Source organism: Sceloporus occidentalis, unplaced genomic scaffold (genome assembly GCF_023333645.1).
Source record: "Sceloporus occidentalis isolate IW3139 unplaced genomic scaffold, rSceOcc1.0.p SCAF_3, whole genome shotgun sequence".
Taxonomy (NCBI): domain Eukaryota; kingdom Metazoa; phylum Chordata; class Lepidosauria; order Squamata; family Phrynosomatidae; genus Sceloporus; species Sceloporus occidentalis.
Window position 1 is genome coordinate 185,449,262 of NW_028316983.1, and position 72,089 is coordinate 185,521,350.

Consider the following 72,089-nt stretch of genomic DNA (forward strand, 5'->3'; position numbering starts at 1 on the left):
ATTTATGTCCTGTGTGTAAACTGTAATGGGCACATCATTACCCAGTGACAAGTCCATTATAGTTTATGCACAGGACACAAATGGAAGAAGTGCTCAGGGGTGTGATAATCTTCCCCCATATCACGCTATTACCATGATTTAATCACATATTAATGATGCTTGCTTCCTGTGTGAAAAAGTCCTGAGTCTTAAGTAAAAGTGCTCTGGAAATCTTAATCTCTGGACTCCTTCAAGATCTGCTGACATGGGTGGTAGCGAGAAGGCAATGGTGGTTTCTTTGAGAACTGGAATCAAGGCATCCTCTCCTCCTCCCCCCATTTCCTCATAAGTGGGAAAAAGGTAACTATAGTGGCAGGAACTGTGATAGCACTTGAAAAAGCAATATGGATCAGATCTGGGGGCTCTGCTAACAATCATTTCACGGACCAACCCCTAGGTTTGCCATTACAAGTCATACATTGAACTTCAAAAGTCCTAAGGATAGCATCCAAACCAATGGATTCAGAGTACAAGAAAGACTAAAAATTAGTAAGAGCTCTTTTGACAGTGAAATGAACTACATAAGGTGATGAACTCTCCATTGTCTGTCAGGCATGATTTAGCTGTGGATTTCTGCACTGGCAGGTTGGACTACATGACCTTTGGTGATCATTTCCAAATCTACAGTTCTATATTTCCATGATTCTATAATCAGAAGTGTGGCTGTAATAACCTCAATACGTATGCAAATTAGTAGAGCATTGCAGTGCAATCCTACATATGACTGCCCAGAAGTATCTGTAATTCAATGGGACTAGGAAAATATGTACAGGACTGCAGCCTAACTATATTATAAATCCACAAGAACTCTAACAGAAGAAAGGTTAAACATGCAAAGAGAATTCTCCATTTCCCCTTGTCTATAGCCCAAAGTCGTGTGTATGTGTGTGTGTGATACAGCCAAGAAATGAGATTTAAAAACTGAATCAATGGTGAAGTTGTTGTGATAGTGTGTCTCATTTCCAGCCTATAGTGACCCTAAGCTGAACCTATCACAGGGTTTTCTTGGCAAGCTTTCCTCAGAGTTTGAGCAGGCCTCATCTTAAATAAGTTCTTTAAAGCAGGAAGAATTCCACCCACACTTGACACTTCCATTTATCCAAGACTCCTGGAAAGTTGGGAGGGGGACCTCAAAATATCTTTCCTTGTCTGTCTGGGGGCTTTATCATGTGAGTCTAGAAGAGCAGACTTTTAACAGGATAAAATTACGTTAGCCAGTAATTATCACACACAGTTGTGCCTGTCTGCTGCTGCCTTGAATTGCATTCATCACTATAATGCACCTTTTCATTGATGGGCAAAACCCATCAATAATCTCTCCATCTCACTCCTTTTCCATTACTGCTTCTGTGTGATAGATCCCTTCTGCTGTAGTTTTGTTTCTCAGGCAGTCATGTGGCATGAGTGGTTCTGCCCCTCTCCACTTCCCCCTTCCCAAAGTTGGCTGCTCCTGAAAGACAGCATTGGGCAATGCAGAAAACAGATCATGCAGCCATGGATTGCCAAAATGCTATCAGAGGGAAAGTGTGATAAGAAATTATGCCATACCAAGTATACTTCTCTTAAACCAGTGTGATTGTGGCAGGACAGCAGGCTGGTGAGATAAGGTCCTTAGAAATTCTGCAGCTTAATGATGTGGCATAGTTTGGAAAAAGATAGTATTGCAAGCTCTGGGATAAATATTCAAAGTGTCTTTTATTTATCTTTTTACAAGGCAGAACACATTAAAAGCTGCACACTAAAACAGGACAGAATGGCTCCTTTTCACATTATAGATCATGTATCTAGGGGAAAGAGCAAAAGACTGATTGATTTCTTCAAGGTAAATTCTGCCAGCCTGAGGAGCTATATTTTAATTATAACATGCAATATCACAGTTTGCATTCATTAACACAATAACCAATATGCTTAGGACAGTTTCACTTCCATGCTTTCTTGGGCTATTCACTCTGGAGGGACTTTGCTTTCATGCAGAACGGTGGCATCTAGCAGTTGCACTGGTCAGCCTGAAGAGAGTTAGTGGGCAGATGGTCCAGTCCTGAAGCAGAGAGTAATGTTGCATAATGGCCATCTGGCCCCTTCCTGTTCTTTTTATGAGGCTATGAAGTAAATTGCTCAAGAAACAGAGCTTGATGTCCCAAAACTGAAAGCTGCAGAGTCAACACTTCAGCTCTCAGAACAGAGCATACAAAGTCACAAATAATGGCACAGGGACATAGCACTCATGTTAAAGCAGTCACAAAACTTAGTGCCCAAAATGTTTGTTTGTTTGTCTGTTACTATCTGTATAAGAAAATGCCATATGGTCCTTTAGGTAGAGATACAATGAAAAGTTTTAGCTTAGTATTAAGCTTAGAAATACATATATTCCTTTCAGTGATGTGCCATTTAATAAGCACCAGTGAATTCATCCACTCATTCACCCAGGGGTTCTCCATGAGGTGCCTCCTGACAGACAATTTCCTTGACACCTGTTGAGTTCCATGTTCGAATCTAATTTGGGTGTTTGGCTATGAAAGCTGGACAATGAAGAAAAAATCTAATGAGAAGAACAGCTCATTTGAAATGTGGTTCTGGAGAAAGGTTCTGTGGAAATCATAGACCATCAAACATACAAATTAAAGAGTTTGAGAGCAAATCAAATCTGAAATCTCACTAGATGCCAAAATGGCTAAAACTGAGCCTGTCATACTTTAGACACAGGAGACAAGATGGCTAAGTGGAAAAGTCCTACATTCCTTCAGCATTGCTATAACTCAATGGCCAGAGGCACAATGATTATAACAGTGCTGAGTCTCTTGAGGGACCCTGGCAGATCTCCACACTGAAGTCATTATTTTGTATCTGGCTGTGGGAATGTAGCCAGACATTTCTCTGATACTGCCTGCTTGCTGTGAAACACAGAATGGTCATGTGGGGCAGTTTCATGGGCATCACAGTAAGGAGGGGGGACTTTGGGCTCTTCAAAGATATGAATATTTACTCCTGTGCAAACATCCATATCTGTAAGGGACAAGATAAGAGATCTTTTATATATTACTCATAGTGTAATATCTCAGAGGACATCAACAAAGCATCTCAGTGTGAAATGGCTACAGAAATTGACCTCACACTGAGAGACAAATGATAGTTGGAATCATCCTATCTTCAAGCTTTGGTTTATTTTGGTAATAGCACATAGAGAAGAATAATGTCTGGCTCAGTCTCTTGAGAATCTCTAGACACAAGATGGAAAAATAAATCACTTATACGTGCACCCAATACTTACATACATTAGTTTGTTAGAGATCTGTAACTAACTGATGCTCATATGTTTTTGAACTAGAATTTCTGTCATCTTAAACACATAAAAACATTAACATATATAGTTTGGTACTCTGGGGGGATGTTCCCACTAGGTGAAACCCCGCGTTCTGAATCGAATCCAAGGAGTGGCGTTCCTATTAGGATCCGATTTAAACCTAGAACGGTTCTAGAGCAACCCGCAATCGTCCCCACTACAAATCGAATTGTAGAGCGGAATAAAATTTTGAATCGAGTTTTCCTCATTTAACGCGTGTTAAAAAAACACTAGGGTCCGACCTACGTTTTTCCATTGATTCGATTTAGGAACCGGAGCATTTAAATAGGAACGACAGCCTTTGAAATCGCGTTAGATGAATGGGAGGAGCGGAGTGCGATGGGGCTGTCCTTGGGGGAGTTGCCCTTTCTGTCCCCATCCATCTGGCTGTCGCCATTTTTGCTTCTCTCACCCCTTTGTCCGCTGTGGTCTTTCAATAAGAGATAAGGATTATTTTTATTTTTTATTTTAATGGTTTACAGGCGCTTAATCTCTTCAGCGCTTTAAACACCTGAAGTCCCAGCTGCTCAAGGCTTCCCCCGGTGGATTGCAACCTCCCCTCTGTGTGGGGAGAGCCCATTTCTAACGGAGGAGAGGCAGGGAAGGGATGGCTCCTCGCGAGGAGACATCTGATCTCGCCCAGGCAGGGAAGAGCTCTAATCAATGGGGGGGGGGGGGATAGAGCCTTTCTCTCTCCCTTTCTCAAATGGAATCTGCCTTCTCCTCCAACCCTGGAAAGAGAATCTTTGGGAAGAGTGCTCCCTCCCTGCTTTTCCAGCAGCCTCCTTCATTGATCTCTGTGCTCTCTGAAGGGATTCTCCCATAGTTCCTCTGGAAAGAGCTTCGCTTTGCCAGAAGCCTCTCCCATTGATCTCTGTGCTCTCTGAAGGGATTCTCCCTGGCTGTCTTGGGAGACAGGATGCTGCCCTCCAAAACCTATCCCATAGTTCCTCTGGAAAGAGCTTCGCTTTGCCAGAAGCCTCTCCCATTGATCTCTGTGCTCTCTGAAGGGATTCTCCCTGGCTGTCAATGAAATGGAAACGATGCCAAAAGATAAATCGCTTCCAAATATTCTGGATTAACGTTACGTCATTCTGACGTACTATTGATTGACAGCTCCAAATAAGGTATGGAGGAGAAGAATCGATTTATTTAAACACCGAATTCATGCCAAGTAGGAACGCTTGCAGGTAAAAACTTCAATTTAAAAAACCAGATGGGAACGAAGAATAAAAGCGATTCGGAACGCGGGATAAGACCAGGGTTATTTTGAATCGGATCTATTAAAAACGTTGTATTTTAAATAGTTTCAAATCTTAAGTGAGAACACCCTCATGGTTAAATATATAGGCAACAGTGATACAATATACCAACAAAGAATTCAGGGACTTAAACACTGCCTGCTTTGAAGAGGCTATCTTCCATTCTTTGAAAGCAACATCATGAAACTCCTAGATTTACTGAAGAAAGTATTCTCTAAACACACACAAAAAGAGGTGGTAGAAATTGAGACACTAATGCAACTTTTGTGGTCAATTTCCATCCATTACCTCCTTATAAATTATCAACACCATCATCAAACCACCACCTTTTACCTTTTACCACTTGGCAGTCTAAGCAAGCTATCCCTTGAGAGATAATTCACCATGTCTTTCAAAACCTATTAATAAGCTTTCTACAATTGCTTTTGTCATCCATCTACTCAAAAAAAGCTGCTGAAGAGAACTGATATAAATATATAAACTGGAAATCCTAGATCATATCCAAGTATTATATAATGTGTGCACATGTGTGCACCTGCATGAAACAACCACAGGTGGCATTAAACAAAACATGACAAGAAATTCTACCAACATCCTAGCTGTGATTGAATGCCAGCAACACAGATGCAACATGCAATATGTGGGGAAAACCACCACTGATCTTTTCACCAGATTCATGAATCCTAAATCAGCAAACATCAGCCTTTCCAACATGACTATAATTCCATTAGAGAAATATCAAGATCCAACTGTGCCCGAGAATGAATAGATTACCAGGCTATACTCTTATAGTGCTGCTATTCCACTTTAACTGCTCTCGCTGCCTCCTGTTACATTCTGGGATTTGAAGTTTAGAGATGGGCATTTAGAATTCTCAGCCAGAGCTTTTAGTCCTCACTGAACTACAAACCTCAGAATGCAACAGGAGGCAGCCAGAGCAGTAAAAGTGGAATCTATAAAAGTGTAGTCAAGTAATGTGGTGAAAGCTTTCGTAGACTTAAATCTACTTCATCAGATGCATTTATTTCACTCCATTCACAAGACCCCTTTGCATATAACTGATATAATTATAGATTCTGAATTCTATAAATGCCACTAGATCCTATTTATCCCTTCCATTCCAATACATATAATTGGGGAAGCCAGAAGCCAAAACGTTTTATGCTTTTTGTAAACACCTGTTTTTAATCATTTGTATTGAATCAATTACATCAACTTCATTTTTATGGTATCCTTCTGGGAGTCAGATTCCACCTAAAAACAATACTGTCCTGTTGCCTCTTTCAACCAAATATATTGACATGCATCTAATATTCTTTAGATAAATCATGCATCTACAAATAGCACATCTTTTCAGATTACTCTTTCCAAATTAATCAGGGTTTTGCTAGCGAGAATAACAAAATGCTGCATCCATCGGTCTGAAAAATTTTTCCCCTGCAGAGAGTGACTCAGAGGTTCTGTTCTGGGCTCAAAAGCTTCACTAAGACAATCCTATACACACACTTGCATTATGTTAATAGGGAATAAACCCCATTATACTGTTAAATAGTCATGTACAGTATTGCCCTTTAGAGCCTAATTCAGGGTGGGAATCATACAAAGGACTAAGCCTTTATTTGTGGCCTCCACAGTCTCCCCAGAGAATATGAGCAAAAATAAATAAATAAAAAATCCCTGTTTTAAACAGATTTTCTTTTGCAGCTGTACCCTGGCACTGAATTTTGGCAGGAAAATTACAGCACTGGCAACAGTGCCCAGAAATGCTGTGCTGGGAATCAACTCCAAGATAGTCTCCTGTTTCCATTCACCATTTTCAGTCTTTCACCCACCATGTCCTCTGAAACCAAACCAAGCTCGCCTCCCCTCTGTTTTTATTCCATTTATCTGCCATTTAGGGCATCAGTTCAAGTAGAGTTGTTGTTATTGTGTGCCTGCAAGTCAAGTTGTTGTTGTTGTTGGTGGTGGTGGTGGTGGTGGTGGTGTTGTTTTAGACTTATGGTGACACTAAGGCAAATATATCTCAGGGATTTCTGAGGCTGAGAGTATGTGACTTGCCCAAGGTTACCCAGTAGGTTTCCATGGCTGACCTGGGAATCAAACCCTGATCTCCAGAGTTGTAGTCCGACACTATACCATGCTGGCTTTCCCAGCTAGAGTAGATCCACACAATCAATGGGAACATGAACTTGATTCAGTGGGCCACTTCTAGTTGGGATTAGCTGTTGGATTTAGGGCACTGTGCCTCAAATGTAATTATTCTGTAAAGACTTTTTAAAATGAATTTTTTCCTATCTCCACTGACAGCATAAGCCCCAAAAATGTAAGCTCTTTTATTAGAAAAAGGTATATGTAACTGCTTAACTCTCTCAAATAAAGATACTTAACTCTGACAAAATCAGAGGAATGCTGTTGCTTCCATTTTTGCAAACTTCTTAGAAATATCTGTTTACACATGAGGAACAGAAACATGGATTAGGCAGACCTTTACTGAAATCAAGCAGAGAAATGGAATGAACCTGATAGTGACTCTTTGCTCCACACAAATTGTCATGTGAATTAATCGGCATTAAGTGCATTCAAAAGGCTAATTCAGCACCCTAACTATAATTCCATGTTGCTAAATTGGCACATGTTGCAGGCCCCTTCCCCTTGAACTTAAAATGCAGCCCTGCACCAGGTCTCCTTGCAAATTTGTTTAACAACAGGAATGGAAAAACTGTGTAATTAAATTCAACTTATCTGCTTCAGAACATTTCCTGATTTATTAGTGCCACATTAACACTGGCTAAGAAAGATATGTTATGAGACTTGAGAGCTATTTAAAGCAAAAGAAGAATCCTTTTCGAGCATTTCACTAACAATGTGATAGATATATATACCATACTGCTGACTTCTTTTTAATCACCTGCCAGAATGCACTGGCACATTGAAGGATGATATTTCATAAAAGAAAGACTGTGATTTCAAAACTATTAGAAATCCCTCAAGCCCACAAATAATACAAGCAGAGGAGTGAAGAAAAATTTAAGCTCATAGAAGCAAAGCCCATCTTTACAATTCATTTAATCATGAAAATCTCTATCTTCATCTTCCTGTGTTTATTACACAATGCAACAGTGGTGTCACTAGGGAATGAAAGGAGTGTGGACTGCACCGGGTGATACCTCAGAAGAGGGCGACACCCCTCGTCCCCCCTCTGCAGGGTGAGAAGGAGCAAGTGCACCCTCCCAGCTTTGCCAAGGGAGTGGTTTCCTGTTCAAGAGGAAGCTGCCACCACAGCAAAGGAGAAGGCTGATTGTGTGCTCTCCATCCCCTACCGCTGACTCACTTGGGTTTGAAGCCACTACCACCTTCCAGCAGCCCACACACACAATGGGTGACACCAGGCCTTGGGATGCCACTGCAGTACAAACACAAATCTAGAAATGTTTTTTTTAAAAAAAAAGGTTTAGTCAAAATGAACTAAAGACCATGGCTTTTGAACATACCAGCTAACATATTCAAGTATTCATTACTCACCTGATTCCAGTCATACAAGAAGGCAAAGCAGGACTAAGCTGAGAGGTCTTGGTCTAGCCATTATGTCATTTCTACCACATGCGTGCATTTGGGCAAAAGTCTGAAAGGCAAAATCTGATCTGTATGGATAGGCATCTTGTGCAATTTAGAACCTGGTATCACAGAAAGCCATTGTGGTGTAGTGGTTTGAGCATTGAACAATGACTCTGGAGAACAGGGTTGAAATCTCTGCTTGGCCATGAAACCCACTGGGTGACCCTGGGCAAGTCACACCCTCTCAGCTTCAGAGGACAGCAATAGCAAACCCCCTCTGAAGAAATTTGCCAAGAAAACCCCATGACAGGTCACCTTAGGGTTGCCGTAAGTTGGAAATGACTTGAACATACACAGCAACAAATCCCACTGCACACAGGATTTGTACAGGAAGCACCCCATTTTAAAATAGTACATGAAAGAGACAAGCGAGAAGATGGTAGTAAATTATGGCCCCATTCCTCCTCATTCCCAATTGGAATTATACTGTATGAGTAATGAATGCCAAAGTAGGACTTGCTTAAAACATGACAATTCTCTACACCGAAATACACTTCCATGTAAGAAATGCCATGCAAAGCAAATTATCTTCTCCTGGCACATCCTTTGGGAAGCCACAGTCTTTTGCATGAGTGAAAACACATATGAAAATACAGTGACTTTCCATACATGATGTCTTTGGATACAGCTACACTGTAAAAATAATGCTGTTTGACACCACTTTAAGTGCTACAGATACAGCCTATGGAATCCTGGGATTCTGCTTTCTCTGGTAGAGAGTGCTGGTGCCTATAAATCCCAGGATTTGGTTGGATGGAGCCATGGCAGTTAAAGGGGTGTCAAACTGCATTGTTTCTACAGTAGATGTGCCCTGTGTTCTATAGCTTCTCAGGTAATGGTGCCCTACATTGCCTGTCACCACCTCAGCTTAAACATATGGAGTTCAGCTAAAACAATACATGAAGAGACTTTAGCTCTACAAAAAGAAGCTCCAATTTCTCTGATCATACATGATACCTGTCCTGGTATTATTACTTTCATTTTCACTTTATAAGAATGCAAATATTCTTTGTCTGTTCAATTTTTCTTAGAGGATTCTTAGCAACTTAAGTAGTGAAAAAGTGAATGCAGTGGACAAACACTCCATGTACTTTCGTGTTGCTGTTTAGGTTTACAGTTTTCATGCACTGCTGTCGCTATAAAAGGTTTCTTTAATGACTCCTGAAGGTTTGTTTCAGTCAGAGTTATGCATTTTGGGACAATGAACATGTTTAGCTTGGTTTGTTTCAATTAATTATGAAATACATTCAAACTAAGAAATTAGATCTATGTAATTTTCAGTCAAGAAAAACTGTCATCTTTAATAAGTACTGTCAAAAGCAACTGTGTAGGATAGTTGGAAGTAAGAGAGTTGGTTTTTTTAAAAAATGAGTAAGTTGCCATCCTGAATCATTAGTTTAGGGTGAGGAATTTTTAAACACTACAACAGTGATATGAGATGACATGACTCGCTTGGAAAAAAAATGATAATGCATGGTAAAATTGAAAACACAGAAAAAGACTGTATTAATTGACTCAATCAAGGAAGCCACAGACCTGAATTTGCAAGAAATGAACAGGACTTTTAATAACAGAGAAGTCTGGAGATCTCTGCCAAGTCAGTGTAATACAGTGGTCTAAGCTTTTGACTGTGGAGCTGTTCAGAGAGGCCAAAAGGCCTGTGACCCCCTCCACTCCCCACTGACTTCCATTGTCCTGTTTAGATGATGCAGGCCAATACCCCTGGGCTGGGATCAGGCAGACTGGACAACAATCCAGTTAACCCAGTCCAATCCCAGCTCAAAGGGGCCTTAACCTGGGTCAAACGCTGTACTGTTTGCTGCAGATTTTCCAGGAAACTCCATGGCAACATCTACCTTCTTTCACCATCGCCTCTACTGCAAAGACCACTGTTGCATCCTCAGATATAGAAAGGAGGCACCTAGCCATGTGACAAATGTCTTCTCAATAGAGGTGATAGCACAGGAAGGTAAGGGGTGCATGGCAGTAACGTGTCCATGACACAATGGCCGGTGGGCATTGAAATGCCCATTTGTCCCCACACCAGCTCAGGGATGTACCCAGGTTAGGATAGCATGGGCTTGACCAGTGCTATCCTGGCCAGTTTTCTCAGCCCCTAAAACTCTGGGAGACTAGGCTTCAAATTCCTGCGTGGCAACTCACCTTCTCTCACCCTCATAGGAAGGCAGTAACAAACCCAAACAAATAATGCCAAGAAAACACTATCATAGGTTTGCCTTAGAATTGCCATCAGTCAGAAATCACTTGAAGGTGCTCAACAAAGAAGGTCTCTCATTCATATAACAGCAGCGTGAAATTTCCCTTCTAATATACCTGCTTGAATCTGCTAATCCATGAATAGGTTCTATGAATTCCTATATGGGTAACTTTATAAACAAGTTGTTGAGTCCAACGATGTCTGTTAAAATACCAATTATACCTCCACATATTTATCACAATTCAAATTTATCCATGGTTGTTTGGCACAGAAAACAGCATTTTCTGCACAGAATAGTTCATTTCCGCTGCAGAAAATTATATAAGTGGAAATATATTCTGTGCAAAATTGGTACCTGGTTGTTTAGACCAAAAACCAACATTTTCTGCCCAGAAAACAGGAAATGTGGTTACCTGTGCAAAAATGTTTTTAATTGTCATATTTTATATTTTACTGTTGTTAACCGCCCGGATTGGTTTGCCAGAGGGCGTTATACAAATTATTATTATTATTATTATTATTATTATTATTATTATTATTATGTTTTCTGTACTAAATACAAAATATGAATTTTGTGCAGAATAAGTCCCAAACGGCAAACAGTTATTGGAAACTGTACAGCTTTCAGAAACTTTCTCACAGATGGAAGAAAATTGCTAAAATTACTTATTGCTGCCTTCAAGAAGAAAATTAGCAAAGAACTGCATCCCATTGCAGCAGTCTTGGGAAGACCTTTTAGAGAGGGACATGTGCTAAGTTCAGCAGCATGCAGGCTTGTGCCCAGTATGCTCTGAAATAAATGTTTGGCCTGTTTGCTCCCAAGTATCTTCTCTCCATTGCAAAATGGTTACCAGGTTCACATAGTGCATTTTCAAAACAAAACAAAACCCCACAACTTTATATGGCAATAGTCAGGTTTCCAGCAATTATGTGGATATATAGGGATAATCTGGTATCATTACAGGGAATGGCATGTGACTCCTTTATTGTACCAAATGCATGGGCTGTTATTAATATCTGTGCCCAATGGTAAGTACTGGTTTTGACCTTGTTGTTATGAGCCTTCAAGTTGTTTCCAATTATGGTGACCCTAAGGCAAACCTATAATTGGGTTTTCTTGGCAGGTTTCTTCAAAGGGAGGTTTGCCATTGCCATCCTCTAAGGCTGAGAGTGTGTGACTTGCCCAAGATCACCCAGTGGGTTTACATGACAGAACAGGGATTTTAACCTGGTCTCCAGAGTCATAGTCCAATGCTCTAACTGCTATACAACGCTGGCTCACAAAACTTTTGTAGGTTTCGATCTACAAAGCTCTAAATAGCCAAAAAGCAGACTGCCTGAAAGAAGACCTCTCTTCATATAATCCTGTCTGACAACAGACATCTTGTCATCTGTCTCTGGGAGTTACAAGGCTGCTATTACATCACCATGTCTGATATAGACTGGCCCAGTTCCCAAAGGGGTGTGTGGTAGGTTTGCACATTTCTCAATCAGACTGTTAATGCACATTAACATCAAGACAGAGGGCCAGGTGGCTATTCAGTGTTTTTGCCAGACATATTAACTCAAGTAGAAAAACGCAACCAGAACAGTCACCAACAACTGTTGGTATTTGTTTTTTTCAGGTTCAACTATAAACATACATCACTTGTAACTCCAACCATGGGGAACAGAAACAATCCAGAGAGGGAGGGAGATGATGGTGCTGAATAATGAATGTCTGCTTGGTTCACTCATGAAGGGTGTGTGTAAACATTGTTTTGTTTTATCTAGATGAAGTAAGCAAGACAAAGGAAATTATTGCATGAGAAATCTGTGCGGAGATAGACGTGGGTTGTAACCATTACTGACGGATCTTATTGCAGTGCCCCATGCCCAGGCTGTAGGCAGCCCATATCCAACCCAGGCTTCTCCAGCAGCTTTTCATGAATGGGATTTTCCCATTCTTGAAAAGCTGCCAGATAAATCCAGCTTGAATACGGGCTGCCTAGTGCCTGGGCATGGAGAGGTGCAATAAGATCCGTCAGTGATGGTTACAACCCACGTCTTTCTCAGCACAGATTTTGTGTGCAATAATCACCAAAGGTGTTTTTTTTAAAAAAAAATCTGAATATAAACTGTTGCAAAACAGTAAATTCTTAGAGAAGTATAGAAGGAAAATGTGCAGAATTTTACAACTAGTTTTTGTTTAAAGAGGATTTTCTGCAGTGGTGGTGGTGGTGGTGGTGGTACTTCTCCTGCTGTTATGGTTGCCACCTTCATCTTGATTTACATCCTACTGCTTTCCCCAAAACTGGAATTCAAGGCTGCTTACAAATTTTAGCAAAGACAGCACTGAATAAATGTACAAAAGATTACCATTCAAACCTAATTAAATTGTCAATAACATAAAAACAACTTAAAAACTAAACAGTTAAAAATAAAAAGAAGTAATTTAAAAGCAGTTCTTTACAAATGTCTTTATAAATACCTCGTTTTTGAAAATTGGTTGGAATTTAAAAAAAAAAAGTCTTTGCAACAGAAGGACAGTAAGGAACCTAGGAGCAGGAGCTGAGGAGCCCACCAAACATGCCTGTGAAAATGGTAGGACTGTAAAAATGGTGTCTCCTGAAGACCTGAGCCTGTGTAGGCTCATAGGGGAATATAGTACCAGTCACATAACTAGACCTAGATCCCGCTATGATCCTAAGCCAGGCTATTATAGAGGCTCTTCCCTCCATAACTGTCATCCTTTGGCCTGGGAGGGAGTGAATAGGCTGGCCCAGCTCCATCAGGGCTAGACTGGAGGCTCCTCCCTCCATAACTGTCATCCTTCAGCCTGGGAGGGAGTGAATAGACTGGCCCAACTCCACCAACGCTAGCCTGAGGATAGAAGCTCCCCTCTCCATAACTGTCATCCTTCGGCCTGGGAGGGAGTGAATAGGCTGGCCCAGCTCCACCAGGGCTAGCTTGAAGATGAAGAGCCCTCCCTCTAGTCCATCTGCCTTGGTCCAGGTATCAGAGAGAGAGAAGAACCGCTGGACTTCATCCCCTTCCCCACCACCATTCCCTTCTCCTTTTGTGTCACATCTTTTAGATTGTAAGCCTGAGGGCAGGGAACTGTCTTATTAAAAATAATAATTGTAAGCCACTCTGAAAGCCATTAGGGCTGAAGGGCAGGGTATAAATAACATTAATAATAATAATAATAATAATAATAATAATAATAATAATAAATATTACCAAACCATGACCCTGTAGGTTCTCTTCACCACTACAATTCTGGAGTTGAGTCACTGGAATTCCAGCAATGGCAAAATTTCATCACAGATCTATTCATAAGGGATGAGCTGAAGAAAAAAAAATCTTCCCAGGGTGGAGGAAGGTAAACATGTTGCTGTTCTACATGCTTCAAAAAATTGTCATCATAGGCCTTGTTATATTTTTGGTGAAGCCAATAGGGAAATGAAGGAAAGATTATACTGAGTATTCCAGAAGTTACTCCCTCCACACAAAGGAAGAGGGTTCATTAACTTCAGCAACACATCATTACTCTCATTTTGCAAATGGTCTGCCAATTTGCTTGTTCAAAGCCCTTTTGTTAATCTGAATGAAAAATACAGCATAAAAGCAAAAACCTTTGCTGCAACCAGAGAATAGCAATGAACTATGGATTGTGAAACAACAGTTCCACCACAGCTTTTAGACTGCAAGGAAAATTTGTACATTATTAGGCAAGTCTGCTTCAACCAACTGTCATTTCCAGTTAGAATATCGAGACAATACACACAGTTAAGCAATTTCCTTGAAAACTACAGGGTGAACAGTTTTAGGTTTAGTACAATAACATCCAAACCCCACAAAACTATGATACCTTTAATCAGCTAACTAAAATGCAAAAATACTTAATGCAAGTTTCAGAAGCTCCACTTGTTACCTCAGGCAAGCATGTTAAGAATCATATAGGAGGGAAAAAATTATAAAATGATGATGCTAGTCACAGGCTTGCATTTTCTCAAGGCATTGTTAGTGTTCTTTGTATGTATCTCTATGCAAGTAGGCCCCTTTTCCTTCTGGCCATGTGGCACTGGGAACATAACATTCCTAAGTCCAGGAGTTAAAATTTGGATTCCATTAGCAATAAAAAATGTTATCTCCTGGACTTTGGAATGCTTTGTTGATTTTAATAAAACTTGGCTTTTGTAAAACTAAAAAGTTTTCAGTTTAGTGTTTTATGTCATGGATAGGCATAAAATCCAACATGTAAAACAAGTTAGGTATAACTGATAATTTCATAGAAGAAATTCTTCTCAAATATAGTGAAAGGGCTACACTTTTAGTATATACTTTCTATGGTCCATTGCCATCTATCTATAAAAAGTTAATTAATGAGCTTTAATAAAATAATAGCTGCTTGGGAAAATGCTTGTTAATGGGTCATGTAATCCAGTTACATTCATAATAGGAGGTGTAATTAAATGTTTGAAGAGTCATTAGAGATGTTGCCTCTTACTGGTTCATCTGATTTACAGCAAAACACTAAAAAGGAGCATTTTGAGAAAGTTACTTTGTGCTTCATTTTAATGTGGTTTGAAACAAATAGCTACAAATTAAAGGAGATATGCTTTCCTCCCTGGGTGATCACAGCTTTCCGCCTGAATTGTATTGGTCCTGAAATGGGTCATTTGTTGTGTAATTTAAAGTCTTTCTGGGCAACATTTGTTCAGAAGAGGGGGTTCCTTTGCTTTCCTCTGAGGCTGAGAGAATGTGATTTGCCCAAGACCATCTAGTGGGTTTCCATGGCTGAGCAGGGAATCAAACCCTGATCTCTAGAGTTTCAGTCTAACACTCAAAACACTACGCCACCCTCGATCCAGCTAAAGATTTATCAAGCAGGCAGCCAAAACCAGAAACTTACACTAAAATCACACCCCTGATATTTGTTCGTCCAGCAAAGGTGGTGTGTGAACCAAAGATGTTTCATACATCTAGTTTGACAACTAGGGGTATCAAAGACATGAACATTTAGTTTCCATATCTGTGTCTCTGTATGTAGTACCCATCATTTCATATGCTGATCTCATAACAAAATAGTAACAGGAGCACTGAAAACCAATAATATTATCAGCAATGGTCAGTTGTAATGGGACCTCAAGATTTCAGTGGACAGGTAATCATCATTGTCCCAATTTGTTTGTCATCTACTTACTTGGTGGATAGTGTGCACTGATAACCTTTCACAGCCTAATAAATAACCCATTGTTACACGATAGATTGGTTAGTGTAAAAAATACTCCCTGAATCCAAAAGTTTGGAAACTATTAGCAAAGTTGGTGTGAATGATAATGATGAAAATTCATTCCATTTTAGAGATTTGTAAGATATTCTTTTTGGGAGCAGTATATTTCTGCCAGGCTACACCAAACTCACTCCAGCTCCAAATAAATTGTTGGATCCGTATCATTTTCTTCCACTCTGATTTATTACATTTTCCCATTTGTGACATCTACTGGTCAAAATATGCTACTACATTCTGAATTTTAAAAATCAGATTATAATTACATCAGTGCTACTCAAAGTGGTGGTCCCTGCCAGTCCCTGGTGGCGACTTTCCAGGAAAGAAGGAAAACAGTTGTCAATAGATACACATATGGTGCTGGTATCTGGCACATTAGGAAAATAATAATAATTACCATTCCTCATATCACGTAGCTTGAGAAGCACTGATGTAGATAATACAAGTCAGAATATATAGGTGAGACAGTTAATTTCATAATTCATTTTGGCAATGAATTGTTTGTATAAGAATAACATGACTTTACTCATGTATATTTTCCAAAATAGGTCAACATACATATACAGTCATCCCTCCATATTTGCGGCTTTGATATTTGCGGATTTGATTATTCACGGATTTCATTAATATGTTCTCTCTATGACTGTCTAGGTCCTCCAGTGCAACTCTGTGGTCAACTTTAACTAAAAGTTGCACTGAAAGACCATTTCTAGCTACTCCAGTGCCATTCTATGGTCAGTGTATGTTGGACATTGACCACAGAGTTGCACTGGAGGACCTAGAGATTCCTAGAGAGGTGTCCTCCGGTAAAAACATGGTGTTTTTGTTATTTGCGGTTTTTCCATATTCACGGGGGGCTTGTTCCCCTAACCCTAGAGAATATGGAGGGACAACTGTATATCCAAGCACAGTTCTATCAGCAGAAAGGAAATAAACACAGAGTTTGACTTGTATTACTTCATTCTTTTAATATACACCATGAGAGGAACATGATGATATTATAAGTGCTGCTTGAACAAATTATTTTAAGAATCCAGTATTTTCAATTACTATTTTATCCTCTGCGGTTAACACACCATTTCCATGCAATACTAACATTTCTAAATCAAGTATTTCTTTCCTTAATTTAAAGATCAGATGATCCTAACAACAAAGCTTTTCCTTTACAAAGTATACATCTCCTTAAAATTAAGCCACTAATATATCAAAATAAACTCAATCAACCATGATGCTTTAACAAGATGCTTTAATACATGGTACCAGTGATTAGGCTTTTAAACATGTGCCTATCACTCATATGTTTTGAATATGACAACCATTTTTCTACATGCTTACAAACCAAAATCTGTATTAATGGTGGGCACACCAGTATCTGGGTTTTTCTTCTTCTTCTGTTGCAATATTGTCAAATACGTACTTCACAATGTTTTTGCACTGATTGACAGCATTGGTGGCAGTTTGCATCTGCTTCTAGTTGAGGAACATTTTGTACCCTTGTGCATTAATAGCTAGCTTCTGAAGAGCTTTTACTTGCTCCAACTTCTCCCGAGTGACCATCTGTCATTGCTGTTTTTCCCTTTGTTTTTCATGCTTCTGGATTTGCTGGCAACAGTTCCATTCCGTCTCCGGTGAAAGTTTCATCTTTGGCTCTAGTTTTTGTATCTCTCATGCTCATGTCATTTTTATTATTAATATTATTATTTGCTTACCCTTGTGGCTGAAGAAGCCTCCTCAACATTTCCATCTATCTCTTAATGATTTTGAGATGCAGAATCTTTGCGTCCACAATTTGCTTTAGTATGGTCTGAAAGAGACACACAATGAACTTCCTCTCTGGGATCATCACCTGGCTCTTCCTTATCCTCATTATTTTCTGAACTTGTAGGTCCTACACAAATTGAATGTTCACAGTGGTAGTAACCAGAATCCTGCTTCTTTTTATGCATGGCACAGAGATCAATTCTGTTTAAGATCTCTGTGCCAAAAGGGCTTTCTTCATACTCTGTATATAGGTCTTCATGAATTTTTCTGAAGCCCTAAACATTGAAAAAAGTAATCAATTATTGTACACAATATCTTTGATGCACAAACATCTTTAAAGAGTTGCAATCAAAATACAGAAAGAAAAAGAGGAGTATAGGAAGAATATTCATGATGAGAACAATAAAACAACTTCTTTAATACATTAATTTTTTTAACTTATAGCTTTTCTACAGAAAAGAAGAGACCAATGGACATCTCTCTGTACTCAAGCTTAAGGGAGAGATGGTTAAGTAGAATATCCACTTTCCTAAGTCCTAGAGCTACTGCTGATGATAGTTTGAGATCCATTACAGAATACATCAGTTGTCTGTGATGAGGAAAGCAATAGTATCAACCACTATTGAAGAACTCAAGTGTCAACTTTATCTTTTCCCAACCACCAGCACTTTGGTCCTTTCAGCCCTTAGAACTACTTTAAAGGCCTAAATTCAATTGTTGAAGGCATATGAATCAGATATTGAATGTGAATCCTATGAATTTAGATATTCCAACTTTCCCATTCTTAACTCGCAATAAAATTATCAAGGGATCACTTTATGGAGAGAGAGAAACAATCCTACAATTCAGAACTGAACAGATCTAAAAATTTATAGGATCTACTTTACATATGCATATGTGTGTGTGTTCTCCTTAGAAAACCAAATCCACCATCTAGAGCCATTAACAAAAGACATGCAATGATAATTAAAGAATTCTGAACTGAGAGATTTGTACTGAGTACTGAAACAAAATGAAATTCATAGTCCTATCACACAAAGATCCACTCCAGGTTTCCCCAAGTTTTCTCTGTTTCCTTTATATAATGTATTTAAGTGAAGGGTTAATTATGTTGTTCAATAGCTGAACATTGGAGAGCCAAACTACTGCAAATTATCCAGAAATCTTTCAATAAATCCCAATCCACACCTTCTGTCCATTCTTGTTATAATTCAGATCTTTCCACTGGACCTGTCTTATGTATGTGAAGGGAGCAACTTAACTTTGACTAAGGACAAACTTGCCCATGTTAACCCACTAAGCTTCTGAAACCCTGACCAGGTACATCATGGGCACTCCCTAGAATGTTTACTTTGAAAAATTATGGATGGGAGAAGACTCATTAAAATTTAGAGCCACCAGAGTCTGGGATTCATGGAGAGAGACATTGCAAAAGAGCTATGGTGCTGATCCCTATTTTTAAAAAATATATATATTTTAATCTTCAGGTTTTAAAGTATTAACTGATTTCAGTAGCACTGTTTCCATCTTCCCAAAGAAATTTCAGACATTTCCGGGGTTATGTTAATAATTTTGTGTTATTCTGGCAATGAGAAGCAGCTGATAGAGTTAAGCGCCAGGCATTCAGTATTCTTTGAAATTTTATGATCCAGATGGGTCATTTAGGATTTACCAACTTTCTGTGTTAATGTGTATCTGACATAGTTGGCACCAGAGGGATTGTTTGATACGCACACAAGAGACTGTGGCCCTTGTTACCCGCTGGGATTTGGTTCCAGGACCCCCTTTGGATAGTAAAATCAATGGATGCTCAAGCACCATTAAATACAGTGGGGTAGTAAAATGGTGTCCCTTATTAAAAAATCAGTGTTTGCTTTAGGGAATATATATGTATATATGTGCCATGGATGCTTGAATCCATGGATAAAGATTCCATGGATACAGAGGGTTGACTATATTGTCTTTTTCTCATAATTTTGATTAAAGGTTTTCTCTAACATGGTCCTTCCACAAACTGCTAGTGAATCAAATTCTGCTTCCAATTGCTGTCCCTGTTAATGGTCCTCCAGAAGTTTGCATATCCTTTGGAGGATGTTTGGAGCATATGCTGGGGACTACAGTGGTGAAGAGCAGAAGGGAAATCCTCAACATGTGAGCAGAGGGATTTTGTGTGTGTGTGTGTATCTTTGGAGTTAGATTGCTAAATAAAGAATTTATCAGTTATTCTGAAACTAGGTATTTGTCCTTCATCCTACTGACTACAACTGCGGGGAATCTCCTGTCATGTATTTAAATATTACAACAGAAACCCAACTTCCCCAAATCTAATTTCTTGTTTTAAAAAAAGCATGATAAGGTCATCATAAATCAGAGGTGATGTGAAGGCACACAACAAAGAATTTATATCCACTGTAAATTACACTCATGTCTTCTTTTTCATGCTTACAGGATGCCAAGGGAAAAAAATAGTCAATTCTTCCACCACCAGCAGCCCACTCCATCTCTCTTCACAGGTAATTTGGACTAATTGTGCTGAGAAACTTTTCAACAATGTACTGTCATAACTTTCTGCAAGACCTTTCTTTCAGCCCCCTTCTTCCCACCTACTCCTAGCTTTGCTCTACTTCATTCATTTCATTTCTGCCTTCTTCCATTTCATTTTTCTTTCTATTCACATTAATAATGCAGCTCCTTTTACACTTTACAATGGTCCTCTTTAGGAAGGGATAAAGGCTGTATTAAGTGAGTCAAACTCAGTGGTGTGCCATGAAAGAAAGCTCACTTCAGGGACTGAAAACAAAAGGAGACAGATACCAGAAGTTATGCCCTTTGGTTGGCTGTTTAACACCAACAGTAAAGTTGGCAGATGAGTCTTACAGCTGCTACAACATGCAAAGTGAAATGTCAAAGTAGAACAGCCTTTAATAAATAAATTCCAACACATATTAATGCAAGAAATGCTGTCATTGAGTCATCATAGTCTAGACTGTATGTTCAGTGATCTTTTGTCATTTTGGAATTGAAAAGCATAATCACTTCTAGTGCCTCACGCTCCTGCATCACACAACTGCATTGCAGGTCCCTTGTTCAGTCCCTTAAACAATGAAGTTAAATATCTCAAGGTCTAGAGACCTCGCACAATATACAGATGTAGGCACGGTACATTGAATTCATAATGTTACAGTCCTCACTCTTAATTAGGATGGGAAGATGCATACTAAATGCCAGCAACTCCAGTGGGAGCTGGATTATGGATAGCAGATTACTTTACTGTAAAGTAAATTGAATTCTATTTAACTAACATTTTATGAAAATACTCCCAATTGTATGAAAATGCATAATTTGGAAGAAAGAAAGGGGGAATCTGTAGCAAGTTTTAAAGGTTTTTCAAGGAGAAGCCTAACTGTTCAGTACTTCTAGTTTAGCATCCTGAGTCTCACACTGGCCAACCAGTTAATAATGGAAAAGATGAAGACAATAGCCTTTTCCTATTCTTGTTCCCCAGCAAATGGTATTCAGAAATGTGCTGCCTCTCATCCTGGTATAAAATATATACACTTTCTTGGTATTGGCCATGAATAGCCTTATATTCCATGAAGGAATAATGCCCTTGGAAAGCCATCTAATCTACTGCACAAACCATTTTGGAGGCAGGGAGCTCAGCTCATAGGTACACTGGAGACTGAAGGTTCATTTCCTATTTTACCAGCTGCCCTGGTGAACCGCAAACTTTTTTAGACATTGTATTTATAGCTGGTTGAGCTGAAAAGCAACATCTGTGGAAATCCCCAAATCCCCAACATCTCAATTAAATTAATAGATGGGGATTATTATATTGTGTTCCTAGCAAAGTAATGGTGTGTGTCTGTCTGTGTGTGAATCATAAATTGGATGGTGGGGAGAGTAGGCTGTATAATGGAGTGAGGAAACTGGTACACAAAACCCTCACAACATCTCATGACCCCCATTTTATATTTTATTTTTATAGGTTAAAAAAATTACAATTAACTTGAGGGGGGGGGGGATCCTGGAATTATGTAACACTCTGGCATAAAGGAAGCTCAGGAATTTCACAATTTTCAAAAAGGCACTGGATATCAATATAAAATTATATCAGTAATCACCAGTTGATAATGGTCCCCCATAATTTTCACCTTTCTCTAAGGGGAGGGAAGTCTGAGAACCCCTGTAGAGTGTGTTATAATAATAAGCTGCCTTCATTCACAGACTGGACAGGAAATGATTATAAATGTAAATATAACAACTATAGATATAAAAATATACTAGTTTGGTTTGCCTGTGCCCAGACTTATCAAGCTCTCAATGCAACACTTCCAACATGGATTGAGAATCTAGTGAAATCTGTTTCTAGCATAATTCTGTCTCTTTTACAATTAGTCTGTAATCTAAATGTCTTATAATAAAAGCAATCTCAGAGCCTTACAATAAAAATGCAATTCAATAATTTCCTTTTAACTAAACTATTGAGGTTGCAATCACGTTATTCATCAGCCAAATGTCATGAACAAGGTAGGATCTGAATTCAGATTCAGGTCCAGTACAACTAAAATCCAGAGGAATAACCAAACAGAACAATTCCTATATCTCCAGGATGTCTTTAAAATATGCATAGTGCATTCCATTAGCACCAACATCACATTCAAACTTCAGCCTACATTTCCTGGATGAATACTATGGACAAAGCATCTAGAAATAGACTGCCTGTTAATACAGTGCTGTTTATGTAGTTGCACATACTGACAGGACAGATTCTTATATTATATGTTTTATGTGGCCACCATTCATTTTTTATGATACAAAAATGACAGTTTCAGTTGTCCCTTGCAGGATTCTCTTCCTGAATACAGATATTAGAATTGCCACAGTGGTTCAATATTTTTGCATAAGAAACTAATTGTCAGGCAAGAAAATGAACTAGATGGGCCTATTTATCAGATCAATTATAATGGTATTTTAAAATAGCCATTGTTGTTGTTAACCACCCCCAAGTCGATCTCAACTCATAGTGACCCTGTGGACGAGACACCTCAAAGCCTTATATAAGTATATTATATTATATTATATTATATTATATTATATTATATTATATTGCCTTAGGAGTCTGTAACTGCATAAACAGCAAGCGTATCTCTGTGACTGTTATACAAAACATGCCTGTTTGGTGCAGCTTATTCTGTTTACTGTGCACTGCTAATAAGAGGAAGGTGGTGAGGGAAAAAAGACAAGTAATTAAGCGTAATTGACACACACTAAAAGCATTCAGCCAAAGCCACTCAACATCCAATGCACAATTGCTCAGTGGTCCTAAATAACATACAGCTAACACACGTAGTTTGCTTCCATGGTCTTTAATTATATGATCACATTTTTACAGAGCTCAGGGTCGGTGCATGCAAAAGTGTTTAATTTAAAAAGGATAAAAAATTAATCTTTTTTGTTTTAAATGGCAACTGAGTCCTTAATCTTTTTAAAATGACAATTGAGTCCTAGAACTGTTATGCTTCCTCGTTTCTGTCACTGTTAAATATTTTGTAGACACGTGGGTTTTAAAAGGGAAAACAAAATTGCAGACTTTGAAGGCTGAATTTTAACGAGTAAATACTTGAAGAGATGCTCCTAAATAGCCTGTGAAAACATCATGTACAGAATAGGAAAATTATATGTGTAGCCAGTAGATGGCATCAGAATAGCTAGTAGAAGTGATATGCCTGTTGGTTCCTTTGCATGTCTCTTTTGAATTGTCACATTTCTTGCAAAGTAGCCTAAATATTTTATTTTCCTTGTACTGTGCATTTGCATACATTGGAAGAGAAGTTCACAACATCTCTAGCAAAAATGACTCAACCAGAAACAATTTGGGTGTCTCACAAAAAGAAATGGCTTACTAATCAACATTAAAGACATCATCATACAAGTCCCAATCTTGTTGCAATTACTCTAATTAACGAAAATGCAAACATATAGGTTTGAGAGCAGCCATTATCCCATGTCTTCACAATCATGCAACTGGGGCCACTGCTGCCATTTCACTGTCTTCCGGACTCCCCCTTAACCCCAACTCCCTGCCCTACGCCCTATCCAGCATGCCTTTTGGGTTTTTTATTTTATTTTTTACTTGTTAACATAATTCTGGTAATGTGACTTAAATTTAAAAATAAAAGAAATACCAAAAAGGGTGGATCAGAATGCTTGGGAATAGCAAGGGGGGAGATACAGGGGGAGAAGAGAAGACTCTGATGCCACGTGGCTGTCAATATTCTAACTGCCATGGCAGTGACATTTTACACATGAGGACTATTGGGATTGCAATTGGGAGCTATTGATGAGTTTCCCCCATCAATGAAAAGGGATGTCCTAACCACACTTGGCAGACACAGCAACTACATGGCAGAGAAGACATGATGTGGTAAGTATTGCCAACAACGCTATTTTATTACTCTAACTGCATTTTAAATGCCACATGTGCTAATCTCCTAAGAATTGCAATAACAGGCTAGGGAAAGAGGATTGTCACAGAAGCAGTGCTTGGGAAAATTACTTTTCTGGGAGTTTTTGTATCCAAATTTCCCCCCTCAAGTTCTGTTCAACAATAATGAGCATCTGAATGTTTATTAAGAAGTATGCCTTCACCTGACAGGACAAAGTTCCCCTAGCAATGCAGTTTCAAAATATGCAACATTTAGATCTAGAAAAAATTAGGTTTAGAAATGACTATTTTTTCAAAAGAAAATGAGTGAGGGAGGAACAAATGGAGATGGAGATGACTTTTTTAAAAAAAAATCCCTCTTGAATAGGAATGTCCTAAAGCCAGTGTGATGTAGTGGTTTGAATGTTCAACTAGGACTCTGGGGGACCTGGATTTGATTCCTTGCTCAGCCGTAGAAATGCACTGGGTGACTTTGAGCAAGTCACACACTCTCAGCCTCAAAGAAAGGCAATGGCAAACCTCTTCTGAAGCAATTTCACCAAGAAGACTCTATGAGAGGGTCAGCACATGTTGAAGTCATCTTGAGGGCAACTACAAGAAAAACTATGAGCAAATGAAAACCCCAGCATATGTGTCTCCATGTGCCTTCAATCCTTTTATGCCCATCGAAGTGTACAGGCTTACTGTACAAGAAAACTGCAACATCTAAGATGACTTTTGCACATATGGGATGACACTCTCTTATTGAATCCATTAAATGGAGCAACTACAAATGCCATGTAGTTGCTGTGTCTACATGGATGAAGCCAGGATAAATGAATCAAGGGCAGATACCCATAGATATTTGTGATTTAAGGCTGCTCCAGAAGGCAGATTTCCATTATGTCAGAGCAGTATTCTGAAACAACTGTCTAGACCTTGAGAATCTACACAGATCCAACTTCATAGGCTTTGGCTCTCTGTCACATAGAAGATCAGTGGCCAGGATCTCTCAGTGTTTAATTTAAAAAACACCAAAACTTCAAAGCACAAATATACTGGGCTGCTAATTTGACTGAGGAGGTGGCCTGGGGAAAAGAGAATTTTACCATTTCCTCCCATGCTGTTCTCTCAATTTAAATACAATGAAAATGGCAACACCAAAGGGTTTAGACTGAGAAAAATGGCACAGGAGGAAGGAGGTATGCTTCTACATTACCCCAACAGTCACTTCATCAATCAAATTAGCAGCTTCATGCAGCTTCTTTGAACTTTTAAATCACAGGAGAAACTGATAATTAATCTCATATGGCATATCTAGGTCTGCCTATTGGCTCTGGGTATATGGAGTTATGTAGTTAGTGCTCAGTTTATGCATAAGGTAAATAGATTATAGTTTTTGAGGGCCCCCTAAATAAATGTCTCTGGACTTTATCACACAGGGGAAAACCGGGGTTTAAAGAGTCATTATCCTGGGAAAACCACACAATTGCGGTGAAGATTTTCACACACATCGTGATTAAAGAGGACTTATCCCGGGAATAACCAGGAAATAACCAGCAACAAATCATTCACCTAGACTAGTGTACCTTGACTAGTAAGGTATTCACATGGCTGAAAACAAATCAGAATACATTGCACTAAGCTTGGGAAAGGTCCTTATTTGAACTAAGGCCTGTTACAGACTGCCAAAATAAAACTGCTTCGGGTCTCTTTGGAGGTATGCTATTTAAATGATGCATGGGTCCTAAGAGTCCAGAGGTCGCGCCAAAGCCACACTCCATTCCTAAGCGCTGGAGTGCAGCTTTGGTGCAGCTTCCGGATTCTAAGGATGCATGCATCATTTAAACATGATACCTCCAAAGAGACCCGAAGCAGCATTATTTTGGCAGTCTGTAACAGTCCTAAAATTCCAATATGTGCCTGATGCCTGGAGGATTCTAGGAGCTGTAGTTCTACTCATGGAACTTCTCCAACCTCTGACTAAACCTTAATTTTCTGTATGAAGTTCCAAGCAATCTTGAGCAACTGTTCATCTCTGTGGGAAGCTGATGTACAAACACTGCCTAATGTTTACTATAGGTTTTACCCATTATTCTACTGGGTTGATAATGATAAATTTATTTGAAAGTTATTGATATTAAGGTGAGATGCTAAGATGTAGTTCACATAATTAAATTCTCCTATATGTGAGTAGCTATTTGTTAAAATCACATGGGAGAAAATATTAATGTAAATGACATCATGCATTCATAGAATCATAGAGTTGGAAGAGAACACAAGTCCCACCCCTTGCCATGCAGGAACACACAATCAAAGCACTCCTAAGACAAGGCCTTCTGGCCTCTGTTTAAAAAGGCAGCACATTCCACTGTTGAACAACTCTTACCATCAGGAAGTTCTTCCTAATGTTTAGGTGGAATCTCTTTTCCTGCATTTTGAATCCATTGCTTTGTGTCCTAACCCACTGTTCCATGTTCCAATGATCATAGATAGATGTTCATGTGGTAGTTTTTTGCTTAGTTCATACCCAACATCCCCTCATTTAGTTATGGCCACAGATTTGAAACTGGGGCATTCCAACAAAGTCCTATGTCACAAAACCACATCACTTTTGTTCTATCCCAGAGGGACTAAAAACAAGCACAAATAACCATATGGATCCTAAACACCAATGCAAGAAATCTTTTAGGGTCATGAAGTGATGCAAAAAGGTGAGCTAATAGCTAGAGGAAACCCCCAGCCTACCTATGGAAGACCAAAGAAATACCTCTAAAGATCCCACAAAATGAGTTTTCAGAAGGTTAGAGAGGAAGCAAAGCTCACCCATGGCCCCTAGTAAAATAAGGGGAAGAGAAGGTGCCTTGTTATTTATTGGTATAAAAATTTGTATAAACATTGGTATTTCAAAGATAAAAACCAGGATACATATAGCTAAACTACATAAGCGTGCACTCAAAAGAGTAAGGCCAAGTAACAAGAAAACAAAGAAACTCATGCAGAAAGAAAACATAAAGAAAACATAAAGCTATTTCAGAAAAACCCTAGAATGTATGTACTGAGTTTAAGAAGGGCAAAACTCCACTCCTTCCCTCTTCTGATTTAACTGAGTACAAACTACTGTACTTCTGCTCTTTGATCTCAGTTTGCAGCAACTGAAGTAAGCTGAAGATAAAGAAGGAAAATGTGAGGCAGGAGAAACTGGGGCATTTAAAATGTCACTGAGAAAGTGGGACAGCAGAGGATTAACTGAGGCTGTCCTTGCCAAAACGGGACAGTTAGAGGGTATGAAAATGTACAGAATGAAAAATTTAAATGGGTTTTGACAGGCAGCCAGGACAGTGGAGTCACATTGGGTCCAGTTACTTTCTGCTGGTATTATATTATTTATTAATGGAGAATAGGAATAGAGGAGCCTAAGTGATTTTAGAGGCTCTAGAAAATGATGTCTCATTTTTACAGAACAACATTTTATGACAAGACTTTTTCTGGTTTTGGGGTTGTTTTGCAGACTCATTCTCTGCAATGAAGGAACACCTCCTCCTGTGCACATTTGGTGTCCTACCGATAACCTTGCTAAATAACATGTTTCTGAGTGGGGCCTCAACTAAAGTAATATCAGTGCATTATCTACTTTAATATTTTATTTTATTTTAAAATCAGCCAACATTTGTTCAGCCATATATCACTTGCTAAACAGTGGAAATGTAGCCAACCTTGGAAGAAATATGCTTCTCTGTACAAAGCATCTGATATTTTCTAGCCTTGGCTATATTCCATATGCCAAAGAGGAGACACCAAATATATGAAGAAATACCTGTCAAATTCAAGCACAAGGTCAAAGAACACTTTCTTCTACTATGAAAGCACTCTCTTAATGTCCCAAGAGTGTACCGTTATTGTTTTCTCTTGCTTATTCTACTGACCTCATAAAAATAATACAGCTATTCCAGGAAACAACCAGGACAGCATGCTACCAGGCAAAGCATAATCTAATCAGAGCAAGGTTTTATTTTAATTGCAAAGTGATAAAACCCCACCAAATCCTATATCCTTCTCTTGGTAAAGGTTAGATGAGCATATCATATATTTATATTGCAAAGTCCTAGTAGCCTTGACTGCAACATAAAATAAATCTTCCAGTCAGCTTGAAAATATTGCTTGAAAAGCTATGCAGTGCATATGGTAGAAACAACTCTCTACTGCATTACCATTTCAGTGAAATCATGGCAGTAAAAATATGTATGATGGTTTTGAACCTGATTGACTTTCTTCATAGTAACTAGTGTGAGAAATGAAGCTTATGCCAACAAGAAACAGCTTCCCTGCAACCAAATCCTGCTCGCCTTAGCTGGAAATAATATTCATGTTTTTTCAGTATTAATCCTTTGATTGGAAAGATGGGGTCACCTTTGGAAACTGTTCAGAAACTGCAGTGGGTTCAAATTGTTGACCAGGGCTGGTTACAGGGAATTCTAATGATTTCACTGGCTACAAATCCATTTCCAGGCAAATTCAAAGTGCAGGTTATGACCTTTAGAGCCTTATTGGCTTGCTCCAGATTATCTCAAAGACTATGGGGCTGTACAGGCAGCCCGTTTCAGGCGTGGCTCTGTGCCACCGCTGAACAGGATGGGTTGGGGATGCGGCAGCTGCATGCCACATCCCCAACCCAATGCACAGAGGAGCTGTAAAACCCAGCTCCTATTTGTGCCCTAGAACGGGCGTCATAAGGGCTGCAGCATGGCCTTATGACACCCTGTCATGCACAGCGCCATGTAAGCACTGCACAAGAGCAACATTATCGTGGTATGCCCCGTCTGTATGGGCGCATGCCAAGATGGTGCCCGGGATGCACAGTAGGGTTGCTGAGCATATAAACGTTCAGCCCTCACGCAACCCTAGTCTGCAGTCAAGCTGGCACAACGTGCCAGTCTGTACCAGGCCTATATCTGCTGGTATGAACCTGCTTTAGTTTTAAGATTTCAAGGGGTGGCTTTCTCCCTCCCACTGCCATCACAGGTATATTTGAGGAGGATATGGAAGAGAGGCTTCTCAATGGCTATCCCTAGGTTATGGAATTCCTTCCCATGGGAGGTTTGCTGGGCCTCCTTTCTGCTCTCTTCCCACTGGCAAGCAAAGGCCTTTTTATTTAGGCAAGACTTTGGCTCTTAAATTGCTACACCAAGAGGATCTTATAATGCAGTATGTTATGCTTTTATCCTTTTTTACTATGGTTTAATGGGTTTTAATGTAGTATTGTTAATAGGTATTGATTAAATAAATAAATAAATAAATAAATAAATAAATAAATAAATCCATTTTGCATATCTATAGGAATGTGTCCATCTATACCAGGGAGCTTCCACATTAGGCATTTACTCTGAATTGGCCACTCTTTGCTAACTCATGTTTATAGACTGTCTACATTAAGTCATTGCCAAATCATCATTCTCCTATAATTTCCTTCTGTTTCTTCTGGGAATTCACAAAATCTCATTTTTTTAGAGGGAAAAAATTGAATGACCGTGCAATGCTGGCAGGGATAGATTACCTTAGTGCCACTCTCCCATCTTTCTGAAGAGGAATGGCTTTGACATGTGCAGTGACATTTCAGGCAGATGAGTCTTATCACGCCTCTTCAATTTAGCATATCTTCACTGCCGTATTTCTACTCAGTCCCATTTTATCAGCATGTTTATTTTTTTAAGGGCGGAATGCAATTTTGCTCTTCCACTTAGAGATTGTCCTTTGATTCAGTGTATGCCTCTTCTAACAGGAGACAGGGAGGGTTTTTTTTTTTATTTTATTTTGGTCCATTCTGACTTTCAGCTGCAGCCACCCAAAAATTTCAAGAGTCCTGGAACCCTCCAGAACAGCAAGAAAAGCATTACAGGAAGCTGCAAGGGAAAGGGGAATTGGCAAAAACTCCCTCTGCCCCCTTTCATCCATTGAGTTCATCCTCAGGCAGAAAGGAACCACTAAATTCCAACTAAGTTGAACTGAGATATTTGCAAATACCTTATTTTTTCAAAAAAGATTTCTGTCAACTAATTTCTGTCAACTCCATGAATTTCATAGAGTTTTTATAGGCAAGGGATACTCAGAAATGGTATGCATTTGCCTTCCTGTAAAAATTAATCTCCAGCATATGATATTCCTTGGCATACTCCCAACCAAGTACTAACCAAGACTGACCCTGCTTAGCCATAGGAAAAGGGAGATTTGTTCCCTGGTGGTTTAAAAAATGCACTTGTTCTTGTTCTGTGCCTTCAAGGCATTTTTTTTTTAACTTAGGTGGCCCTAAGGCAAACCTATCATAAGATTTTCTTGTCAAGTTTCTTCATAGGGGGTTATGATTGCCATCCTCTGAGGCTGAAAGGGTGCGACTTGTCCAAGGTCACCCAGTGTTTTTGTTTTGTTTTGTTTTGTTTTTGTTTGAGTGGGGATTTACTGTAAACCCTGGTCTCTAGTCAAATGCTCAAACTACTGCAGCAAGCTTTTATAGATGAAAACTGGGGGACATGTAGATAAGCCACATCAAAGCACAGCCCAAAAGCTGTGTGGCTAGACAAGGGGGCAAACATTATTAACAAGGAATAAAACACAAAACTACTATTTTGAGCCAGAGATATCTGGGAATTAACGCCCTGAGTTTAGGAAGGGCAATTGTCCACCCCTCTTCTTCTCTTCATTCCTCAGACAGAATGACATCACTGAATCCAACAGAATGGACTGTTTTTATATGAACTGAATTATTTTGTGTATACCTTTTTCAAAAAAGTACACGTTAGTTTAGATCCAGATTTAGGTACATGAAACTGGGCTGGCTAGAGCTATTTCCCCCAAACGTCTTCCCCATTTCAACCTCTTTAGCCCTTCTCATGGTACACAGAGTGCCAGGGGATCCGACTGAACAGGGTAGGCTGTGACATGGTCCAATGCAAAGCCCTTCAATCCATGTAAGGCACATTTCAAATCCAGCAATTAGATTGTTTAAGCTCTCTGTAAACAAAGAGAATTTGCTTTATGGGGGGAAATCCATAACATAGATTAAAGTAGCATACTCTCTTACCTCATTGTCCCTTCCTGTCCCATATGTTTATGTCATGGCCACTAGGATGGATGACATAAAGGCCCTTTCACACTGCACAGTTATAGCACTATGATGCCATTTTAATCACCATGGGAGTTGTAGTTTAGGGGAGGTTATTTAGAATTCTCAGACTGGGAGCGCTCATGCCTCGTGAAACTATAAAGCCCAGGATTCCATAGAGATCCATAGTATGCAGCTATGACTATGAAGTGGAATAATAGCACTATAACTTTGTAGTGTGGAAAGACCCTTCATTGAATATAAACACACAAAAAAGCACAACACCCAAAATGTAGCCAGTTGCAGTCCTGAACTCAAAAGAAAAGCAATCACTGCTAAAATGAAAGTTTTAAAGATATAAAGAAATAATGAAGGTAAAGTGAAAGATGCAATAGCAAAAAGTCAGGAGACGTTCTAGATCAGCATTTTTGGGAAGAGATATACAAAGCATTGGAGGTCGGTGGAGGGGAGAGAAGGAGTGCAGGGTACGTGACACACTGTGTGGATTTTATTTTTTTGCCCAACCTGGTTGTTTCTCTTATCTAAATTGAGCCCTTAAATTGTTCCTTCTTTCCATTAGTTTGCAGTGCTGTGAGTAGAGATCTGTTTAGGGAGAGATCATTCTGGCTTAATGCGTTCAGATGCACTAAATTAGGTAACATCTTTTTAAATCCCCTAATTTGCTAAATTATCAATTTGCACGTGACATGACAATGCTTCTTCCAAGAAGCAAGCAAACAAAGTGCAAAGGACAAGATCTTCATCTGATTGATTACCTTCCTCCTCAATGCAGGTGCTTTAGACAATTTCAGAAATGTCAGGTGTGGTCTGAAGTCTTTGCTGGCTGTGATGTCTACATTCATTTCCATAAAAGAGCTCTCCACGGCTTCTAGTAGACAGTTGATACAAACAGGGACAAGTGATACAAACCGTTTACAGGACATTCAGACAGAGGCAATTTGTAACAGTCCCAAGTAAGACAGAAAATTCAACCAAACACCATGCATTAGATCTTGACGGGATCTACATTCTTTATCTCTGTGTATACAGGTAGTGGCACTCTCACTTGAGAGACACAGTAACCTTTATTTTAAAATGACCTTTAAATGTGGAAGTCAAAGAGCTGTGATATGGAATATGTGGACAGTAGCATATATCAGCCATATTTTGCAGCATACACTAAATGGGGCTTTTAAAGGACAATTAAAGGCAAAATGGCATCTGTAACTGCAAAAGGCAGATATGAAAACATAACATAACTTAAGACATTATCTGTCCCCCCCCCCCCCCCCGGAAAATCTGGGATTTTACCGAAAGTAAAAAGCAGCCGATTTTGCCCACTTTCTGCACATGTTAATGTCGTGTTAATGCTCAATGTGCATGATGTTGTCTGAAAACAATCCTGCTTTTGCAGGATTTTCATAGGTTTAAACCCCATTTTTGCATGGGATTTGGCCGCTTTCTTAATATGTGATAACACTCCTTACACTGTTTTAAAAAGCAGCCACCAGGAAAAGGGGATTGGTCACATCTGAATCATAGAGTAGGAGAGTTGATTATTTATCCCCTGATTTTCTCAATGAAAAAAGCACTTGGAAGAAATAAATCAGCAGGAACAGATGATATACCAATAGAGCTGTTTCAAACTTCAGAGGCAAAAGAGTCCATCCTTAAAAAAAATCTTCCAACAAATATGGAAAACAAAACAATGGGTCATAGATTGGAAATGGTCAATATATAGACTAGTCTCCAAGCAAGGGGACACTTGCAATAATCACCTATACAAGCAAAGTAACTTGAAATTTTGTAATGAAGACTTTTAAGATATACAAAGTGTGCAATGCCAGATGTCCATGATAAGCTCAGAAAAGGAAGAAGCAATAGATATAAATTTGCAAACATATAATGGATAATGATGCACTTGCACACCATAATTACAGAAGAAAATCAGCCTGTGCTTTATAGACTACAGCAATGTCTTTGTGTGGATCCTGAAAATGTATATATCAATCTTTCTTTTTAAGACAGTATGACAACTTTTGGTTGTTCTGAGGTGCAACCTGGCGAAGAAAGCACTGTTCGCACACAATATGGCAAAAGAGAATTGTCTCCAGTTGTCAAGAAGTTCAGACAAGGCTGCGTTTTACCACCCTATCTCTTTCATTTAAATTCTGAACGTATCATATGGAAAGCAACATTAGCAAGGAAATGAGAATAAATATCAACAATTTAAAAGATATAAAAGTCACCATTGTAGCAAAGACTTGAAAAAACTACTTATGAATGTTAAGGGAGAAAGTCCAAAAACATATTTACAGTTTAATATTAAGAAAACAAAAGTAATGACCACAGAAGATTTATGTAACTTTAATGGTGGTAATGAAGTTATTAAAATTCATTTAATAACTGGCACCAAGGAGAATTTGATGGCTACCATGGACAGTTAAAAAAATAAATAAGTGCATATGAGAGTAACTTTCTCTAGAAATCAAAATGACTAAACTAAGGTTAGCATATTTTGGACATATCATGGGACTACACAGAGACATCAGTAGACTTGGTATCACCCATTGCAGAGAGCTGCTGAGCTGGGGCAGCAGAGAAGCCATGAGTCATGGGATTATTTATAGCAAGATATCTTGGAAACCCCTCTTACATAGAGTCACTATAAGTCAAAGCCAACTTAATAGCACATAGTAAAAACAAATTAGTCCTAAATGTACAGTTCATTATACTGAAATGCAAAAAACGTACCCCATCAAAGACAAGACATTCTCCAAGGTTCACGTGGTTAGGTAATTTGTTTGTTTATTCTTATTTCTTTATTAAAATATTTATATCCTCCTCCATATGGAAAGATTTTATGGCAGGCAACGTTTTTTTAAAAAAAGATTTTAAATCTATGTAACAATTTAAGATGCTTAAAAGTGTAAAGTGGTTTAAAACAAGGTAAAAGCATTTATATTAAAACAGAACTTCACAACCTAGTCATGCCATGATTCCTAGGCAGTGAATCTTTAATAGAGCCAAGTTTTAACATGGCACTAAAATGAAACTAACATCAGTGCCATTTGACTTCCACACGAATTTCACATTGAGGGTGCCCTAGCAGAGAAGGTCCTCTCTTGTGTCTTCACCTAATGTATTGCTCCCACTGGTGGGGCACATTTTAAACTTTACATTTACACTCAACACTTTATACTAACATTAGAGTAGTATAAATCTCAGCAAATGCATGTAGGCATTGCTTCAGCAGAGATGAGGAAGTGAAGATTAAGCTCAAGACTCCATGGAAATAGAAACACAGAGTCTTTATCAGAGTAATATATTAATGGCACTGATGATTTAATGTTGTTTAAACATTTGTACCACTGCTTTAGCTTTTTGTGTTTTAAATTATAATGTAAGTTACTCAAAGTCTCATTTGGGAGGGAAAGGTGGGATATAAATTTAAAAAATAAATTACTAAAGAGATTAGAAATAGGATTCAAAGAAAAAGAACAGTTTAAGTCTTTTAAAAGAGGAATCTGTGCATAAGGGACAAGGAAGAACAGTTTGAATCCTGAATGCCTTAAAAAAGTAGGAGATGATTTATATAAATAAACATAAATGTGACTGAGCAAGAGAAATATACATTTAAACAAAAATTAAAAATAGTGTTCAAAACATAGAGACACAATTTCAATATGTACTTGAAGACTGATCAGATGCAAATTTAAATACTAACCTGCAATTTTGCTTAGCATTTGCTGTTCATCCTCTGACATTTTAACATAGACCACTTGGTTGTTAAACTGGCCAATCCCATGAAATGTCATGCTAAAGAGTTTCCCCTGCAACAGAGTTTGCACTTTGGCCTTGCTGTGCTCTAGAGCAGAAACAGCCCTTGAAATGAATGAAACACAGTAATAAACACAAAGTCATGAGTCAAGGAGCTATGACTCTAATACTAGGATCATGATGGATTTTGGGAATTTCTGCTTGGAAAACCATAAAAGTTTATTGCTCAGTGACAAAGCTCAAGATCTTGAAGTGAACATAAGAGAATACATCTTGGAAGTTTAGACATACATTATATTCTCTTCATGCCTGACCCTACGCATGTTTTACTTGGCACTAAAGAGATTATCACACCAGGGCCAGTTCAGCAATAATCATTGTAATGAAAATAAAAAGCAACAGTAGCGCTATAGCACTCAATATTTTCACACTGTAATGTGTTCACACAATAATGGCATCATAGTGCAATTGGTTTTCATACTTACCCATGAAAGAATAATCAATACAATGGTATTGATCATTTCACACTAGGACTAAAGGAGAGGAGGCTGGCAGGGAGGAAAAGCTGCCTTTGCCTGTCCCTCCTTCCCCAACCGGCTGAGGTTCATCTTCAGCTAAATATTTTGAGAAACCCAATGCCACCAGTCCCCTAGTGGAGCCCCCTTAGCTCCAATGCCCAAGTTACACACATGTGTGCATGCCTCCCCCCACACCCCTTTAAAAGTCACACACACACACACACACACTTCTCCCGGGTTGATTTGCCTCAGTCTCTTTAAAATTTAAAGAGTCAGTGTTGCTTCCCTGAGCCCCTTTAAACTCAGGAAGCTTTGCTGTGGCCCCTTTAACTTTGAAAGAGCCTGGTGGGTTGCTTCCCCAATAGGGCGATTAGCCTTCACACCCAGGACTCACTTGCACTATTGAGAAGCCATTCTCGGGATTTCCCCGTGAATGGTTTGTTGCTGGAGCATTGCTGGTTCCTCCTGGGATAAATCCTGATTGAGCACAACATTGTGTGAAATTCTTCCACATGATCATATCAGGAGAATGCCTTTTTCTCCCCCCCCCCCTTTCCCCCATGTAATAATCTCCTAAATTTCACTGATGAATTTCACTTCCTTTCAATTAAGTCATGCTTAGCATTTTGGCCTCCAAAGCAGAAAGCACTGAAATTATTTAATATTACATATTTAATACTGTAAATATATTTCCTATATAAACAAAAATGCTTCTGTTGAGGTTAGAATTCCCTTATTAGCACACAGAAAAATTAATCTGTTTTCTTGCAGTGTACGAAAAAACATATTAGATTGTACTTGTTCAATGGCTTTGTATCACAATGTTTTATTCACCATTACACCAGAACAAATTGATTACCCAATTAAATGTGACTGATCATTATCTATTACACCGCAAGCCCTACAAAGGTGTTTTATTTTTTGAAGTTACCTTTGTGCTAAGCAAGTAAGGAAAAGGGGGGTGGGGAGGAAAATATATAAGGCTTGAAACTCAACCTGATACTTTCACAATCAAACCTTTACCAGGAAATCATAAGGTATAAAAAGGAAGATATATTTGAATAAGCCATATATGTTTTAAATAAGCCATATATAATATTACAAAGAATATAAAATAAGAAATGTTTGAAATTTTATGGTGCCTTACAGAACTCAAGTTAGTGTTATAAACTGCTACTTATATACACACTTAGCAAGAACAACTATTTTCCTTACCATATATACATTAGATTTACAACATATTTTTACTGCTTGGTTGTACTGAGCCAAGAATTCTCTTCTCAATGTTCTACTTATTTCATATGGATTATAACCTTAGAGCATAGACTATTTAGCCTTCTGTGAACTATATTCTTTCTCAGTTAGATGGTGGTAACTCTTTTTTCTGGACAGGAATATAAATTGATGGCTCAGTGTTTGTTAAGCCTTTTTTGTGTAGTGAGCTACTGTGGATAAAGCAAGAAGTATCTTTAAACTTTTTTTATCTATGGACTTTATCTATAGACAAATCCCACTTGGAAACTGGATTTAAAAGTGAAAAAAACCTGCAAATGTGGGATGTTTTTCAGATGACATTTCTTCTAAACAACAATAACGCGAAAATAAAGCAAACAGAAAGTCAACAAAACGACACCTTTTTACTTTTGAGAACTTCCCGAAACTAAAAAGGTGTCATTTTTGTTGACTTTCCATTTTCTTTATTTTCACGTTATTGCTGTTTGGTGCAAATGCATCTGAAAAACATCCTGCGTTTGTGGTTTTTTTCTACTTTTAAAATCTAATTTCATAGTTGAGATGCTAGCTACAAACGTGAACTTCCACAATTTAACCTCAAAGTATGCTTCTTTAATATTTTCCAGTTTGAGTCCACTTTTTCTACATAAAAGTCAGTGGCACACAGCTTTGGTAAATTTTGCAATTCTGTACAAGCCACACGTAACAACTGTAAAATCAGTCACGGGAAGACAAGGTCACTTATCCTCTTGATATGAACTGTACAGTTGATACAGCAAAATCACACCTTTTCTTTTTGCATTTTAATTTAATGGCACTGTTCAGTAGAAGTTATTTACACTCCATTATTCCCCCTCCAAAAAAAGCTCATAGGCAATAAACCTACTGGTTTGATTACCCTAACAGATGACCTATGATGGAAGAAGAAAAGACCTGTGTAAAGGTATTAAATCCCATGGGCTTCAGTACCACTGAGAATGGTACCCTTCTAAATTAGCACTCTCAGATGGAAACCCTTCTATTCTAGGACTCATTGTAGCCTATGGAACAGAAGATTCTTCTCTTAACATTTGTATTGACCTTCAGCATCTTCTAAAGGTCCAGTGGCTATATTTTCCGGGTCCTTTGCAGGCTGCATCCTCTCTCTGACATCTTCCACTCTGTGAAATTTTATTTCCGATAGAAATCTCTGGGCTGCTTAGTTTGCCCTGGAAAGATCACTATGGGATCCTGGAGTGTATGCACTGATAATGTTTGACTATTCAGAAATAAATATCACTGGGTTCAATGGGTATTACACTAAAGTAAGTGTGTTTGTATCCCAGTTCTACAGCTCTACATCTGAATCAGATGAAGCAGTCAAAATGCTGAATTTCTATCTTAAAATAATAGTTGGCAGAATGAAGCCAATAAACAAACAACATATATAATGAGGAGATGCACTTATGAGTGATTGTTTTGCCTGAGGTGGTAGGGTTTAAACTTTTACAAGTTGAGTTACAAAATATAAGTTATGTTTCAGTTTGGGGATGATCCTAGATCCAGCTTTGTCACCAGCGGCCTGAATGACCTTTGTGGAAATGAGTGCATACCACAATATACTGGCTGTTGTTATCTATAACCTGATTATTCAGATTAGACTATGTATTGCTATGGCCACAAGGTTTTCTTTGAATCTTTGAAGACTTGCAGAAACTGCAAGTAGTTCAAAATTCAACCATTGGGCTAACTGGTAGTGTCCGGGAATGCTGCCAGCACACACATGAACACACGCTGATAAGGATGGCACAGCAAAGGAAACAGAGTAGGCAGCCAACAGACAGTTTACAGACCTTCCTCCAGTCTGAGAAGAGTAAGCCGCAAACGAAAGCCAGGGTCAGGATACCAGTAGTCACGAAAGTCAGTTCAGTCAAAGGTCAGGGAAGCCAGAAGGTTTGGAGTAGTCGAGTCCGTTCCAAGGTAGTAGGTTCAGGGCAGACAAAGATTCAAGAAGCATGGAGATCAAGGAGCCAGTGCCGACAGCACCCACTATGATGGATCTACAATAAACTCTGGCAAAGGGTTGGCGTTCTCCAGCTGCTTAAATCAGAGACGCACCCCCTTGTGCCAACTGTTGCTTATCTGCAGATTGCCTCTCTGCAAGTCTCTTAGATCTGCGCAAGCAAGAACTCTCAGCTCTCCTTTGCCTAAAGGAAGGAACCTCCATGCTTTGTTCTTCCACTGGGGCAACACTAGGCTGCTGAGCATCTGGAGGGGAACCCACAGAGCTAGGGTCTAGCTGAGCCTCAACCATTGGGGCTGAAAGATCAGAACTGGGACCTGGTATGGCTTCAAGTTCCTCCTACACCTGAGGAGCCACGGCCTCCTCTGAGTCCTCCTCTTGGCTGGCCATGACAGGTAGTGCCAAAATACATTCCCTGCATTCAACCAGCTGCAAATTCCCTCCTGCAGTGCTTGGCTTTAAAGATCTAACCAGCTTGGAATCTGGATTCTCACAGAACTATTCCTCCTACTCTTTTGTTTGCAGCCAGGCAGGTTTATGTATTCCCGTTACATTTTTGTATAGAATCAACTCATTTTCTCCTCAATATCACCAACTGTACCAGGAGAGAGAGACAGAGAGAGAGAGTGTGTGTGTGTGTGTGTGTGTGAATCTCTCTCTCTCTCTCTCTCTCTCTCTCTCTCTCTCTCTCTCTCTCTCGCCCTCATTTGAAAATCATACACAATTATTGTGATAGTTGCACAACACAGAAAGATTTTTAATGTACAGATAAGTGGTACTGAGGCTTCTAATTTAAAGCTTTTGTGCCTTGAGCAAAGTACAGGGGTCAGATGCACTATTTATAGACAAATTGCTCCCATTCTCTACCAGATGGCAGGCAGTCTTTAAGTCAAAGCAAGCTATAGAGTTGTTTTTCACTCAGGATTCACAGAAATTTTGCTCTTAGCTGTCATGTTTGTTGTCATGATCAACTAATATATAGATCAAAAGAATATTCTATTATTCTTATTCTTATTCTTATTATTTTGTATCCCATCTTTCTCCTGAAAATGGGACTCAAAGCAGCTAACAGCATATTTAAAATAACAAAAATTAAAAACAATACAAAAGCATTAAAAGTATAAATCTAAATTTTAAAAAGCAATTAACCAATCCGTGGAGTTAAAATATGAAAAATGCTTAACATTTTTTAAAAAAAGAACCAAAACATATTTATACAGCAAAACAAACATGTTAAGACTAGAATAAAAATATAATGGCCACTATTCTGAAATAAAATGAGACATTAATTAATTTATTTAAATTCTCTTACCTTTTCACATCATCATCTGTTCTCAAATGAGCTGCAATAATGGTAAGATGCATAGTTTGGACTGGAATCAATGCTTTCAACAGCTTAGGCTCTTTAGTGAATATAAGCTCTTGGACATCTTCAATTTTATCTAAAATCTGAAATAAAGATGAATTTTTCAAAGGTAATACACTCATATTAATGGTTTAATAATACGTAGTGTCTTATTTAGCTTCTTGATAATTCCATAAGCCTTTTAGCTTCTTGGCAGTACAATGAATAGTTGTCTACATGGATATCCAATTGACTTTAATGGGTCATATATCTAGGTACATGTACTGCCCTTAAGACTCTTTCAAAAGTGCTCAATAAGTTTTCGATCAGACCTCCAGAAACAGAAGGATGACATTGCTTGACAATGAAAATAATTTTAAATTATTCTGCATTAAAAAAAGAGTTTAGCACCAAATTTTTGCCAGTATCAAATGTGCCAGTTCTGTTCATGGAACTACCTTCTCCCCACTACACCCCCACTACCACCAATGATCCGATAACATCATGATGTTGGATGAAAGCCTTTGTGCTAATGGAGATAAGCTACATTGGGGGGGGGCAGTTGGGTATATTAGTGTTGAATAAAGAAAAATAAAGTTACGTGCAACTTCAAACTTCACAACTGTGTTTTGTAATGCTGACAGGATGCTGAAAACATCTGCAACTCAATTTGGAGCCCAGCATTACAGTCTGATGCTTTCTTCATTTTTAATATCTTATCTATATTTTGAAGAACTAGCAACTAGATATGCTGGTTCAGAATCTCAGTTTCACTCTGGGTGCAAAACTACGAGAAGTGAGCAAGTATTAATGCGATCTTTATGCAGTTGTCAATTGTTAATAGACTGTGAAAATGGAATCACATTTCCATAATTAATCGTGTGCTACTTTCTGATTACAGGAAAAAAAATGATGCCTTTTCCCAAGTGAGAAACTGTAATTGCAAATAAATCCATTCAGATGACTAAATTTGCCATTCTTAAAGACACTGTTTTCATTGAGCTGTACAGCCCATTTTTTAGCCTTTTGGAGTTGAAAAGTTGCAGGGAAAAATTTTCCTTTTGAAAGTATCTTCAATGGTGCATTTTGGATTAAGATGAATAAATTTAAACAGGAGAAAGAACATCCCAGAGGACAGGAGTTTTAACATACAGTGGAAATAAATTGTAATGGTGGTGGTGGTGGAGGGGGGGGAGATGTCACTAATACAGCTTTCCATACTTTTTAAAAAAAAATACCTATCTCTCTCAGGGTTATTCAGATTGACCAAGAATACCATTATGAATCTGTATTTACAAAGGATAGGACTTTCCAGACTGCCCAGAAAGTGCGGACTGGAGGTGCCCAGTTTTCCTCCAGAGGGACGCCACAACAGCTAAACTGTGCAGCGTTCCTCCACCCCAAAAAGAACCCAGAAAACCCGGGTTCGTTGTGGTGTACATGGACGACATCATCAGTGTGCCATTGGTGCACTGTGGTGCGTCCATGATGCAAGCACGGCACATGGACTTGTGGACATGGCGCCATGCTTGCGTTGTGGACGCACACCCCACATGGGCAGGGCCATGCAGTTATGGCGCCACCGGCATGAACTAGGGTTCCAGAGCATGCAGTTGCTTCATGCTCCAGAACCCTAGAATCGGTGCCAGCACGCTGCTTTTGGCCCGTTTGTACCAGGCCAATGTTAGATTTAAAGCTTTAAATTATGGATTAATCAACTACCATTTTATTAATCAATTAGTTCAAATTTTAACTGATGGAGCAGTGTGTTAAAGGTGACCTTGTTAATATCTGAGATAATTTTTTATTCTGATACATTCCTCTAATATGGAATTAAAAATAATATATTAAATTGGGCTTTCCTTCCAGTAACTAGCAACTTTGTTGGCTGCTTACCTGGGAGTTAGACCCACTGAACTCCATAGAGTTTACTTCTGTGGTGGTCTGAGCACTGGACTATGATTCTGAAGACCAGGGTTCAAATCTCTTCAAGGCCATGGAAGCCCACTGGATGACCATGGGCAAGTCATACTCTCTCAGCCTCAGAGAAAGGCAAAGTCAAAACCCCTCTGAACAAATTTTGCTAAGAAAATCCTGTTAGTGTTTTCATAAATTGGAAACGAATTGAAGTCACAGAACAACAAGTTGTGCCTAGCCTTGAACTGTAAATTATGTTTTCTTATATTTAGTCAATGATCTCAAAAAGCCATATATTTTGAGAATGTGATAATTGGTAGAATGATAAAATTCTATGGATTAATTTGATAAAAGCTGATAAGAAATTGAATGAAATTATTTAAATCTATGGAGAATCTTAATGATTAATGTATTTCATAGCAACTTCTGTTAGTACCTTTTTTTAATAAAATAAATTATGCCTGAAAGAATTAATTGATGCCACACTTAAGACTTTATTTTGAAAGATTGCACAGGGATAGAGATTGCACTTGGGTTGCAGTTATGATGCATGCAGGCTTAGCTGCTTTGATAATAACATAAAACTTACATGAATAGAATTTTCATGCATAGAATTTCTGTCTCCCTCTCTACAGGGAATGTTGCAACTTCCAAAGCAAGGTACCTCCTCCAGTTTGCTTTATCCCCTTTTAATCTGCCATCATTCATGGTTCCTTGTCATCCAGCATACTTCATTTGAAAGAGGCAAAATGGAGCACCACATTGAGAAAAGTACCCCAGAGAATCCATATTCCTCTGGAAGAAATCAATAAATAACTTGCTGTCTGCAAACCACTTCCAATGGAACAGTTCTGCATCATTGTTAATGGGACTTCAGGGAGGCCATTCTAAGTGAATTACGAGTTTTGCAATGTTTTCTTCTTCTTCTTCTTTCCAATTTCAAGAATAAGAAGGAAACACCCCAACTGAAATTACACCTGCTTACATTTCAGGGATGTGAATTTCCAGTGTCATTTATAGTATATTTAACTTATTAATAAAACATATAAAAATTACAACTGTTCCTAAAATACATATTCATATAATTAATAAACATTCCCTCTCATGCCTTAGTCTTGTTGTATGGCACTGCTATTACATCCATAGATTACTTTATTCTGTTTCTCCATTTCCACTATAAAGATTTTTATATGTTCAAAAACCAGAGGATGAAAACAAACAAATAAATAAATCCGTTAGTTGATTATGCATGATATGCAAAGTTCATTCCTGTGCCATAGGATTTTTAAACAGAACTTCCTTGTATCACCTAAAGATCTATAAAGTATATGGCAAGATGCCCCAACATGGTTTCCATATTTAAAAATAAAAAAAAAATGTATCAAGGCATTATTGTAAGGTCATAGGCACTGGATAACTGACACATTTTCAAAAAAGAAAAGGAAGCATAAATCCTTTATAATTTGCTTAAAATAGGAAGGATTCCAGGACTGCAGCTCCTTAAATCCTGTAGTCATCATGGCTATTTTGGAAGCTCTAGTCCAAAAAGTAACCTTCCTAGCCTCTGCACCTATTTGCATACTAGGGAAGGGCCATAGCTCAGTGCCAGTATATATGCAGCAGGGTCCAGGTTCATTCTATGGCTTCTCTAAGGAGGCCTGGAGAAGTCTTTGCAATAGCAAACCAGTACATTTCCATACCACTTATCAGTGCACTTAAGCATTCCCTAAGTGGTTTATAATGTGTAAGCTAATTGCCCCCAACAAGCTTGGGTACTCATTTTAGCAACCTCAGAAGGATGCCAGGCTGAGTTAACCCTGGCTGGTACTGAATTCACAACTTTGTGGTTTGTGAGGGAGTGGCTGCAGTACAAGCATTTTACCACTGTGCCACCAGGGTTCCTTTCAAGATCTCTTTCCTGACAGTTATCAGGAGTCACTGCCAGCAAATTATAATGAAGTAGATTGGGGGTACTCAGCTTTGGAGGTCAGGGCCAAATTTTCATCCCCAGCACTTGACACAGTCTGCAACAGGCTCAGAAACATTTTTAAAATAAAAAATAAAATCTAAACCAGAAGTCACCATATGTTCATGTCTGGTTTTGATGTGCCCGCCACCAAATTCTTTAAATCCTAAAGAAGGCCATCCAGAGATGAAAAACCTGATCTGGGGCAGAACAACAACAACAACACACTGGGGAAAGACACCACAAAAAAAAGTATTTGGGGAATTATATAGGTGATATTGGGCAAGGCACATTCAGCCTCAGAGGACTGCAATGGCAAACCGCTTCTGGAGAAATTTGCCAAGAAAACCCTATGATAGGTTCATCTTAAGGTTACCTTAAGACAAAAATGACTTAGAGACACACAACAACAAAACAATAGGTGGATGGCAGGCAGGGTACACTTTGCTCATCCACCAGCTTGATGAACTAATAATCTGACTGAACAAAAAGCAGTTTTTTATATTCCTGTTTCCACATAACTAGCTGTGTTCATTTACTGCAGAAAAACAATACAAAACAGGGGGTAAGAGTATTTTGGCACCTTAAGAAAGTAAGAAATTTATTAGGGCACTAGCTTCCATGGACTGGAGTTTCCTTGATCAATTGCATGAAATGGTATTTTACATAGGGAACATAGATGTAGTAATAGTAGTGATGGATACAAGTATATGCCAACTTAAGATATACTGCATTATGATGAAATGATGTCCAGTCCATGAAAACTTAAGCCAAAACATACTGTCTATGTTACCATCAGTTATTTTAATTAACTGATACATGTGTCTGTTAACAACTTTAAGCAGTAAGGGGGAAAGACTTTAAAAACTATGCTTGGAGGATATTTTCCAAGTATTAATAATCAGTGTCTTGCATAAATTGGAATGGGAGAACAATAATAAATGCCTAGTAATATAGGCCTTTCATTACATGAAATGTTGGCAATCTAGACTTCCTAAAAGTTGACTGTAACAAAATAATTCAGTAGATAAAACAGTAGAAACTCACACATTACAAGAGAAAGTGGACAGAGTCATGAATTTTTACAAAATATTGTCTATTGCAGCTTTTCCTTGGGGGTGACCAGATCTAGCCACACATTACTGATAATGAAGGACAGTCATCTTCCTAACTCCAAACCAAGCCCTAATCAGAAAGAGGAGGCTCTTTTATTATAGTTTTTAACATTCATATCACAATGCTCTATTATTAAAGTAGATTCCACCCACCTGCTCACTTGTTACTGGGATTGCAACAAAATAATTAGGCACATCCTTTCTGTATTTCTTAGATCCTGCTTGTTCCTCATGATCCTTCTCTTCTGCCATTACCATATGCACTCTTTTGTCTGAACTTGGTTGTTGCTGATCAGTGGCATTCTCATCAACACTTTCCTTTTCATGCTGCAGACTGGTGATAGTTTCCTTCAAGTCTACTCCATTTGAATTCAACAAATGAATATGTAACATTTTGGTTGGTTCTGCATCTTGGTTGTCATTAAGCAATTTCTTTTGAAATGCCACCACCTCTGGTCTATTTTCTTCTTCATCTGTTTCTACAAAATTGACTGGTTCTAGCTGCCCTGTGTTTGGGCTGCAACTATCCTGCTGCAGCAAACTCTCCGTCACCACTAAATCATTTGCATCTTCTTGAAGAGGCTTTGATTCTGCCCCGTTTGACTTTCCCCAGTCTTGTTGCTGCTGCTCCATTTGAGTGTCTGTGATGCTTTCCTTGACCTGGGACAGTGGGTGAACTTGCTTCCCCTGACGATCATCCTCATACCTGCTGGAGGGTTGACAATGGATATTGTTATGTGAAACCTCTCCTTGACTCTTTGGCTGTACCTCAACAGTGACACGTGGACCTGGTATCTCCTTTCCTACAGTCTGATGTTGCACCTTAATAAATGTGCATGATAGATTTTCAGCTTTGTTCCACTCTTGCTGCACTTCAACAGTGATAGATGGTATATTTTGTCCTTGCTGTTGTATTTCTACAGTCACTTCTGGATTCTCTCCTCCTTCAGCACACTGCTGTTGAACAGTCACTATTACAGTCTGTATACTAGCTTTCTCCCCCTCTTGCACATGAACCATCACAGATGGTACCTTTCCATCTTTGGCTTGCTCCATCCAGGTCTCCACTGCCACAGTAGACTTTACTTTGGCCCGTTATATATTCCATTCCATCACTTGCTGACATTCACTTGGCTGCTTTGACCACCTTCCATTCTAGGGTTATTTTTCACAAAGAAAAAGCTAATGTTCATATGCCTAATTTGGCCTACAACAATAGTGTTTTCCTTTCAAGATAAATTATTCATCCAAAGTTTCTTCTTCCTTTTTCTAGGCCTGAAATCAGTTTGATAAGGAACTAGATGAGATTAAGAGAACAGCTGCTAATACGAAACACTAAAAATCCATCTGATTATGTATCTGCAAGACATAACTGATAAATGGATGATCCCAGCATTAGAAGAATTATGGTCCACTAACACTGACTGTCCATAGGCAAGAGGCCATTTGTTCTACTTTCTACAATACAACATTCTTCTGTATATGAAGATATTGTTTAGAATGGCAGTCAGAATTATGTGGCCCTCCAGTTGTTGTTAGACTGCAAGTTCCAGCATTCCTCATTACTGACTGCTGGCTAGGGCTGCTGGGACCTTCAGTAATATCTGGAAGGCTTCCCACCCCAATCTAAATAATAGTAATCATTTGTAAAGTTTAATTTGTGAATATAAATTAGCATATTCTAATGTGTCTTCTTTTTTGGTAAAGCTTTTCCTCTTGTTGGTAATACAGAAATGGCTATCCTATTTACAACTTGTCTCCATATCACAAGCATTTAGGTGCTGGCAATGGAATAGTATAAGTAGGGAAATGTTTTACAGTATCAGGTAGGCAAGATAGCTGTTCAAATGCAAAATAAATGAATATTGCCAACTCTACAAGAAATACAAATTAGTCATTTCATCCTGCATCTTAAATGGTGGCCCAGATTCAGGAAAAAGGCCCTGTAAAAAGAAGTTACAGATGATGTTATAAAGGTTTTAGCATAGAAGGGAATAGATGTAATTTAGCATGACACCTATGTTCAAAAATTGCTCTGATATCAGCCTCAAGAAAGGGGACCTCTGTCAGGTCTGTGCGCTTCTCACTTCCTGAGCAATAAAGAATGAGAGATACAAAATATAAGGAATATCATTAAATAAAGAAAACCATGCAACCAAATTGGAGATTCAATTAAATTTGTTAATATTATCACAATGACATAAAAATATCATCCTTCACTTTAACTAATGGTAAAAGACAGGGATGGCCCTTATCAAAACTGTTATTTGTATTATCCAGTTACTACTGTGAGTAGTGGTTTGAGTATTGAACTAGGAGCTGGAACAGATGGGCACAAAAGAGTGACCTGAGTCCGCTCCAGCCACAAATGGGTCGGGATTGTACCAACTGCACGGCTCACTTTTAAAGTGGGGTGAAGCCGCAGGACCCAAACCATGCCTCCAGGAGCCAGATTATCCTGGCTCTTTTTTGCTCCAGTCCAAAGGACCAGAGCTCAGCTTCAGAGTGGCTTCAGGCTGCTTTGGATGCGTGTGTCATTTGGACACCTCCAATACAGCCAGAAGCTGCTTTATTTGGCCTGTCTGTTCTGGGCCTAAGATTCAGGGGGACCAGATACTGAATCCTCACTGAGCCATGTAAACGCACTGGATGACCTTGAAGAAATCTCACTCTCTCAGCCTATGAAAAAGGCAATAGCAGCCCTCTTCTGAAAAAATGTTGCCAAGAAACTCCTATGATAAGGTCACCAGAAGTTGAAATGAACTTGAAGCTGCATAACAACAAAACTTGGACTTGCAAAATCTCTCAACTAGCATGTCCACTACTTATATTGGCTGATGGATTCTGGGAAATATACCCTCCCGCCCACCCAATAATCTTCCCAAGATCTCATTAGCATTTGGACCATAGACAGTTACAAAGCAATAAAACAATGTAAGATGTCAGAATGCATAGATCTATTATTTAGATAAATATGTACCATATGATACTGACCTAGCAGTAGCTAAGTCATTAATTTCATTAGAGCAATTCAGGGGAAATATATGTGGTCCATTAGTAGGTTTTAAGATTTTAAAAGAAAGGGCTGTCCTTTAAAGGGTTATCTTTCTCCTCAAAAGAGTCAGATATCTAGGGATAATTTTTTAATCAAAAAATTGCAGTTTAGTATATCTTTTATTATGCCACTTTACCCAAGCAGGAGTAAAAGAAAGATGTTATTAGAAATGCTAATTTTCAGTGGAAATTATCCGTCCCTTTTAACATCTGCTTCTAGACTTATACTGCTTTTTGGCCTATGACGCAAACCTTTGTCTGGTACCTACAAAAGATGATCGTGTTTCATCTAGACTCCTACCAATATCAATTAGATCTAATTGACTAGCTGTTTCCTCACTAGTTACAGAGTGTGACATTACCATGCTCAGTTCATTCTCATTTCACTAGAGTGGTCACACAATGTTGCCATTAATTTGTAATCTCTTTGAAGTTCCCAAAGTATTATTTTGCACTTTTTTTGCTTATTGCAGAAGTATGAGGGTATTTTTTTCTTAAAAGGAAGGAAGAAAGAAGGTATATTGTCCCAATGTATAAACACTTTGAGTATTATTATTCTTTGTTATCAGGACTTTGAAAAATTACCACTTTGGACTAGAAGGCTCATGCTGAGGAATTTGGGGATTTGTAATAAAAAAGTAACTTTTCCAAACTCTGTCTTTGACCATGGCAATGGCAGATAGGTGAATATGGCATCACTCAGCACATATAACTTTTGATATGAACATCTTACTCCAGAAGTTACAAAGGCTGAGACAGAGATAAATAGATTTTCTGATGTAAGAAATATCTCCTGTCCCCTGGCATCTGTTTAAACATTGCTAGCAAACAGACTGCACCTTTCCAACAAATGAGAGATAGCTTATTGTGTTTATTACAAGCCTCTGTAGCATACAAGAGACTTTAAAGGCAACTTCTAAAGTAGTTGGACATCTTTACTGCCACTTAGGGTTCTGAGAATTTGGCCCTTGTCTAAATAATATTCCACACATGCCACCTAGATTGAGTCATAGGATAATTACACACCTTAAGCTGAGAAATCCCTTCTTGATAAATCTAAATCCATTTATCTGGATGGGGGCTCCCCTCTCCTCCCACTATCCTAGGACAAATGCTTAAGTGGTTTTGGATTTAATAGGAGTCTGGTGGGCATGCAAAATGCATAATGGACTTGTCAGAATACCATCATTTTGAGAGCTGCTTTTTCCCTTGCTGGGAGAATGGAGAGGGTTGGGTCAGAAAACTGTTTCTTAATGGTGTTTTAAATTGCATGTTTCCAGGGCTGAGTTGAATAGTCCTGTGTAAATCAGTGCAATGGGTCACAAAACATATTCCATTTTATTTCCAATTAAAACTAAATACAAGGCTATGTCTGCAATTCCAAAGGCAGAATTTGCTGTAGGAGAGCTTTTAATTTGGGCTGGTTTATTACCCCCCTCATAATGGCATGGAAGTCATCTGATTTAATGTAAGAGTGGAAACCTGGGACTCAAAATAAGCTAGCAGCTACCCAGCTATACGCTAAGGTAATTTTGTACTGGGGAGGCTGAAGGCCATCCCCACTTCCAGTCTTCCATAATTTTTTGCTGGATTGCCAGCATTACAGTGGCCAGAATGGAATATGGGGGTGGGAGGCATAGAAAAGATGGGAATGACAAACAGTTAAGTGCTTGCCAAAGGACTACTAACTAAAGCAAGAGAATTATCTGGGATGAAGCTACATGTAGTATAGATTTTAAAGATACAGCTTGTTAGTCTACAGAATCAGTATGTAGAGAAATCTTGTAGCACCTTTGAGTTGCTGCCAACTTCTTTCTTTCAGTTAGTCTCAAAGGTGCTACAAGATCTCTCTACATACACCTAGTATATACCCCATGTTTTTAGGTCAATGTTTCAGATAGCCTAATCTAGATAACCTTCTCTGTCCAAGAGTGACCACATTCATATTTCAGGAGTATAACATGATTGTATCCACATTGCACCATTTTAGCAGTGTGATACTACTTTAACTGCAATGGTCCCATACTATAGAAGTCTAGGCATTGTAGTTTGGTGAGTTACTTAGAACTATCTCCTATATAGCTCTGTTGCTATAGTGGTGGGGGAGTGGACCAAAAATCTCTTGCAGAAAGAATTCTATGTACTTCGTCAAATTGCAAATCCCAGAATTTTATAGTTTGGTCAAAGGGCAGTTAGAATGCTATGAAACTGTTATAACTGTGCAGTGTGAATACACCAAGAGTGTCTAGCTTCCCACTCTTTTTGAACTTATTCTCTGTTAATTTCCATTCTTTTCTTTTCAAAAAGAAATGTCATATTTACTGGTGAATCTCACCTTGGTCTTTGTAAACTTTAGATTAGAACAAGTAAAAGGCATAACCAGTATTTCCCACTGAGCAGGTTCAGACTGAGCTTTCCAATGTGATCCATGATATAGAGCCTGCAAGGCTCTCAGACCCACCTAATTTATTTTTATTATTTAAACTAGCAAAAAAATGGAAAGGTGTCATGCTGGGAAGTGAAACACTGGTCTCCAGTGCCAAAACATGATGGGCAGTGTAATGTAGTGCTTCATTTTGAAGCATGCCCAGACAGCCTGAGAGGTAGTCCAAGGAGGCTACAGCTCTTTGTGTGCATGGAAAATTGCTTGCATGGGTGGGGGCAGATATCTGGTTGGTTCTGGTGTGATTACTGTTTCGTGTGTTTGCTCTGGGCATGTTTTGTTTTGTGTTGGTGCATATATAATAATAATAATAATAATAATAATAATAATAATAAAATTTATTTCTATACCATTTTTCTGCAGTGATCAAAGCAGTGTGCATAGTAAAATTATTAAAACCACATTACATTAATTACAATATACAATTAAATTCCAATTCATAGGTGTAAGTAAGTGAGAGGGAGAAAAGGGGATTGAACATAACTTCAGTGAACATGGGGGAATGCTTGGTTAAAGAGAAAGGTTTTAAGTCTCTTTTTAAACAGTTCAAGGGAGGTAATGAGACGGAGCTCCTCAGGAAGACTATTCCAATGCTTGGGGGCCATTACTGAAAAGGCCCTCTGAGAAGTAGTAACATATATGTGCTCCTCCAGGAATCTACAGATAGCCTGCTGTGTGTGTGTGGGGGGGGGGGGGTATAGTAAGCTGGCACTTGGCATTCAGCTGTGAGCCCCACCTTGTACACAGTTCATGGAACAGAATACTTGCCTCTATCTGAATATTATCAATTTGTCCTCCGTGAAATAGGATCATTTAACATATGGGTTCAAAGGGGTGTTTGGAACTCATTGCAAGCCCTTACCAATGGCAACTTAATATAGTCTCAAAATTTGACACAAACTCAAAAAGTATCCAGGTTCTGCTACACAATATTGTTCAGCTGCATTGTATTAACAGATACAGTTTCACCTCACAAATTCATTATCTAAGCCATACATTTTTTTAAAAAAAATGTTACAACAGTCATTAAGATCATGCAATATTTAGAATGTACTGATGAATAAAAGATAAAAATTTGAGGCTGGACTATTTCCAATATTGCTCAATACAGCTTGAGTTATAGAAACTGAGTAACATCTTAATTTAAGTTAGCCAGCGTTTTAAGTTTATTCCTAAGCAAAATCACTGTGCCACTTCTGTCATATATTCTTTAAGAAACAGAAGTAGTAGCTGCACTGAAATCATCTCTTACAGTAATAGGATCTCTGCCAGAAAGTGCCTACATCACACATTTTAAAGAGGCTTTCACATTTTGTCAGAACCTAAGTTGAAATAAATTAGTTTAACAAAGTACTAATTAGTCTCACAGCAGGTCTAGAAAACTCAAAGACATAAACCAAATATTGCTTGTTTCTATATGTAAAGCCATAGTGCCATAATTAGTCATTTTAATATCCAGGCAAAGCTCTTAGTCTTTCTTTCTGTCCTAGATGCCATCATCCCACAAGCCTGAATGACTAATGGTACTCTGTCTAGATTAGGGGTAAGAATCACATGGTCCTCCAGATGTTATTGGACTGCAAATTCCAGGATTCCTCATCATTAGCAATGCTGGCTAGGACAGCTGCACTTTACAGTTCAGCAACAGCTGGAAAACAATGTGATTCCCACCCCTGTTTTAGGCAATGATTAGATACAAGCTGTAGTTAATGCCAAAATCACAAAAAAGGTTGCCACCAGACTGTTATACATAGAATAATTGGTATCTTAAAGCATATTGCTGTTGAAACTGCAAGCTTTTAGTGCATTGCCACAGCTTGCCATTCTGTGGAGTACAAACTTCTAAACTATGCTAGCTCTTGCTTTTCCCAGAATCCCCTAGCTAACGTTGCCAGGGTTTCTCCAAATTATAAGCCAAAGGAATAATTCCTCCCAAAGAGTCCCATTTAGCACAGTCTGTTTCTCTGCTTCAGAAGTTAGTAAACACCATTCCATTCACTTTAGTACAGCTTGTATACATGCACACAGATCATCCAGCAGGGGCTACTGACTGTGTTGTGTGTGCTAGTGTTTACATTTTTGACTCACATTTTAGTTATTCCATTTTGTGCCATATAGAGAACATTGGTTTTTAGAAATAAATAGATTGGGGGAGCAAAATAAAGGAGGAGGCAGAGATGGTTGAAAAACCCAGTCAAATGCTCAGAAGAGTGTCAAATTCAGGGGGTTATTAAATAAATCTATTGGAGATTCCAAGATTTAACCATACCTGAAATAATCATTGACAGCCCACCAAATCATAGTGTAACCCAAAATGGGAGGTCCTGGGCTGTGGCCCTTGAGAGAGGTTTTTTTTTAACCTCAATTTACAGTAACTTCAACAGGGCCAATGTGCAGGTCAGAGAAAGCTGTAGAATGACACCATTTGAAAGGTCACATTGTTATTATTTATTTATTTATATCCCACCTTCCTCCTGGTATAGGGATTCAAGGTGGAATGTTCCCCACTTTCCCCATACTACTATGAAGACTTTGTTCAAGCCTCTCCTGTAGTATAAGGAACTGCCACCTAGAACTGGATCAATACTCTCTTTCCTCAATCACAGTATGAAGCCTGTAAGATATTTGCAGCATGATCCAAGCAGCAGGAAACTTTATATTGCATTTTTAATGCAGAAAGAGAGAGTTTAGCATATGTTTAAAATTTCTCCTATGACCTTCCCATTTTCCTTTAGTATTCAAGCAACCAGTACACCCCTACAAACAATTGTTCCTGCCATTACAATTGTTGTTAAGTACCTATAGGATGGCCTCAACTTATGGTGACCCTATGAATGAGACATCTCCAAGACATCCTAGCCACAACAGCCCTGTTCAGTTCTTGCAGACTCAGGGCCCTGGCATCCTTGATCCAGTCTATCCATCTGTAAAGCAGTCTTCCTCTTTTCCTGAAGCCCTCTGCCTTACCTAGCAGTAATGTCTTTTCTAGTTAATCATGCCTTCTCATGAAATGACCAACATACAACAGTCTCAATTTAGTCATTCAGGCTTGATTTGCTCTAGGATCCAGTGATTTGTCTTTTTAGCAGTTCACAGTATCTGCAGAACTTATCTCTAGCACCACATCTCAAATGAGTTGTTTTTCTTCCTACCAGTTTTTCTAACCACCCAGCTCTCACATCCACACATAGTGATGGGAAATACATGACATAGACAATTCTAACTTTAGTATTCAGTGAAATATCTTTACACTTCAAGATCTTGTCTACTTCTTTCACAGCTGATAATTATTATTATTATTATTATTATTATTATTATTATTATTATTAAGCCCACCTCTCCCCAGAGGATTGGGGTGGGTTACAATAAAAAATAAAATATAGTAAAATAATAACACAATCCGTAATCCTAAACTGTATGATTTGGCAGAGATAATCCCACTTAATCCTCTGTCATCCTACTTCCCCCCCCCCCGCTGCCTTTAAAATGTTTCTGTTTCTCTCTCCTGCTCTCACTTCCCCCTTTGTGCTCAGCTTACTTCAATTGCTGCAAACTGAATTAAAAGTGCAAAAGTAGTTGACACACAATTAACTCAGCAGGGGGGAAATTAACTCAGGAGGAGGGAAATTTTGCCGTTCTCAGTAAGCTCAAGCAAACTGCTGAAGCCCTTTCTAGCTTGTGTATTCCGCCTCATTAATAACTTTGGACATCTTAATCACACTCCAGTGTTGCTTGGCGACATGTGTCCCAGTTTTCATCCGTGAATGTCGGAGGGTATGAAAGTGGTGGTCCATGTGTCATTGGATGCCAATCCTTGGCAGGTTTTCAGAAAAGAAAGAAACAATGAAAAAAATGGGCACCAATATGGTGCCAGTCCCTGCAACATGGTGTGGGGGGATGATTTCTGATCCCCCACATCAGATAGCCTCAGAAAAACTGTTCTATACTATATTCATTTACATGAAATTGCTAATACTCAGTTTTTCAGTAAATAAAAAATAATAGCCACCTCGATCCGATGGGAGAGGTGGGATAAAAATCAATTATTATTATTATTATTATTATTATTATTATTATTAATCCGTGGCAGATTATAAAAGGAACTCAGATATGCTTGGTTCTGGAAATGCCCAAAGTCACGAGCATGGCGTGGTTAGGAACACATTTCTGCTGTTACTGGGATCCCAAACTGAAGAACTAGGCACCTAACTTGATGTATATTTAGCATAATAACTAGCCCATTTGTAATTACATTCTTGTTGTAAATCACCATGAACAAGTCTATCTTTTTGCCCATATAGAACATTTGATTCAGTTTTGGAAAATAGAACTTGCCTTTTTATCCCTATAGGAAGGGGGGGGGGGGACTATTCAAATATTTGATCTCAATTCTTTTTATAATTGGATGAACCATAATAGATACTGGCCTTTGTAGCTGCCTTTGAAAAGGCCTCTGTCCTTTTTTTTTTTTTTAAAGCAGTTCAGTTTTCCAAGTAATGTTGAAATATAATTGCTGCATCATGCTTCAGACACAATCAAAAGGAGCAGAGTAGTGGTGATGAAATAAGTACTGTAAATCCTGAGAAATCAAAGAAAATCAAAGAAAACACCTCAACTCCTCCAAATTCCACATTTAGATGTGCAGCAAATTGGGCTAAGATGGTATATCCAAAATCAAATAACAAGGGCAAAAGTTAAATGGGCTGCTCTCCTGCACAAGCCTCATTGTAAAGAATAGACTAGTTGGAGCTCCTTTCCTTCCACTGAAAGGGCAAGAAGGAGAGAACTCAATGTTTTTGCCTCACAGTTACTCCCTCCCCAAATACTAGGGAATACTTTTGTATTTCAGTTTGTTTTCATTTCATTCTTCCTTAGCACATGAAGTCCCTCTGAATCAGGGGCATCCCTACAGGTGTGTGTGTGGGAGGTTGCAGACCACACCAGGTGACACCCTTAGAGGGGTCTCACCACACAATCCCCTCTGCCCAGGTGCATACTTTATTTGCCGTGCTCTGCACGATGATATAGAATATAATAATATCTAAAATACAGAAGAATGAACTGCAGTGAATGAGGACCTGAATGGAGTAAGAACTAAATATAAAAGAGACTTTAGAACATGTGTCTATACAATTTGCCTTCCATATCAGCAGGCTAGCCACCCGCAAACTGGAGCCTCCATGGATGGCCCTATCCTATTATAATCAATGGTGACACATGCATGCAGGTACGTCAATGCAGCCACATGCACATCGGCAGCTAGTAACACTAATTGAACTCAAGGTCCCACATTTTTGGTATCTGTAGTGTATCTCCTGCCAATACAGAAATATGACTGTATTAAAATACAAACATAGGCGGGTTATAGACCGCCCATTTGGGGCGGTCTGCACCCGCCCCTTTCCCTGGTGTATTGGGGCCTCAGCGTGCAGAGCGGCAGCCCCTGAGGCCCCGATCCGCCGCTTTTCAGGCTGCAGGGAAGCAGCAAAACGCCGCTTCCCCGCAGCCTGAAAAGGGGTGTCCCTGGGGCTTCAAGCCCCAAGGACACCCCGCGGCGGCGAGGAGAAGGAGAAAGGGGCCGCTTGGCCCCTTTCTCTTTTAGTCCGCTGGGTGCAGCCGTCTGAAGGCTGCGCCCAGCGGACTAAACCAGGAAGGAGCTCCGAAACAGAGCTCCTTCCTGCTCCGTGTTCAGGGCGCACTAAGCGCCCTGGTGCGGAGCAAGGACGTCATGTCCGTGCCGCCCCGTCTAGAGGCGGCGCGGCCGTGACGTCCTCACGGCGGCGGCCGTATGGAAGGGCCGCCGCCATTTAGTGCATGATGAGCACGCACTAGGGTTAGGGAGGTGCAGAAGCACCGCCCTTTTGTAACCCTAGTGCGTGCTCGTCACGCACTAAAGTGCCAGTCTGTAACCGGCCTTAGTAATGGAAATGACAGAATAGTATGGTATCCTACATACCAACTTTTCCTTACCTTGGCATCTCCAAGTGTCCTTTACTGCAGCTCCTATCATCCCTATCCTTTGACTGATGGAGTTTTAATCCAAAATACCTGGAGCAACCCACAATGCAAAAGCTGGTACTCTCCAAATGTGTGCATTTCTCACATAGGTCCTGGAGAAAGTCCAGGAATTTCCTTCTCAGCCTCAAAAGCTGAAGAGTTTCTGCTAGTCAGTGTAGTCAGCATTGAGTCAGACAATCCAATCATCTGGTTTAGTGCATTTGTCTAGGACCACCATAATTGTAGTGATGTATGGCAGTAAACTTTTGAAGTTTATTTGTTAACTACAAAACCATCAGTTAAGCACAAAACCATTTTGTAAGCCCAGCTTGTACTGTACTAATATACCTACAAGATTAAAACTCTATGCTAATTTACTTTTTGAACCTTCCAAGGCATATGTCCTCCAGTCAGACCTGACATTATTGCTCAGTTACAGTAATGCTTTTAATCATGTTTTCTCCTGCCTGTGCTAGAAGCACACATTGCTGTGTTCATTGCCACTTGCGTTTTTATAGTCACTGAATATGTCAAATTACTAAGGATACTGTATGGCCTGGTATGGGAGGAGGTCTGTGGGAGATGACACCATGAGTTACCACACCAGATGACACCAACCCCAGTGATGCCTGTCAGATAGGTTAGGCAGACTAAACCTATCAGATAGGTCAGGCAGACTGGCCCTAAGGTCACTCACTAAGTTTTATGGCTAAGCTGTAGTCTGATACACCAACCATAACAGCACACTAAGGAGTTTATCACACAGGAGGAATTTCTCTTAATTTCGAATGAAAAGAAAGTGGGCCAGAACGCATTCACATGAATTCGCTTGTTCAGCAAATTTACATGAATTTGAATTGCATTCGAACTGACTTCCCATTGCCCCAAAATAGCTTGCCATTGCCCGAAATTGCGTGTGATCACCTCTCATGCAGTAATGGGAAACCCCATGATTGTGTTGGACTGACTTCCCATTGTCCAAAATTGCGTGTGATAGTCTATCACCCAATAACATTAAACCCCATGATTGCGATCAGATTGCCGTTGGATTATACTTCCAATTTCCCTTGTCTGATAATGTCCTAGGTCTGCTGCCACACTGCAGAATTAATGAAGTTTGACACTACTTTAACTGTCATGGCTCCATCCTATGGAATTCTGGGATGTGCAGTTTTTTGTGGCACCAAAGCTCTCTGACAGAAAGGGCTAAATATCTCACAAAACAACGAATCCCAGGATTCCATAACATTGAGTCATGGATGTTAAAGTGGTGTTAAACTGCATTAATTCTACAGTGTACATGCAACCTGAATCTCAAAAATCAGCTTGCTGTCAGGTCTATCCCAAGAATTGCCTGGGGAGCTGTTTCTAAAAAAAAGTAACATGCTATGCATGACTCATTATTTTTGCAGTAAGTGATGCTTTAAGAGTACAGTAATAACAACTATTTCCTTCTAACCATTTTAAAATAGAAAAAGGCCCCAGATCAGCCCCAAACCCACATTTAAGAAAGATTAAATATTCGTTGTTACTTACTGTGTAGCATACCTGCCAATCTTAAAGTATTGTTGGAATGCAACCCCCATCTTTCTCACCATTGGCTCTGGCAGCTAATGTTGATGGGAATTGCAATCCAGCACCATCTGGAGGCCTGAAAGATTACCAACTCTTATGTTTCAGTTAAAATAACAAATATACTTATGAGTTGTTAATAGTATTCTGCAAAAAGACTGTCATTATGCCACAGTTCCCCTCAAAAAATAATGAGCTACAGCTAACATAATTACTTTTAATATGTTATTTTTCAAGCTTTGGTCCCAAGATATTTTGCTGCCTGATATGACTTCATATGTATGCGATGTATTGAGGGGTGGCCAGGTTGTTTTTGTCAAGTGAGACAGAAAAGCCTGCCAGCATGTCTCCCTGTGAGTAAAGTTATAAAAATAACTACTTAAATAACAAAACTTTCCCTCTCTTGCTTGACATGCTGAACTAATTGCCTGAGAGATATACTAATTGAAGTTCAAGGAACTGTAACCCAAACATTTTTCTTGATTTAGCTAAAAAGTGGGGAGGGGGGACTAATAGTACAGAAATATCTTCCATAACATTTTTAGAAAAAAATATCTTCACATTACCATATAAACCAAGCAGCTGCATTTTTCATGAACACATGTTAAATATAGACAGGCACTTGGTAATTATGTTGTTCCTGTTGTTGTATGCTTTCAAACCATTTCCAACTTACGATGACCCTCTCATGGACTTTTCTTGGCAAGATTTGTTCAGAACAGATTTGAAATGATCTTCTGAGGCTGGGAGAGTGTTATTTGCCCAAAAACACCCAGTGAGCTTCCATGGCCAAGCAGAAATTTGAACCCTGGTCTTCAGAGTGATTATTACCCTTCTCCACATACAAAAGATTGTAACAGCTTTTCCCCAAAAGCTGAAAACATGGTGTGGTAAACCAACATGGTGTCGTGGTTTAAGCGTTAGACTACAACTCCAAAAACCAGGGTTTCAATCCCAGGTTGACCATTGAAACCCACTGGGTGACCTTGGGCAAGTCACATTCTTTGAACATCAGAGGAAAGCAAAGGCAAGAAATTTTACAAGAAAACCCTATGATAAGTTTACCTTAGGGCCACCACAGAGATTTAAAGCATGCAGTGATAACAATAGCAACAACAAGAACAGAAAGCACATTTCTGTGTTGGACCCTATAGAAAATAGTACTTCTGTTTTCAGCCATATGAAAACTCTGGGGATTCATGCTCATGAATTCCCAGGATCATCAAGAATGTTTTATTTATAGGTATATATTTATACACATTTTTATATATTTACATCCATATCGATTTATATTTATAGCTATAAACATAAACAAAATCCAACTGATGTACAAAGAAATGGAACCATAAAACAAGAAAAACCATTAAGCACATTAAAAATAATAGTGATACTGGTACAATTAAAGAAGAAATGTTTTAATGACTTTTCTAAATCAGTTCCTGTTCTGAAGAGAAGACATTCCACAGTAAGGCAACACTATAGGAAAAACCTTGTAATGATATCATCTATGTTGGTTTTTCTTAAAACTAGTTTTGTTGTTAAAGTAAAACCAATGGCCATACCTTTGCCACATATTTCTTTAAAACACCATACCATACTTTTTATTTTATTGAACTATTATTATTTTTTTAAATACTGTGAAGCCGCTCTGAGTCCCAGTCCTGGGAAAAGAGCGGGATACAAACAAACAAATAAAATACCACTATACAATTAGAAAGGCACTAAAACTAGATCCAATAAAGGCCCTAAAGTCCACAGACCACTAGACCAAGCAATGACACTGACTTCTATGGGACTACAAACTATCTGGGACAGGTCTGTGCATTTAAAAACCATGAGCAACATCACTACAGTGCTGACATAGTATTAGGGATGCTTTTACAACCTCCTCTTCAGTGTTGGTCCCTGTTGTTGGATAGCTGTTTGATTAATATTCAAATATAATATTCTTTGAAAGAAATAACACTTTCAGATTTTGATGGACTGCATCAAATGTTGCTTAACAAGGCTCTATTTCACAGCAGGTCAGAGCAGAGATTTGTGGACTAAAATAAAGCCCAAGTGTTTAGTACAGACCAGAATAATTGAGTGCTGACAGTTATTCAAGCAAATAGCCCCAAAGAAGTCATTTAAAGCTACACTAACTGCCAATTAAGCAATACCATATGGTATCGCTCAAAACAAAAAACACTTTTCTGTCATCTTTTAGCCACTCCCCCAACAATTGAGCTTTTTAAAGAGATGAGAAGGCACAATTTTGCTATCAACATCTCAGTGTTGATGAGGTATCTCCTGCAAATAAATAGCTATTGATTTCTTAGGAAACAACAGCAAGAGCAGTAACCTTTTGGATCTCAAAATATAGGCACGTCCAGTATCCTACTGCTTTGCTTGCATGAAGGAGTCGTAAAAGCAGAGCATCAGCAGATTTTCTGAAAAGCCAGAGAGAGACTTCTATGGCAGAAACATCCATCAAACAGAGCTGATTTCTTCACACACTCAAGGGGATTTGGAAGAACAGAAAACATCTCTAGGAATATAAACCGAGCAAATTAAGTATCTGGATGAGTCTTCTGTGGCTTTTGTCTTGCATCAAGTGTTTCAGTACAGTGTCTCAGCATCTCAGAATATCTGGAGTCACTCCAACAGAAAGATTTTATGAGCTCATGATCTAAAGTCTTACCTTGACATGCAGCAGAGTGAGGTGATATGATGGCTGCAAGTGGGTGATAATCATGTTTTTGAACCCCAGCGGCATGTCAGAATCTTACTGAATCAGTCATAATCTATGTGCATGTATTGTGTTAATTTGTTACATTGGTTAATATAGTGCTATAGGAGTATTAGAGTGTATAATTTATGTTGTTGGGGAATAGTGGGAGGCATAGTGCTAGTGTAAACACTTAGTAATGGTTCAAAGGGAAGATTGTTGCCTGGTACAAGAATGTGCAGATGTCTTGGGGAGGTTTTCTTTCATTGGGACTTTCTCATGGGAAATGGAAAACAGAGAAAAGAATGAAAGTGTATGAAGGGCTGGGTGGACTGGGCAAACATGGTTGGAAGGGCAGGTATGTTTTAATTTGTTATCAACTCAAAGTAAAGCTTTTGAAATGTTAGGGCAGGACACTGTTAATTTTATGCCAGTGTTTGTGTGTGATGGCAGTTCTGCCTGCAGACATCTTCCTGCTAAAACCTAAGGTTTCTGGAATAAAATTCTTGCTGTTTGAAATACAGAAGGCTGGTTCACTGAACTGTGGGCAGAGAAGGGCAGTTTTTGACACCCCAAAACACAGGCAAATAGGGAGCAATGCACAACAGGCAGATATGTTTGCCAGATAGAACTCTTGCTCCTTGATGTGATAGTGCTCATCAGAGAATTTTTCACAAGATGCAGCATTCTGATGCAACACCTCCTTTCCACAATCTGTAGTAGTACAGTCTATACCACATTCAACTTCTCCTATAGACCCATTCCAATTTTTTTTTATTTGGGATACGTCAATTCTATTTAATTGTGTCAAGTTACCAACTTTACAACTGGCACCTCTATAGCTATGTAACTTAAGGAGCTTATAATACAGACACTGTCAGGTGTTTATAATCACATGGAAAAAACCCTCATTATCTTGGGGTCTACACATCAAACTGCTGTTAAAGGCACAAAAATAAGTCTGACTCTGTTGTCAGTGCTAACAAGAGTGCTGAATAACAAAGCCAAAGTGCATTTTTGAAGTACTTATTTTGAGGACCATGTAAAAGTTAGTAAACTAATCCCCAGACAGTTGTTTCAGGGAGTTTTCTTGTGAACAATAGCAAGGTATATTTCACATTATAAAAATATTTTCAACCCAGAGCCAAGTCTAGAAATAAATTATGTCCTACCAGGGACAGGGAGAAATAAAAATTCAGACAAGTCTTCTCATACTTAAGAGTTCAATTATGTTCTACACAGAACTCAGAAAGTTATGTTTTGGGATTACAGTTCCCACAGCCAACATGGCCACTGGCCTTGCGCTGACTTCTAAGGGGCAGGTTGAAGACAAATCAGAAGAGAGATAGAGAAAAAGAGTGTAGCTACTCAAGGACAGGTTATGAGATTAGCTAAAGGATCAAGCACTAAACAATAGGGCAAGGATAAGGAATGGGTTAAATTTAAAGATTTGAAAGAGAAATATACTCTGATGCCTAGAAGTTCCAGCCATTGACCAAAACCTGCATTCTATTCTCAGAGGTTTGAAAGTTTGGAAGAAAAGTAACCTGCAAGTACTCAAATATCCTCTTTTTCATGTTCATTGATGCTTCAAGTTTGAACCGTGGCATTAACAATAACATTTAGATCCTTAGCAAAAACCAAACCAAACAAAAAAAGAAAAAGAAAAAGATGTAATTATACACACACATGAATATAGAGGATACCAACTGGACCCAAGGTCTTCTTTGATTTAAGAGATCATTTGGTTAAAGCATACAGGCTAAAGACTACCAAGCTTCCCCCAACAGTCAGACCCAAGAAACATGTTATTTTTAGCAAATGCACATGGAAATCATCCAGATTTTACCCATGCTTATGCCAAAATGAAACCAACTGTGTTCAATGAGACTTAGTCTCAGTTATACTGTAGATCATCTCTGATAGGAGCCTTCCACTTTCTGCATGGCAGATACTCATTTAATTCAGACTTTTCCAAAACTGGAAAACATTTAACTAGTTAAAATGTTTTCTTGGCAACCCACCTGATATTAGTGATACTAAGATAAGAATTCAGGTGTTCCAGTTACATTACCAACTGGGTTATATTGCCCCAGGTAGACATTGTAAAGATGTTGTGTAGCTGATCATTAAATCTGTCTCCTCCTTTTAAACCAAGATGGCCGTTAGGGTGGGTTGTAATATAGACTCCACACCCAACTACGTTCCTTTTCTTCTTTTTTAAAAAGCCTAGCAGGCCAGGTAGGCTAAATACCTTGCTAGATCATTAGTTGCAAGATTCTGTCAATGCTGTAATGCAAAACAGGTGTGTGAGAAAATGCTGGGAGAACTGATTTCACAAGATGTCAGTATTTGCAAGTTTTGCTTCTCAGAACAAATGGGAGGGTCTGATCAGTTGAATGGAGAAAGGTAAAGTTTTCTTAATCCTTAAAAAATAAGAGCTGAGATCAGAATATGGTCCTAAATTTCATCAATGGCTCATCATTTTTGACAACGTAATCTGTGTTTGTTCATACGTAATATTTATCATGCACTTTTTTCTCCAGCCTAAGATGAATTTTCTTATGGACTATGGATGTAGTTTGCTAGTTGTTAATCTCCTGATACCTATTTGAATTGGTCTTGTGTTTGTTTCTCTTCATACAAAACAGTTGTTATGTGCCCTTCTATTCCTAATGTTAGTGAGATGTGAGAATGTGATCTTATTCACTTTGTCTCACTGAGTTTGAGACATGAAGTCAGACTGAGAATGGAGAAGGAAATCATATTGCAGAAAACGTAGAGGATAACATGTCAGCTTGGTTGTGAGATATTCCTATATCATTTTATGAAAAGTGATACTTCTTGAATTACACTGATTAAGCCTATGTACACATTTTGTGAAACATAAAAGACAGGATTATTGTGATTTTTCACACAGATTTTCTCATAGAAGTCTCTGTTTACTGAGTCATTGAAATAAATAGGATTTAAGCAAAATGAGGGTGTGTGCATTTTGTACTAACATTCCCAGACATTTGGGAAATTGTGTAAAATTCTGAACATAAATGTAGACAAGTGGTTGTAGATTCAGATGACAAATAATGCTTGAAATATGAAGAGCAGTTGTGATAAGTCATACTAGGGGTAGGTGAATACATGTACAAAAAAACATTCTGGGGGGTCTTTCCCCCCAGAAATGGTCTGCTCATGTACAACAGTAAATATTTATCTTTTCTCTAAAAGTCTTTAGATGACAGCTATCATCACTACAAGCAGGGTGTAACGCATCTCACGCTCAAACTACCAAGTAGGTTATTTATTTTACTTTCCTTCCCTAATTGCTATTTCTATCTTTCTCACCTAATCAATGTGTAACAACTTTGTTGAAAGCTTAAAGTTGACAGCCCCAGCTGGAGGAAGAAAGATTTCGAGGAGGAATTTGCCAGATTCTGAATAGATGCAGGATGAAAGCTCTCACCTTCCTGAGTGAGTTTGTCCAGTTTGTCCATGTCTTTTTTCAGACATAAGATAGGCCACAATTTTCAGTACTTTGGGAATGTCATGAGTGATAAAAGACAAAGGTTATCTGTGCTTGTGAATCTAGTTTTCAGAATTCTGAGATGGCAATGAAGACAGATAATCTGGACTTGTATAAATGACATAGCTAGAAAGTGGTACTTTCTCAGACTACACATCCCAGAAATCCCAGTGGTAGATGATAGCAAAAGTTCCCAGGTTTTATAGCTGTACAGGGAAGAAGTCTCCTGCCCTTTAATAACTGAATGCTTTATCATTAGTTTTATTTTTATTTTCCCGCCTCTCCCAATGGATCAAAGTGGGATTACAACCGATACATTCCATTAAACAATAATTTCAAATAATAATTATCTAAAATCACAATTTAAAACAGTGTGGTATTTAAAAATGTTACAACACAATATTAAAATCTCATTACATTCTGTGGTAAAGTTGTCTTGAATCTCTATAGGGACATGAAGTAAAGTTTTCTTCAGATCTTTAGGGAAGATCGGGGGTATGCTTGCCGGAAGAGATAGGTTTTTAGTGCCTTCTTAAAGGCATCTAAGGTTGGGATCAGTAGAATAAATATTCCACATCATTAGCTATGCCTCCTAGGGCTGACAAGATTTGCAGAGTACATCCACACTGCAAAAACAAAGCAGTTTGACACCATTTTAACTGCCATGACTTTATCCTACAGAATCCTGGGAGTTGCAGTTTGGAATAGCACCTGAGCTCTCTGACAGACCAGGCTGAATACATCACCTAACTACAAATCTCAGGATTCCAGAGAATGGAGCCATGATGGTTAAAATGGTGTCAACCTGCTTTATTTCTGCAGTGTGGAAAAGCAGGCAGTCCAACATCTAAGGGCCACACCTTCCTCACCCTTGCTATAACCACTGCACCAAACGCATTCTGAGTTCTCTTTTTAAAACATATCTTGATGAAGGAGCCACAACAGTTAATCCATTTTTGGTGGGAAAGGAGGAGGGCTGAATAGTTTTGCAGTTATTTTTGTGGCGCTTAAGTTCTTGGAGAAATCATTGTCTGCCTGCATAGAAGTCAAAGTCAGATTCATGAGATTCCACAGCTGCAAAAGCCTATTGAAGTTTCAGTGGTGAAGAAATCACTGTATTATTTTGAAACTCAGCTGTTTGAAACACACTCAATGCAAATCCATTGGTAAGTTACAATGTGTTAAATTACCCTAATTAAATGCTTATGTAGCATGACACAGTTCATGATATTCCATTGCAAATTACACATCAGGCACCTATTCTTGCAAGCAAATGGCTGTGTTTGTGTCCCCACTCCCAGTAGGAGTGAAGAAGACTGAAAAAGATTAAACTTCTCAAGTTATTTGCTTTCCGAAGAACTGTGGTTATGATATTTGGAAATATCTCCAGGCTCCTCTAGAAAAGCTGGGAGCTTCCAGACAAAGCTTTTAGTATGAAATTGCTCAGCCTGATCCATGAAATTTTATCAGTGTGTCCAGCTGGCATTGGATATATTTGTGATATAGTATCAAATCAGTTTCATATCATTTTAATTACCATGGCTTTATCCAGAGGAATTCTGAGGTCTGATGTCTTGTGAACTGTTTATTATTATCTGCTGGAATGGTGTAGCCTCCTCTTCTGAACTACATTTTCCAAGGTACCTTGAGCAGCCATCAACACTACAGAACTAAACTGACTCACTCCTCAGTTTCTCTCATCTCAAGGCATCTTAATACATTCAACATACCTTAGTACCCCTAGGTGCCTTATCAGACTACAAATCTTGAATGCCTTAGGGTGAAGCCATGACATCTAAAGTGGTATGAAATTGATATAATTGTGTAGGATTGACAAAGCTGGAGACTGCAGCAGCAGTGTCTGGAAGAAGGCATTGTCTTTCATCTGTGACCCTCCACTGTGTCCCTCTATTCCAGTAGTTCCCAAACTTTGGTTTTCCAGAAGTTTTGGACTTCCACTCTCAGAATTCCCAATTATTGGCCAAACTGGCTAAGGTTTCCAGGAATTAAAGTCCAAAACATCTGGAGAACCAAAGTTTGGGAAACACTGCTCTATTTCTTCCACTAGTTTTCTTGCTGTGCAGAATTTGTTAAGCAACATGGCCCCCTGTTTGTTACCTGTGAGAAAGGCTTGGTCTAAAGAAACCACCACCTCCATGTCTTTCTCTTCCATGGCTGAAACAGTTCAGGATGGGAATTCTAAATACTCTTTCCTACAATGCAAATCCCAGGATTCAATAGGTTCTTACCATGGAAGGTAGATGGTGTGGTGTGGAAGAGTCCCAAGAGAAGGAAGGCTTGTCTCTGGTCCACCTGGTTCAAACAAATAGCTTTCTCCTGCTGTACCATCAGTCATTCAGGCTTGGCGTCACCCCAGATGGCAGGAGATCAGTGCAGAGAATTGTATCCATTAGGTCCATGTGTTGGCCATAGATTTCTTTCAGCAGGTGGGCTAAGGATGTGCTATTCATTGGATGGCAGGCAGATTGCCTAGTATCTGGATGTGTTGTCTTATACTATGCCAGTACTATTATGTTGCAGTAACCAATAAAGAAGTCAGTGTATTTGTCACCTCTTGCCCTGCACCTGCTCCGTCATTCACTGCTAGGGCCACAAAAGATGGAATACACACAACATATATATTATGATTGGTAATACTCAAAGCTTTCTATCTGGACACAGTGGAGAAAATGGTTGCAAACACTGCAATATTTTTCATTTTTATTAACAGATAAACCTGTCAATGGGTTTATCTGTACCAAATGTACCAGACGCTGTTGTTTAATGCTCTGGTCACAGAGGGATAGCAGTAAAATTTGTAGCTTGGTAAAGTTTTCTTTTTGGACTACCGCTCCAAGAATCCCTCAATATGGCTATACTGACTAGGGGATTCTGGAAGCTGTAGCCTCCAATGCTCAAATCAAATTTTGCTAAAGAAACAAAGTATGTGGAGCACTGTGAATTCTCGATATTTATAGATGGAGGGCTCCTTACAAAGTTAGGAAGTCATGTCCTAAACACACTGCAGAAATAATCCGGTTTGAGACCGCTTTAACTGCACTGGCTCAATGCTAGGGAATTATGGGAACTGCAGTTTTATGAGACATTTAGCCTTCTCTGTCAGAGAACTCTGGTGCCACAATAAACTACAATTCTTAAGAGTTCCTAGCATTGAGCCATGGCAGTTAAAGTGGACTCAAACTGGATTATTTCTGCAGTGTGTTTTGGACCTTACCTAGGCCTGGGACAGACAGGCCCGAAGCGGTGTGCCGCCGCTGATACTAGCGTTCGGAAATGCACAGTAACCTCTCCCAAGCCCTACCATGTCATGGTGGCGGCATCATGGTGGCATCCCATCCACACAGGTGCCACCATGATGACATAAGTGACATGCAGTGTACAGAAGTCACTGTGTGTCACTTACATCAGCAGTGTGCCAATGGCGCACTTGTGATGTGTGCCTGGTGCCACAAAAAAACCCAGTTTTTCTGGGTTCTTTTTACTGCGGAGGGATACCGCGTGGTTTGGCTGCTGCGGCGTCCCTCCAGAAGAAAAACCAGCACCTCCAGCCCGCCGTTTCAGGGCGGTATGCACTGCACCCTAGCAACTGTTCTGTTTCTTTCTCCTTAACAGAAATAAAGGGAAGAAGAGGTGGAAAAATGAAGGCGGATTCTATGGCCAAGGATATCTGAAGCTCATAAAATCCAGGTGAATGAGCCCACATGGTGGTATGATAGAAGCCTAATCTCAAACCACTCCTAGTACAATAAAGGTTTTCTCTGCGTGGCTCCCTGGAATTTTTGGAATGCAGTTCCACCTCATGTCTGGAGACCCATTTGTTTTCTTTTCCTTTTTTGAGTTGTTTTGTTTGATTAGATTGCTGATCATTTTTACAGTGCAGTCTTGTTCATGTTTTCTGAAATGTAAGATGTACTGGTTCAATGAACTGAATCACAGATATATGGGTAGGGGGTTGCAACCTTAGTTCATTTTTTGTATTGGGATAAGCAGTGATAGGAATTCATTTGTTTATAAATCATTAATTAATTGTGAGGTTTTTTTAAAAAAAATCTATAAACCAAGAAAATAAAGAAGAAGGGACAGTTTAAAATATTTAAAACTCAGATTCAGTAAATCAGTGTTGGAATATTGTGATGGTGTTCTTTTTAAAAGTCTTAAACAACGTTTTAGTGTGGGTGTAGATTAATATCAAAGGCCTTTCTCCCTGATCCATCAGTGAAAGACACTAAACTGGTGTCTTGATGATTGATCAATGAAAGACACCTATAGAACTCAGTCCTCCCAGAAATCGATGGCTCAAATTCCATGTATCACTATTGGAATTATATTGTTATTCCTCTTGCTCAAACAGGAGCTCATACATGGACTAGCACCACATTGGCCCCTTTGGAAAGATAATCTACATTTGCTCTTTGCTTAAATGTCAGTGTGCATATTTACAAATTAATTCCACGTTCGGTGAACATTCCAACCATCAGGAAAGAATCTAGATTCAAATCAATATACTAAAAGTTTCTTGGTGAGTTTAATATAGGTAAATAAAACATATACATCTCTTCCAGTTTTGCAGGAACTGACCCAACTAACCTAAGTCCAAAATACACTGCAGAATTAGCCCGGTTTGAGACCCCCTTTAACTGTCCTGGCTCAATGCTATGGAATTCTGGGAACTGTAGTTTTGTGAGACATTTTGCCATATCTGTCAGAGAGCTCGGGTGCCACAACAAATTACAGTTCCCAGGATTCTCTAGCACTGACCCACTAAGGAGTCTCAAACTAGATTATTTCTGCAGTGTGTTTTGGACCCTAGTTTCTTTCTTCTCCTCCCACTTCCATCTCTTCTCAGGTTAATTCAGTTAGTACAAACTGAGTTCAAAGTGCAAGTAGTTTGTATTCAGGTCAATGGAGGGAGGGGAGAGGAAGTAGCAGAATCTGATTCTTGCCAGTAGGTTCAGGTAAAAGGAAACTGCTGCAGCCGGAGAGGCATTTAAAAAAAAAAACCTTTACCATCTTGATCACACTCTGGTTCTGTTTGACAACATGTGTCCTGGACTGCATATGTGAAATGCTGGAGGGTATGGAAAAAGTGTCTTCTCTTTCTTTACTGTGTTAATCAAGAATAATATTCAGTAATTATACATTTTTATGATAGCCATTAATTGTTAGATCCACAGAATCCTTCAACTGAATGACATATTTTATTTATAGTGGTTGCTTTTGTTAAGGCATAATTCTGTTTAGTGAGGCGTCCTCTTGATTAGACGTCTCATAATGAATTCTTAATTTTCTCCCACTTACATTTCTCTTGTAACATTATTGTCAGAATAAAAGAATGAAATGATGGTGGGATAACTTGAGTAATCCAGCTGATCGCCATAACAGCACTCACAACTGAGAACCAAAGCATGAATCATTTATTTGGGTGATCAGAACCCAAGTAGATGTTCAGTGTAGGCTGTCCTCAGACAAGCCCTTCGCAAATTACTCTCCACTCACCTCAGTTGGTATTCCAGAGATATCTTTTATTCATGATACTCATGAAATATTTCATACATAGTGCTTTCTCACCAATATTATTCGTCTGCCTTCCAATTCTGTCTCTGGCCTTGTTTCAATGACTTGAACAGAAGCTTGAAGTGGAAAAAAAAAAATAAACTGGTGAATACTAAACTGGTCATACTAGAAAAAAAGCTTCACTTGCCCAAAAAGGAAAGAAGGAAGGAAAACAGTAGAAAGGTTATTTGCTTGTACAATCAGGGATATGAAATGTATGTGGTTTTAAAACAAACAACCAAACAACTATTATTGGTGCTGTTCAATCTTAACCATGGAATATATGAAATATTTTTTCTAAATAACAGCCAAACAAGTTTCTCAAAAATTTCCCCAGCCAGCACATTATCACTGAAAAATGCAACAATTTAGGTTGTTTCTGTGCCCCATGGCTATTTTCAGCACAAAAAGTAAGCCCAGAAATGATGTCACATCATTTCCAGATTACTCAGAACCTACCAGGTAAGCAAAACAATAAAACAACTACCAGAAGCAAATAAATAAATAAATAAAGGGGGGGGGGGGACACAAGTCCAAGTGCAGCTATCCACATCCATCTAATAGCAAAACTGAGGAACTATGCCTCTTCAGATGTTGCTGGATGTTAAGGTCCTCCAGTCCCAGAAAAATATAACCAGAAATGATAGGTAATATAGCCCAACATGTCAGGAGAGCCATAGTTTTCCTACCCTGGTTTTAGAGCACATTCTCTCTCAAGCTATGAATTGTAGGCCTGTTACAGACTGCCAAAATAAAGCTGCTTTGGGTCTCTTTGGAGGTATGCTGTTTAAATGATGCATGGATCCTAAGAGTCCGGAGGTTGCGCCAAAGCCACACTCCATTCCTAAGCACTGGAGTGCATTTTTGGTGCAGCTTTCGGATTCTTAGGATGCATGCATCATTTAAACAGCATACCTCCAAAGAGACCCGAAGCAGCTTTATTTTGACAGTCTGTAACAGGCCGTAGTCAGCTTTCCACAGTCTAAAACAGATGGAAAGGTATGTGCTGTGAAGCTTTTTTCCCCTCCCTTCAGGTAGGCTTTTGTCTTTTTTCTTTTAATCTTAGAAATGCACTGATAAAAACTATAGTTAACAAAATGAGGGCAATTGTGATAATTTTTAAAGAACACTGTTTTCATTAGTTGAATATGATAGTCAAGTGTTTCAAATGATCTAGAAAGATACTATTTGAAAGAGTTCTAGGAAAAGGTCTCCTTAATTATTAAAAACCAGAAAGCTTTACCACAAAAATATCACATTGGATTTATTACTATTGCAGTTCTGTGATGTTCTTCTAAACTTCTTAAGTTCATGGCAATTCAAGTCCATTAAATAAATATTCACAGGATATTCAATTTAAACTTTCTTCTTCCCTTTGGTCATCATATGAGCAAACCGATCTGTTTGCTTCCTGGAATGAAATGCAAATATCCTAGATTAACAAATTCTGGATTTTAAAAGTAGCTTCTTTTAATTACTCACCAATTAAAACAACAGAGGAATAGCAAGAAGTTCATTTATCACTGGATGTAAATATTTAAAATCTATTTTTTCTGTATCTCATACATTTCTTATTTTACATTTCAGAATCATAAAGTCCCTGCATTTTTAATCTCCCCTCTCCCTCAAGTTGCAACCCAAAGGCTAGGATTTTTTGAAAGCATGAATGAAATCTATTTTTAATTTAAATTTTCCAGATACAGTAAAAGTTATATATATTAATGGAAAAAGAAAAAGAAAAGAAATAGAAAAGAGATAGAAAGACATAGACTACATTAGAAAATATAGTTATAGCTAAAGTGGAAAGCTAAAAGGGTGACATCTGACTTTCTTTTCAGTAGAGGATTATCACATGGATGATAAGGAGAGGAGCAAAGTGGATTGCTCCCATCCTTATTCTACCCTATTTGTATGATCGGGGGGGGGGGGGGGGGGAATTATCACATACCGCACGTTTATTCCGTTCTTCTCCCATCCATGAAGTGTAATGGCCCTGTCATTTGGTATTAATGGAAACTCCCATTAATACCAAATGACGAGTCCATTACACTTCGCAGACAGGAGAAAAACAGGATAAACACACAGCGTGTGATAATCTTTCCCCCAATTGCATGAATAGGATGGGATAAGGAAGGGAGCAATCCACTTTGCTCCCATCCTTATCCTCCGTTTAATAATCTCCACTAGTTATAAGTACATATAACATAAAAATCTCTCTCTAAAACTTCTACCTCATCTACTTCTTCTAATGATCCACACATTCTAATTCTCAAAATCCGTAACTGTCAGATACTTTTCTTTTCTCCACAA

General features: G+C 38.8%; 1 pseudogene; it reads right to left on the minus strand.

The window, feature by feature from the left end:
• Positions 1-17,500: 17,500 nt before the first annotated feature.
• On the minus strand, positions 17,501-46,022 carry LOC149317214 (uncharacterized; annotated as a pseudogene).
• Between the last annotated feature and the right edge of the window lie 26,067 nt (positions 46,023-72,089).